Source organism: Emydura macquarii, unplaced genomic scaffold, assembly GCF_026122565.2.
Source record: "Emydura macquarii macquarii isolate MOO-44397 ecotype Brisbane River unplaced genomic scaffold, CSIRO-AGI_Emac_v2 contig_1027, whole genome shotgun sequence".
Lineage (NCBI taxonomy): Eukaryota > Metazoa > Chordata > Testudines > Chelidae > Emydura > Emydura macquarii.
Window position 1 is genome coordinate 12,654,648 of NW_027131164.1, and position 72,089 is coordinate 12,726,736.

The window sequence follows — 72,089 nt, forward strand, 5'->3', positions numbered from 1 at the left end:
ACAGCCTAGGCTGCTGTTAATTAGCATAGTTCCTTCGGAGTCAATGGACCCACACTAAATTACACCAGCTGAGAGTTTGACCCAATGATGACAGACAAGGAAGATGCTTATTTAAATAAATAAAGGTCAATGAGGGCTTTGAAGTATTGTCTCCGGCATCCACACTGAGAAAGGTTAAAAGAAACAATCCCCTGCATGAATTAGATGGTCATTAGCAAGTCACCATCTGTATGAGCAGGCAGGAACTCCAAGCCATGCTGGACAGCCTGTCAAGGCAAGAGAGACATAGGGATTTCTGATCCCTAAACAGGAGATAGAAAGTGATAACACTACCTCACATTCCGATAGCAATGTGAATCTAAGGTTCACCAAGTGCTCTACAGTCACTGAAGAATGAAGCCTCTCCGGGTATGTCTACACTGCAATAAAGCACGTGTGGCAAGCCCATGTCAGCTGACTGGGGCTCGCAGGTGTGGAGACTGAATTGCATAGTGGCATCTGCAGCACCACATGCACCGCCCGCCCGCCCCGTGGCTAAAGAGGCAGCCTAGGGAGGGTTGACTCAGCAGCACAAGCCGCATGTACCTGTCTCCTTATAAGGAAATGAAGTGACCCCACCTGCTGGTGCATGGTCAGCAACTGCCCAGGATAATTGTAATCACCTGGTTGGCTGGTTCATACCTGCCCGGGAAATCAGGAGCACCTGGTTGGCTAAACTCCGAGCCATGACCTTAGAAGGTCATGCAGCAAATAGCAACCAATGGGGCTTAGCCTCTGCTGACCATGGGAAACTATAAAAGTTCAAACCCAGGTGGCAGAAGGCAGAGAGGAATTGAATCTATCTAGCACCCTGTGCATCTCTTGGTTGTGTTGGCTTGGTGGGCTGATGCATCTTCCCCAGCCTGCTTCACTGTGAACTGATCACTCACAGTGGCTCTCTCCGGTCTGCAGTATCTAAAGCAAACAGCAACTGAATTTGGCCAGCATGGTATACCTGTATATAATGTTTGTGAGTATGGATTAACTGTTTTCTGTTGTGTTTGTCTTGTAACTTCTTTGGGGAACTCCAAAACTGGCAGCCGTGCGTTGATCCAGGAGAGATCACAAAATGCTGAAGTCTTGGGTGGCACATTTTGTCCTTTCGTGCATGGAGTTCTCCTGCCCTTTGCTATCACTGTTTGCTGTGCAATTGCTTGCTGTGAAACTGTTTATTATAGAAATAGAACTGTTTTATTATAAGGATAGGATTGTTTATTGTAAAATAAAGGGTTTATTGATTAAGCAAACCCCCAGAATCATCACTGTCTCGCTTAACCCCCTGTATCCCAAACTGAACCTATCAGAGTTTTTCTCTCCGTTTCCACAGCAGGGTTCAGGTGATGGGCTATAAAATTGCTGGGCTCTGGGACCCCACAAATGGAGAGGGTCTCCAGGCCCAGACTCCAGCCCAAATGTCTACGCTGCAGTTATATAGCCCTGATGCCCAACCCTACAATCAGTGAACATGGGCCACCCCTGGGTGTTTTATTGCCACATATCCACACACAGTGGTTTAAGTGTGATTGAGGATACACAGGAAGTCTGGGACACTGTTGAGAAAGGAACTCATAGCTAACATTTCCTTTGATTATCAAAAATCTCCTGTAGGATGACAAGGTGGTATGTTGTGGCTACATGTTTAACCTAATTTAACTTTGTTTTCTTGGCTGTATATGCGCCCCTTATTGTCCTATCTATTTGCATAGAAACATCAATTATTATTGCTTCATTGTGATATCCGACTTAGTCTTGGGTCAGCAGGGGAAATTGCAGTCCTCTACATTAGGATGAGCCAAGCAGAAACTGAATGTACAACTATTATTGTGGCAGAGCTACCATACCAACACAACCCCTCCTGGCTGGATGTGGAATTGCAGCACCTTTTCTCCCAGTTTTCCCACATCTTCCATAGGAACGACTGGCCATCCAGCCAGATCACTTTACAAAGTCCAGCTCTTTCTGGTGCCACAGAATCCTTTACCAAAGCCCAGTAGAAAATACAAACCCAGCCAAACCTCCCGCCCAAGCTCAGCAGGTCGCCTCTTCTCCCCAGGCACACCTCAATTGCTATAGCTTTTCCCCATGCCTCACCCCAGCCTCCTGTGCCTCCAACAACCCTGTTGCTCAGCAGCATTCCTGCCTCGAATCAGGCGTGCATCCTGAGACTAGCCTGTCTGCTCTTCTCCCCTTCCCACTTCTCAGCCGTCTTTCAGGCTGCTTCCCAGAGGGAGCGGGCACTTTCTATCTCCTCTCCTCTGGGTCTTTCCTCTCCAACTGAGCTCACCCAGCTCTTTACAGAAATCCCCAGGTCTTCTCCAGCTGGGTCGGATAGCTAAGTGGAGCCACTGGATCTCTTCAAGGGCCAGCCAGCTTGTGACAGATGCCCAGGGCAGAGGACCATAAGACAGTGGTGCCAAACCTTATTAACCAGGAGGGCCACATAAACCTAAGCACAATCTTGTGTGGGCCAGACAAATTCTACATATTTTAATAAGATTTAAAGTAATCTGCATTGATTTACATTTTAAGTTCAGCTTGTTTTGTATGTATTTAGATAGGTTGTGTGTATTGTAAACATGACAACAAAATGCTAATGAATCAGCCATTAGTATATTGTGTTGAAGAAGTCTGCAGGCTTTATGAAATGCTCGGGGCAGGGGGAGGAGGGACAGCGTACAGCCTGCAGGCTGTAGTGGGGCACCCCTGCCAAAAGGTAAACTCTGTCCTTTGCAACATATATGCTACTCTGTGGGCTGGCTCATGAGAGGTGCTGAGCATTTGATGATTCCACTAGCTTCAGCAAACATTGCAGCCACTCAGTACTCAGCTCCATTCTATCATCGGTGCAATTTGTGCCCCCATACATGATATAAAAATATTGGCTTGTTTGAACAAGAAATGTGGTCAGTTGTGAAACAAAAGATGCATAGCCAGATCCTCTTTCGAGGACATCAGCATCCACTTTTTTAGGGGAGCAATACACTAGCTGAGGCCCTAGGTCCATAAACTTTAGTCAAAATCCATGTACATGGAGATAAACAAATACCGGATAGTACTACAAGACAGTTAGGAAATACACATGCTCCACAATCACCATTTTTTCACAAAGACATGAGCCATTTCATGCCTCAGTGCAGCTGCTTTACTCTGAGTTTATTAAAGGGATTTTCAAAGGTGATTTTTTGAGGGGAACAAAATAATTTAAAATGCCTCTTTTTTTCATTCTATCTTTTTTCCTAGCCATGCATTGGTTGCAAGAATGTGGATGATATACAGCTTGTCATTTAAGCATGTCTGTGACTCATTCCATTTTACACTTCAAGGAGTGTGAAGGATGAAAAGGATTTGTTGGGAATCAGAACAATTTCCAAATCCTCAAAGAGATTCATATCAAAACTCCCCCTTTCTCCTATTTTCTCCTATGATTTATGTGCAGTCTTCATGAGTCACAGCATTTCCATAAAGGAATGAGTGCGTATATGGACAATTTCTTGTGTTTCAGATATAGGTTGTAATCCTAACAGATACCTTTTGTCATATTAACTTTACAGGTGCCTTTCTTAATGGATATATTCCCCACACATCACCACACTGGTTTCTAGGGATGATAATTCAGCACAGAGCATCATTCTGGCAGCATCAAAGAAATGAATAGAAGATACTGTTAATGTAGAAGTGGGATTTTCATTAATTCCTGTTTAACCCATTTAATTCCTGGATTCTGACTAACAACAGAACTTCTTCAGCTGTTACGACATTTCGATTATTAGCATTTTGATATCAAGAAGCAATTCAAAAAACCAAAAATTCATAGACTCTAAGGTCAGAAGGGACCATCATGATAATTTAGTCTGACCTCCTGCACATCTCAAGCCACAACCTCACCCACTCCTATAATAGACCCATAACCTCTGGCTGAATTACTGAAGTCCTCAAATCTTCATTTAAACACTTCAAGTTATAGAGATTCCACCATTTACTCTAGTTGAAACCAGCAAGTGACCTGCGCCCCATGCTGCAGAGGTCTTTGCCAATCTGATCGGGGGGAAAATTCATTTTCAACCCCAAATATGGCAATTAGTTAGATGCTGAGCATGTGGGCGAGACCCACCAGCCAGACATCTGGAAAAGTAGTAATTGTAGTAATTCAGAGCCCTCCCCAGTGTCCCATTTCCAGCCATTGGAGAGATCTGCTAATAGCAGCCTCAGAGGGTCATATACCATCCCCTCCATGAACTTATCAAGCTCAGTTTTGAAACAAATTAGGTTTTTTTGCCTCACCTACTCCCCTTTGAATATTGTTCCAGAACTTTACTCCTCTGATAGAAACCTCTCTCTAATTTCTAGGCTAAACTTGTTGATGGCCAGTTTATATTCATTTGTTCTTGTGCCAACATTGGCCCTTAACTTAAATAACTCTTCTCCCTCTCTGGTGTACTTATACAGAGCAATCATATCTCCCCTCAGCCTTCATTTTATTTGGCTAAACAAGCGAAGCTCCTTAAGTCTCCTCTTGTAAGATAGATTCGCTTTTCCTGTGATCATCCTAGTAGCCTGTCTCTGCACTTATTCCAATTTGAATGAATCTTTCTTAAACACAGGAAACCAGAATTCTACAGTATTCCAGATGAGGTCTCACCAGTGCCTTTTATAATGGAAATAACACTTTCCGATCACCACTGGAAGCACCTCACCTCATGCATCCTGGGATTGTATTAGCCTTTTTCATGGCCACATGACATTGGCTGTTAATAGTCATCCCAGGTCTCTCTTCCTCTGTTGCTTCCAACTGATAAGTCCTCAGCTTATGGCAAAAATTCTTGTTGTTAGTCCCTAAATGCATTGTACATTGCTCTATTATGTTACTTCCTGTTTCTATTACTCATTTTTTCAAGGTCACCCAAATCTTCCTGTATGATATTTCAGTCCTCCTCTGTATTGGCAATACTTTTTTGTATTATCCACAAATTTTATTATCATAGTCCCACTTTTTATGCCAAGGTCATTAATGAAAATGTTAAATAAGATTGGTCTCAAGACCAATCCCTGAGAAACTCCACTAGTAACCTCCCTCCAATCTGACTGTTCACCTTTCAGCATGACCCACCGTACTCTCCCCTTTAACTAGTTCCCTACTCACCTTACTCAGTCAATCTATTGTTGCGAATGCCTAGAACAGTTTCTGGTAATACAAAACTCAGGTAAACGTTGACTGACTGAATCAATCCTGTGAAAGATTTTATTGCATCTAAAATTAACTTAAAGGATTTCAGCATGTGTATTTAGAATAGGACCTCTGAGATTTGGCTGCGAGTACATGTGCATAAGTTATTTAAATGTCTTATATTGCTGAAATTTAAAAAGATGTATAAAAGGCAGGAGAACAAATTCTCTCTTTTCACCCACGTAGGCATCCCCATTGACTTCTACTCAGGGTCACACTGATATAGACAAGAATAGAATTCATCCCAGGGGATCCAGTCCGACAAGAATAATTACTAATTTGCATCTTTACAAACGGTGAATGGTGTTTCTAAATATAAACGCAGCAAAAGCTAGTACATAAGAATTCTTGGCTGTAGAGATGCAAGTGTTACAGGAAATCTGAGATTCTTTTATTTTTTCCCCAAGTATTTCTACTGAACATTGTGATCAGGTACCAGACTGGCATTCATGGGGAATGCAGCATTTCATTGACAGCATCTGTATTCTATGGCCTATGGTAACAAAAACTGCTCCACCATTATGCATCAACAGTGAAGTGCAAAAGCATGTGGAGCATCGCTACCGTGAAAGAGAAGGGCACAAGCTGAGGGTGGTGAGTAGGTGAGAAAGAAGGTGTAGCCTGATGAGGAGTTGCCGAGAGGAAGACTATCTTCTTTCTAAATGTATTGATTTTTCTGGGTTAAAAATTCTTCTTTAATATAATAGTAATCCCAAGGTATCATAGTATTTTTCATCTATAGATCTCAAAGTGCTTTACAAAGGAAGTCAGGATCATTACCCCCATTTTACAAATGGTGAAACTGAGGCACACAGAAATTAAGTGACTTGGCCAATAGGCCAGTGGCAGACCAGGAATAGAAACCACTTCTCCCAAGTCCCAATATTGTGCTTTAACCACGAGGCTATACAGAATTACAAATCTGTACTCCTCTAAAAAGTATTTATTATTTTTAGAAAGTTCCTACTACAGTGGCTCTACACGCTTTTGTTCTTTTTTCCAAATCATACAAACTTAGGTGAAAATCCATAATAAAAATGAATTGCTTCATTTCAACCCAAAGGCATAAATCACCAACAATGAAGTAAAAACAAACTGCCCTCCAACCACCCCTTCCCAAAAGCCTCAGAAAATGGATGAGCTTTACCCTGATGGATCATTCCAGTATCTACATTTGTTAAAAGACACCCTGGATATCCACAGGCGGTAGGAGATCTAAAATGACCCCCCCAATTTAAAACCTGCAAAAACACTGCCTCAGATAGGATGGCTGGTAAAATCCCTACTGTTTTCTTCTGGTTGCTTCCCCATACACTAACTGTACCATAATCTGATCTGGATTAAGGCTCAGCCAGCAACCACCCCGATTCAATAGTTCCACTATGCCAGCTGGGTCACATGTCATCAGTATAGTATATACACACTGAATGGGAGGATGACACCTTAGAACACGATGGTGCCCCACATAAGAGACCACTAGGAAAGGACAAGCAATTCCCCACTACTACCAACTGGGACCTGTAAGAAAGAAAAGAATGGAGTCCCTCACAAATGATATCATCGGTTTTGCTGGGAACAGGAGGTGTGTCAACAGTATGTCTGGTCATAGCCACGAGTATTGAAAGTAGGTTGACAGATTAAAGAGAATCGGACACACAGTTTTCATCCACTACTTGGAGGAAGTCACTGACCCACACGATCAGTTCAGTTTCTGACTCACACCCCAAACCAGATGAACTGTGGTCCAGCAAATCTGAAAACTGTACAGACCCGCAGGATTGCCTTGCCACAACTTTCTCAATGAATGCACTTTTCCCAGAACTGGAGATTTCATACTACTTGGCAAAACTGTCCATGTCAAATGATGGCTTTTAGTGTAGCAGCCTCTCAGTGCCTCCTTGCAGTGATCTAACGCCCTGCCTTCCTGAAGGGAGATATTTTCAATATCAGAGCAGACCCAATGTTTACCCACTGGCTTTCACAAACCCTAGTGTCATGGGCATACCTTGGAAGTAATGATCTAAAGCTCCCCCAGTGCTGTCAGAGCCTCCCTGGAGCAACACTGGCTAAAGTCCAAGCAGGAAAGATATAACATTTGTCCCTACAAGACATTGTTTTGCTGCTAGGGAGGCAGGGATGGCTGAGTCTGAATCTGAGCAATCTGATCTGCAGAACATCATGAAAATTCCTTGAAGCAAGAAAATCTTGACTCAAACTGAGTGGAGGCAATTCAGATTACCCTGGCTACCCACCACTTGGAACAGCCCAACTGTTAGTGATTTTCTGGATGCTGTAGTGGAGGAGAAGACGCTTTTCTACACCTCCTGCATTGTCATGACCTAAGACTTCAAAAACCCATTATATAGCAATCAAGCAGACTTAGCCACTGGCCTGTGCCTCTCTTTAGTCTTACTTCAAACATGTCCTCCACTCCTTTAAGTCACTTCACTGGCTCCCCACTGTACTGCACATCAAATTCAAACTTGCTGGCATATTTTAAGTCTGTTCTTCATTTAGCTCCCGCCTATATCTTTGACCTGATCTCCTTTTGTCCCATTCATTTCACTCCACCAGTGACATCAGTTTCAATATCCCTTTTAGAGTATTTCAGAAACATCTGCATGCCTCCTTCCAGGCTGCCCTTATGTTTAAGGAGAGACTTTCCAAAATCTTCGTCAGCCCTCCACCCTCACCTATTTTGGATCATTCTTTTGCATCAACTACAAAAAATATGTTTACATTTAACATACAAGACACATTTGAGCCATCAAGCCACATGTGGGCCTAACTGAGTGACTGCATTATCATATCTATGTCACACTCATGGCCTCTTCCCCTCTCCCCTTCTTGGTACATTTTATCTTCATTTGCTAATCCATCATTACGGTTGTAAACTCCACAGAGAAAATACTTAAAACCTAATTACCTGCTGTAACAAAGAGGTGTGGCCTCCCCCGGAAATAGACTTCCATGCCTGCCCCGCCAGAAGAAGGGTGGGACAGGAAGTATAAAAGGGGGGCCATCTAGCTCAGTTGGGCTGGAGATGCCAGGGGAGAAGGATGTCTCTCTCTTGCCATTACTGCCCATGCTCGACTGCTGCAGCGCTGGGGACCTGGAGGAGCTGCCAAAACTGCTGGCTGCCTGGGATGCTGAGGAGCTGTTGGGATTACCTCTTGTTATTTACCCCAGGGAGACGGACAATGAGTCTGAGGCCCAGGTACTCCAGGAAGGGGCAGTAGGAAGTAGCCCAGGGAAACCAGACAATAGTCTGGTTGTGCTGTGGTCTGATACCACTTCAGCATGCTTCGTCTGGGACCCCATTGACCTTCCACCACTGGTAGGCCCCTGAGCTGGGACCTGGTGGAGTAGGATGGGGCCACATCCCCCTACTCCTTCCCCTGCTGCCAACCCCACCTTTGGGGTGGCAGCTATCTCCATCCTAGGCCAAGAGGCCTGATGGTGCTCACTCTCTCCCCTGCTTGTGAGCCCCTAAACTGTGTTGATGCTTACCCTCCTGCTTGTGAACCTGGGACTATAGACTGCTTGATTGTCCCACCCTGCCTGATGGCCTGGGGCCATAAACTGCTTGTTTGCTCTGCCCCTGTCGAAGGGGCCAGAGCCCATGAGCTGCTTGCCTACTCAGCCCCCTGCCAGAGAGGCCCAAGCCCTTGAATGCTAATATTTCCCCCCTTTGAACTTTTGTCCCCTCAGAAGCATCGTAACAAGGGGACATGGCCTCCCTCCCAATGCCTTACACTGCCCTGAAGTTCCTAGCACACTTGTGTGCATTGTAAAATAACAATTCGTCAAAACTGCTACCTTCTAAGAACTACCACTATGTGTCTGTGAAGGGACCAATAGAAATTGAAGGGGACCAATAAGGCAGTGGTGAGATACAAGTGAATGGCGGGGTTGACAGAACTGAGAGAACAAAACAGGAGTATGGAGTGCTCAGATTTATACATAAAATAGGAGCTACAAAATGAAGAGACCTTTTACAAGCTGTGAGCACTTGGAGCCTAGGTGAAGTGTTTTGGGCAATCCAGCTCAGAGCAAACAGCGGAAGAAGAGCAAGCACAGTTGTGAGCTACCAGCACCGAAGGCATGAGTCAGTGGAAGTAAAATGACAGGCAGCTTTGATGTAAGCCTTTGGAGGCAGCCAGATGCCCATGATGCCATTTTGAAGGCAACCCGGTCAGTAGTTCACACAAATAGCCTCATGATCACAAACCTCACATTTGCACAAAACTAAAACAATAAACTCATCAAATTGCTGCAAACCAAACCAGGGAGTTAGGCATCCCAATAGCCTTCATTTTATAAAAATGATCTTAAAGGCAGGAAACTGATAAACTGAACAGGGATTTTCCCCTCTGAAAACCCTCCTGGATGTACTGCTGGTGGAAGTGGATTGCACTTTAAATAATTGCTGAGGAATTGTGCACTAGTCTGAAGGAGTAAAAACAACCAATGCCAAAGGTTAAGAAAAACAAAGTTTTGAAGCAGGATTCGGTTTGGCTAAGAGGCCATTAAAGTTGCCACCAGCCACTGGTACAGGAATAGTTAGTTGAAATCATGTTGTCAGTGGAAATGTTCCCAACTCTGAAAGTTTTTCAAGTAGCCATGACAATCCCAGCTACCAGCTGTGGTTGTGAATGGACAGTCAGAGCCTCATCTTCAAACTTGTCTTAAAAAACGGCATGGTATAAGACAGGCTAGCAGATCTGACTGTTCTTTTTATTGCAGCGTCGGTTTGAGTGGATTCCTGCTGACAGCATATTTAATAGGCTGTCGACAAATGTGGACTCGTCCCTATAAGTGAGGCTCTTGAAGCCTCATTTGAATCCAGAAAAATCTGCTTAATTTCAATAACAATACTGACAAGAATAGTAATTATTTTAAAGGCAGCAAAGAATTGAACACTTACAGATAAGTTCCAGAGAGATAGCTGTGTTAGTCTGTATGCAGCAAAAACAACGAGAATCCTGTAGCACCTTAAAGGCCAACAAACTCCTGCGGGCATAAGATTCCATGGGCTGCAACCCACTTCATCAGATGCATGAAGTGGAAATCACAGATGGGAGGTATATATATGTACATCCAAGGGTAAGAAACAACAATGGGGAGGGCAAGTGCTAACAAAGTCAATTCAGTTAGAGTAGATGAGGCCTATTCACAACTGTTGATTAGAAGAGGAGAATGTCTGAACAGTGACAATTACTTCTTGTAATGAGAACCATTCCAAGTCCCTGTTCAGACCCAGTCTGATTGTGTCAAGTGTGCATATGAGTTCCAGCTCTGCAGTTTCTCGCTGAAGTCTGTTTTTCAAACATCACTAATCCTGGAGGATCCCACCACTCTTAACACACAAAATATGTGCGCTCTGACCCAGATTGTGCCACCATTACCCATGTTCAATAATAGCCTACTTCTTGTATAGTCCCAGTTAAGTCATATAAACAAATAGGGAAGTTGATTTTTCCACTCCCTAACACCAATTTTTAGTCTCTATAATTATAAATAATTAGTAGTAGTGTTGTGGTAGCTCTTAGACATGCCAGACAAGATTGGGGGCCCAGTGTATCAGGTGCTGCACATACACAGAGAGAATCACTGCCCCAAAGAACTGACTAACTAGATAGACAAGACCAGCAAATAAAGGGAGAAATGAGGCATCATTATCCCCATCTCACAAATGGGGATCTGAGGCACTGAGAATTCAAGGGTTTTGCAGGAAACCTGTGGCTTAGAGTTGAATCCAGGTCTTCTAAGTTCCAATCCAATGCCATAACCATAAGGCCATCCTTTCTTTTGACTTCCATGCATGAAATCAGTCCAGTTGCAGTTTGATTGAGGAGCATAAGATATCAGCCCATAATCAGTTCACTCACCACCAGAATAGAACACAGCAACTCTTTAGGACTTGAAGTTAAAAATTAATACCAAATCCAACAGAAACTGCACTGGACAGACCAATTAGTCCTTTTAATCCAAATGCCATCTTAGGCATCAAATGACAACACCCTGACCTCTGAACTCTGGGTGATTGCACCAATTAACTGACAGGCTTAGCTGCCTTCTGGACAGACCTGAGTATTGTGCCCATTTAAACAAAACAAGGCCTATTTTTGGTGGATCAGATATGCTGGTTAAATCACACAGGGATTTATCCAAAGGGATAAAAAATTCAAAGCAAGACCAAGAGAAACTGCCATCAGCCTCTGCTCCTAAAGTGTTTATCTCTCCACCACGTACTTTACTGATACTTGCAGAATCTCCCATGTTAGCTAGAGTTAATATCTGGATCTGTCAAGAAAGCTCAACTGTATAAAGCCTTGTGGATAGAAGTTCCTGTGCTCCTTGAAGCCACTCTGTTCTTCAGAGTTTAGTTAATATTCAGAGACTCCATTGTTCCTCACAACAGCCACCAATTCAGCAACAAAAATTAAATCATCTATTTTCTAAAGTGGATAAATGAAACCGCTCACAAGTAAATTGGAAAATGAAATCAATATGCTCTGAAACATGTGCTTGAATTAACATACATGACTACTAATTGGATTGCAAATTAATCCATTAGAGCACTGCTCTGCTCTGAAAGCCAAAATGTTTGTTTGCATTATTAATTAAAAAAAAAAAGTAGGTTGAATTCTTGTCCTCAAGATCCATGTAATCTCACAGAAATATCTATCCACAGTAGAATCTCTTCTGCCATGTCATTATTAGATTTCATATTGTTTTTAAATTAATTCAGTGTTTGTGAGAAGTGTGCTATTTACAGCATAGGAGAGTCCATTATTTCTCCACAGAACAAGTACAACACAGGAAGAAACTTCCTCAAGGACCCTATTCATGTGTTTCAACCCTAATCTAGAGCTACCACTTTGCAAGGCAGAGGGAATAGGTAGCAGCACCCAGATACCAAGGTGCTTGGCGCTTTACAAATACCAGAGACACATTCCATGAGGAGGAAAGCTTAGAATCAGCAGCAGAGTCATTGCCAGGATGTTCGTGTGCACAGTGGAGCTTCTGGAAAAGGTGACGAGGGTTCTAGTAAGGAGAGGAGTCATGGAATGATGCTTTTCAAGAGGATCCAGTGGGGAAAGGGGGAAAAGGTGTAGAGGAGCCATACCAAGATGTTATCAGGAGTTCCAGTGGAAAGGAGCGGAGACAGAAGCCATCAAAAGAATTTGGCAGGGAATTCACAAGAGGAAGGAAGCTCAAGGCAAGGAGTTGGTCTATTGGGGAAAGATGTTGAGAGGCTCCAGAGAGGAAAGTCTACCATCTAACATAGCAGTTCCAGAGTTTGCCAGACTATACTGCCAGTTTGTGGGGACTGTATGAAAAGTCAATGTCAATCACAGAAGCTGAGGGGGGATCAACTAATTCCTAGTCCATTAGCTAAACAGACAAGACCAAGACAAAAACAGTTCACATTTGGCTTTGGGGATAATGCTGAAATGTTTTCCACCTGCTAGGCTAGTAGCAGTCAATAACTGTGTGTTACCCTGTTCAAGTAAGTAGTTTTGCTGAGTGCGTGCAGTCTCTATGAATAGGTGCCCAGCATTTAAGCGTAGTTGGAAGTACTCTAGTAGAAACTGTCATTTCCATTAAGTTAGGACCTTCCACCCATCATTAAAAAAGAGCATGTTCTATTAAGCCGTTCATTCCTAATGAAACCCAGCTGTTCTTTGATAAGATGGTAATTCTCCATGGTTTACTGAAGCTAGCAAAATAAAACCAGGATCATAAAATTAACTAAGTGCTAAAATCAACAATTATGTTGACATGGAACCATAACCAGTGGAAACCTATCCCTGTCATTCTTTGGGAACTTTGATGCAGCACGCCTACATTAAATACCCTGTTATTATATTTTACCTCTCAACTTAATTAAGGTCTCTTTTATGAGACAGCTGTATTTGTAACTACTTCTCTCTAAAATGAGCTATTTTGTCTGGTTCAGTAATTATAACAACATAATTAAATCAGCATTGACAACCTGTTTTCAAATAAATCCTATTTCTAAGTGAAATGTGAAGATATTAGACAAAATTGCTAATAAGACACATCTCTATGGTTATATACAACTCAGTACTTTCTAAGGAACACACAGTGTATCCTTTAATGAAAAAACTATTTTAACTCACCATTAAAAGGAACTTTGCACTAGTGGCATATGGTCCCAGATCCTGAAAATGTTTTGTAAGTGAGGAATCTTCACTGACTGGGTCTATTTCCAGAAGGATCCCGCAGAGATCAGTTCTTGGCTCCATGCTATTTCACAATTTTATCAATGACCTGGAAGAAAACATAAAATCACTGATAAAGTTTGCAGGTGACACAAAAATTGGGGAAGTGATAAATAATGAAGAAGACAGGTCACTGATTCAGATTATATGGATTGCTACTTAGTAAATTGGATGCAAACAAACAATATGCTTTTAATATGGCTAAATGTAAATGTAGACATCTAGGAACAAAGAATATAGGCCATACTTACCAGATGGGGGCCATATCCTGGGAAGCAGTGACTCTGAAAAAGATTTGGGGTTCCTTGTGGATAATCAGCTGAACATAAACTCCCAGTGTGATGCTATGGCCAAAAGAGCTAATGTAATCCTTGGATACAGAAACAGGGGAATCTGGAGTAGGAGCGGAGAGATTATTTTACCTCTATATTTGGCACTGGTATAACTGCTGCTGAAATTTTGTGTCCAGTTCTGATGCCCACAATTCAGGAAGGATGTTGATAAATTTGAGAGAGTTTGGAGAAGAGCCACAAGAATGATTAAAGGGCTAGAAAACATGCCTTATAGTGATGGAGCTTCTTGAGTCTAACAAAGACAAAGTTAAAGGGGTGACTTGATCACATTCTGTAAGTATCTACACATGGGGAACAAATATTTAGTAATGGGCTCTTCAATCTAACAGACAAGGATATAACATGATCCAATGGCTGGAAGGTGAAGCTAGACAAATTCAGACTGGAAATAAGGTGTACATTTTTACCAGGGAGAATAATTAGCCATTGGAACAATTTAACAAGGGTCATGGCAGATTCTCCATCAGTGACAATTTTTAAATCAAGATTGGGTGTTTTTCTAAAAGATATGCTCGAAGGATTATTTTGGGAAAGTTCTATGGTCTGTGTTATACAGGCGGTCAGACTAGATGATCACAGTAATTCCTTCTAGCCTTGTAATCTGTGAACCTATTTAAATTCCCTAACTCTTTGATTTCAATGGGCGTTAGCTGCCTAAACACTTTTGAGAATCTGGGCCACCATGGCCTTCAGCTATGTGCTCAAGAAATCACTATCTCAAGAAGCCTGTTTGGCTGTAGTTCCACTCCCAAACTCTACTTCCTGTCTCTGGTCTGAGTCTCTATGCAGACTGAAAGGAAGTCTTAATCCAAAAGGGAAGTTTCAGAGAGAAGAACAAATTGTCTGTCATTGTCTGGTGGACAGGGCACTAGAGTGGGACTCTGAAAATCTGTGTGCTATCCTCAGCTCTGGAGAGCAATTGTGATAACTTGTTCAGAGCCTCTGAAACTATATTAATGGCACAATATCTTCATTCACTTCAAATGCCTTGTCCATACCTTGAATGCTCAGCACAGTTCTCATCCTACATCTCACTTGTCATTCTATGATTACCTCCATCTTGCCCACACACACCTGTAGCCAACTCTTGTTAATCTATGTTCTTTTCTTGGTGTCCATGTCCTGAATGTAACCTCATGGCTTTTTGTAACCCATCTCACCTACATCTGGAACAGCCTTCTTTTCACCATGTATCAAGTGATATGCCTCTGCTTCAAAGCCCTCCTTGAAACTCACTTATTTCAGTCAGTTTCCCATCATTGACCTCCTGTCCAGCACCATCAGCTCCCAGTTTTCATGGTCCTGAGGTCTAATTTAGGCTTTTTGCTATACTACAGTATAGACCTGCTGCCTGACAAATAAAAAAAATTATATAGTTTACTCACCCACTTCTTGCTCCAGTTCAGTCCCAATATTTTTTTCTATGAAGCCTACAGAACCTTTTTTTTTTTAAATAAAGAAATATTTGTTCACATTAAAAACAAAGTCCAAGCCTGCTGACTGCACTTGCATGAAATTATGGGGGATTCATCCACCTGATTCTAATAGATGACTCATGCTAAAAGCTCCAGAAGAAGAATAGCAAGATAGGAACTGAGGCTCAAGATCCTTGCCAATATGCTGTGGAAGGAGATTTATTCCTTAGTCCATGTTTTGTGATCTATTTTACCCTCTGGATGTGAAGCAAGAGTCACAACAGTTAAATATCCCATTCTTATTTATAGACCTGGCTGGCTTTATTATATGATGATTTAAATTATTCCAACGTATTTTTACCCTCTTTTCCCCTTTATACCCCAATTCAGTATGAACTATACAATTTCTCTCTATTTTACAGATGCTCTCTTTACATAAATTATTTACAGGGAAAGAAATGAAAAGATTCCAAGTACTGAGTCTTGTGGGACCACGTTTAGAAAAAGGCAAAAAATCTTTTCTTTCATTAGGCATAGGTCCATTATTACCTGGCATCCTCCACCTCTTAATTGTCCCAGTCACTTGATATTGTCACTTTTATCTTGTACTCTGAAATAATCAGATAAAATGTTATACTCTCCTTGTATGTTAGGGCATCCATTGCTACATAGTCAAGATGGTAGAAAATGATCTAACCTCTTGGGCACGTGTCTATTTTTGGAGGGATTTTCCTTTTTGAAAAAATACATACAACTCCATTAATACGAAAAATGGACCAAAACTAGAACTTTACATCTGAGCCTTTTCCAATTTTGGGTGGGGAGGAGATTTTAGAATTGAATTCCTGGATCCAAACCCTTCCTTACAGTTTTGGTTCGATCCAAAAAATGTCTAAGGCCTGTTTGCCTGATTTCTATCTCCATTTGAGAAGCAGACAAAAAAAATCTCATGAGAATTGCTGATCTCAAGATATCCGCACTGTCAAATCTGAACCCAAATCTTACTTTCATCAAGGTGCTGAGCCCGTACCCAAGTCTAAGCATGATCTACTTATTTCATAGGGAGCTGTGATGGGGTGAGCCTGGCCCTTTGAGGCCCACTGCTGGAGGCCTCGTGCTCCTATCACACTCCACCCCAGGAAAGGAGCAGTGAAGTTGGGTCCTCCAGGCCTTCCTAGGAAGGCAGCACAGACACAGCTAGAGCTCAGCAGGTGCCAATAAAAGGCACTGCAGGGCCTGAGCAGGTCAGTTCCTGGCTGGGGCCAAAGAAGGTGATGTGCTGTGGTCAAAGGGAGCTTGATAGGCTGCATTTGCTAATCATGAGAGTGGGAGGATCTGAGTGCTCTAGGCCTCAGGTAATGGACAGAGGCAAAGAAGCCAGGTGGGAAGAGGCCCAGGGAATGTAGCAGCACCCAAGTAAAGGAAGCAGCATGTGGCTGCTCTGTATAGGGCCCCTGGGTTGGGACATGTAGTATTGGGCAGGCCCAAGTCCCCGCACCAGCCAGCGCTTGAGTGGCCTAAGCCCCAGCAAGTGGACATGGCTAGTTTAAAAGCCCAAGAAAAGACACTAGATTTAAAGGGCCCCAGAGACACTCTCAGAAAAAACAGGATGAGCCTCAGATTGAAAGACTTTTATTTTGTGTTTGGTTTGGACTTGAATACCCCAGGAAGGCTTTATTCATCCATTGGTTGGAGGGCTGAACCACTGAAGACCTACCGAGCAAGGGCAACAACCTACAGGGGGCGGCAGGAATAGGAAAAATTGCAGTACTCACGAGAGGTGAGCGTCCCTCATTACAGCAGCCCATAACAGTCATGTCTGAATTCCTGCCAGCTACTTATGAAAATATCCTCACAACGTCTCTGTCGATTTTATGAGTAGGAACCGAGGCACACCGAGATTGACTGACTTGCTCAAGGTCACACAGGAAAAGTGTGGCAGATCTTGGAACTGAATTCAGTATGGTGCCTCAACTGCAAGACCATCCTTCCTCCCTAATATGGACCTGTACTAGGTAAGCAAGCAGCTTTTAACTCTAAGGATGCCTTCAAATGTTTCCTTCCAGAGGTAGAACCATCTCGCTGGACCTCAGAAGTTTAATATATTTGAATTCGTTATTAGAGTAATAAAACAAATGTTGGATGTATTTGAGAAACTAATATTTCTTTCTGCCATCTATTTTTCTGAAGCTTTTATTGCTCTTCTCCTCAATAGTTATTCATTATGGCAACAGTGAAGGAACATGTTTCTTCCTCTTATTCCACTGTATATAATAAAACAAAAAACTAAACTGTAACTATGCAATAAGCAGACCCTGAGATGTATGTGAAACTACTTTCAGCCTAACAAATACAGGGCCAGCAAATAAATCAAATCAGATTTTGTAAAACTTCATTGCTCCCCAAGATACTTTTTATTAGACATTTGATATGATATGAAACAAAAGGAACCCCTACAGCAAACTAAGATTTCCTCTAAACTTAATAACTGGAAGCAATACTGAGTTTCATACCTGACAAATATTATTTCAACTTAGTGAGTAACAATTTCAGTGATAACATTTAAAGCTTCTGCAATGGTAGTGTGGCAAACAGCCGGCTCCACCCTAGTGGGTCTCACGCTCCTTCTGTTTGTAGTGGGCCAAGGCGTCTCCGGTCACCCCGTCTTCCCCAAGGAGGGGTTAGGGACCCAGGCCCACCCGCTCCTCCGGATCCCAGCCCAGGGGCCCTATGAGAAACAGCTATGTGCTGCTGGCACCGTGTTCCCAACTGCAAATTCTTCCCCTTGGCTAATTTTCCCTCTCCTTCTGGCTTCTTGAGCCTGGTACCTTCCTCCTGTCCGCTCCTTCACAGAACTCTGCACTCCGCTCTGCTTCTCCACACAATTCAGCACTCCTATACAGCACGGCACTCCTACTCCTCCAGCTCATGTCCTGTCTGTCTGGAGCAGAGGGTGTTTATGAAGCACCCGGCTGGTCCCTAATTGGCCTCAGCTGCTCCTAATTGCCCCCTGAGGACTCTTAGCTAATCTCCAGGGAACAGAGCCCTGAGCATTCTGAGGCTAACATACCGTGGTGGGATCTGATGCCACCTGTAGAGGGCGAGAACCCCCGGTGGGCCAGTCTGTATTCCGACTTGACCCCACGGCCCGCCGGGGACATCAGTTGGCGGCTCCTCCATGGAGCCGTGAGCACGGGTGAGTTCTTGGCGCAGTTCACCCCTCACCCCGACGCCTGCCCCTTCTGCAGCATGAGGGAGACCCTGGCACACGTTTATCTGGAGTGTGCCAGGCTGCAGCCCCTGATCCGGCTCCTCCAGAACCTCCTGCTGAGGTTCTGGCTGCACTTTTCTCTCCACTTGTTTTTATATGCACACCTCATCTGTGGCCCCACAAAGACGCGGGACCTCCTTGTCAACCTCCTCTTGGCCCTGGCCAAAGTGGCCATCTATAACACCAGGGAGGGGAGGTTGGCTGGGGAGGCGCCCTGCAACTGTGGGGCCTATTTCCGTTCCTTTGTCCGCTCACGTATCCGGGCGGAGTTCCTCTGGGCGGCATCTGCTGGCTCCTTTGACACCTTCTGGGAGCAGTTGGCGCTGTCCGGGGTTCTCTGCTTGGTGTCCCCTTCCGGTTCCCTCCGTTTGACCCTTTGACCCTCACGTCCCTTCCTGTTTTTTTCATTTGTTGTCTCACGGAATCAGTTGAGTCCTGGGTCCGGTGGCTCCTCCCCTCTACCCTGGCACTCAAATATCACTCTCCTACTGCTTCCTGCCCTCGCTATATCACAGTATCTTGAAAGTTTTCAATGGCTACGTAACAGAGAAATGGTGCTTCTGCTTTATCTAGGCTGCCACACTACAACTTGTGAAGGGAGCCTACTTTCCCACAGCCGTAGTAGCTACAGAATTATTTGGAACTTCTTAGCAGTGGGCTGGTTTCTGAGACTGTTATATTGAATTTATATCTCTGACATAAATAGCAATAGAATCATCCCAGAGGGGTAGCCGTGTTAGTCTGTATACAGCAAAAACAACGAGAGTTCTGTGGCACTTTAAAGACTAACAAATTTAATTTTTGTAGGCATAAGCTTTCGTGAGACTCAGCTCACTTCGTCAGATGCAGAGGCTCTGATTTCTTACAGCCCAACAATTTAAATCTAAAATCTGACAGAGTGGTGAGGTACATCCTCCAGAATCAACATGTGTTTTTCCTTCAAGATATCTGCATTTGATGATTGAGAACATTTTTATTTTAACTCCTTCTCTGTTTTTTAATAGGGGAGTTCAGAATGTGGTGCCAAATTTTCGTGATGTGGGCTTTTTGAATACACAAGTAGCTGTGCTTCCAAGTTTTGCACCTCATCACTTGCAAGTGACAATTTATGTATGCAAAACCCATTTACACATGTAAGTTGAGCACAAATAAGTTTTGTGTATGTAAATTTGTGTTTGTGGCTAACGGTTGTGCTTAAAATAAAAAGTGTGTGAAAGTTTGTGTCCACACAAAAGGAGGAAGGGTTGGGAAGGAAAGATGATCTTATGATTAGGACACTGAACTGTGTCTCTAGAAACCTAGATTCAGTTCTGCCACATACTTCTTGGCCGTCATTCAGCGCAGTATTTTCAAAGCACCTGTTAGAATCTGCAAAGCTGGAACCTGGGAGTTCTGACCGACTGACACCTCCACATCACCCCAGGAGGCTTAGGCTAGGTTCCCTCAGGAGGACCATGTGAGGCTGGGCTCAGCTGGAAGTACCCCGCAGTGGCAGCCCCTTCAGCCCCCTGATTACCGATATCGGTACTTAAACCAGGAAACCATGAAGGAGAGCTGTCTGAACTGCCTGACTGTCTCTGCTCCAGACCCTGCTTGCAATAGACCTGAGACTCCAGCTTCCAACCCTGGTTTGTCCTCAACTTTGCTATTTGATTGCTGCCTGTAACCTAGTGCCTGACCCCGATTTCCTGGTAACCTGACCCAGCCTGCCTCCTGAAGCCTGACTCTCAGGTCACCCTCTGGCCTGCCTTGGACTTTGACCTCCCGGAACCTGACTCAGCCTGACTCCGATCACTCGGTCTGACTGCCATTGTCCCGGTTGTGACAGCATCAAAGTAATGTAATCACCTGACTCACATTAAAAGTCAGGTGACCCATGTGCCCTTAAAAGTTTTATCCTTAATCTTTCACTGTCTCAAATCTCCATCTGGGTGGATTTTTTTGTTTGTACATGTTTTAAATAACAATACTTCTGTGCCTCACAGAGGTGCGGCAAGGATAAAGGTCAGTGTTTCTGTGGTGCTCAGCTACTAAAGTGATTTGGTTGACAAAAGCATGTTTAAGAGAGGCCCCTTTTGGGATGTGCTGTAACAGATGCAGCCAGCCAGTCATTGAAGCATGGTAGCTCTTTAAACAGGCCTCCATTAATTCAAACTAAGTACCTTTTAGTTCAGGCCAACAGCATCCACCCAGAGCAGTAAGAGCACAACATAGTGGTGTGCTCTGCAGTTCACACCACCTAGTCTGCATTGTGAGCAGTGTAGACAGGCCCTAAAGTACACCATGGTAAACCCACAGCGCTTATAGACATCAACAAAACAGCATGGCAAGTGCTCCATAGGAAATGTATACAGGAGGCGAAGGAAATATTTGACAAGTTGAAAAGGACTAACTTGTCTCTTTCACCAATAGAAGTTAGTCCAATAAAAGATATTACCTCACTCACCTTGTCTCTCTAATATCCTGGGATCAACACAGCTACAAGAACACTACAGACAATATTAGTAAGGAACATTCAGTTTGGCTCTGATTTTGAGAAAGGTCTCAACTCAGCCTCCAGTTACTTGCAAACACAATGTATAATGTTAAAAACTGTGGATGCAGGGAAGTAGTTATTCAAGCACTAAAGTGCGCACACAAACCCCTGCAGATTTTAAAATGCATGTACAAAATAAGAGTCTGCTTTTGAAAGCCAGAGCTTTCCATTCCATGCTTTTTAAGAGGTCATAAAGAATTAAATGTAAAACTAAGTCAAAAACTAAAAAAGTTCCAGGGAGAAGCCCTTTTGACTGTACACTCCTGTTAGGCACAGTTAAATCGGATTCCTTCAACAATGCTTCAGCTTTAGGCAGGTTGCAAAGAAATCATGATTTCCAGAGGACCGAAAGGAAAAATAAATTACAACTTAAAGAAATAATTGGCCTCTGCTCTTCTCATCCAAGTACATGCACAATTGCCATGTTCAAGAGACGTGCAGAAAAATGAACAACCAAAGCTTGGAGGAAGAGATTTTTAAGGGTGACTATACATCATTTAGGTGCTTTTTTAAGATTTATTTTCCTTAGGGTTTCTTCTTCATCTGCAATTATTGAATAGAATCTTGCAGACCATCCATCTGTAATTGGTTCTCATACAGTACCAGCACACTTACCATTAATTCACAGCCATATCTCTACCTCTGTATATCAGTCTTTTTTGCCCTCTTCACCTGAGCAGTGAGGAGCAGGAAACAGCAGGAGCTCTTTAAACCAACTGTCTTGTGTTCACTTTACTTTTATGAAGATAAGAAGGAAAAACAAGTCCAAGAGGAGGAGGTGGAAAAGTAAGAAAGGCAAGATGTAGTAGAGCTGGTGTGATGTTCATGCCATGCTGTGACTATCAGACTGTCTTTGTGGTGCAACTCAGTGTCATGCTGGGAAGAAATTTCACAGAAGTCCTTTCTGAACTTTTCTAATAGGACAGAGTTGCTCTGTCAAAAATCAGACCAGGTGGCCACTCTGAGGCCTGGTCTACACTAGGAAATTAGATCAATATAAAACTGTCACTCAGAGGTGTGAAAAATCCACACCCCAAAATGATGCAGCTAAACCAACTAAACCACCAGTGTAGACAGGAGAATTCTCTCATTGACCTAGCTATCACCTTTGGGGAGGTGGAGTACCTACATCCTTGGGACAACCCCTCCAGTCAGCATAGCCAGCATCTTCACTAAAGAGCTACAATGGTGCAACACTGCAGCGTTTTAAGTGTAGACAAGCCCTAAACCTAAGCCTAAGCTGAAAACCAAGCCCTAAACCACTGCAACTTCCTGTTATGAATCTGGAGGCTCTTCTTCATCTCTTTTTGTTTTGCTTTAAGGCTAGTGTTTCTTTGTTTCCAAGGTCAATGACTGATTTGGAGGGAGCTAACAAAGACAGCCAAGTCATTTTCTGTCAGGCAATTGCCCCTTGCTTCAGCATAGTAAGATTCAGGGGACTGTACAACCATTTTCTTTTAGAAGAGCTTCTTGGGTGTCTGTTTTAGAGCCCACTGTTTAAGCCAATTTTTGCTGGGAGTGAGGCAAGGAATGGTGAGAAACATGTTATTCAAAGTCCCAGTTCAAGCTTTTGAAAAAAAGTAAACAGGCCCAGCCATACAGTTCCCAGTTTTTGCGATGGGAAAATTAATAGACTTTTCCCATCTTCTCTTCCTGGTAGGTAGACATATAAATAACTCCTGGTTCCAGAATCCTTGTAGGACAGGAGAGCAGGATGATCATCACCACAATTACTAGTAGTCAAGCATTTCTCCTTTAAAAAAAAAAAAAAAAAAAGTTCCTACTCCACCCCCCATTTCTTTAGATAAAGTATTATGAAAGCTATCTATTTTGAGATGCCCTATAAGAGATGTTAAAGTCTCATGGGAAAAAGTTTGCAAACATTCTATTCTGCAAATATAGCCTATGTTTTATTCATTTCTCCCCCCACCCCCAATTTTATATCACTGGGAACGTTTATGTGAAAACAAAGACTTTACAGAAAAAAGATTTTGTTTCAGGAATGAAATCCTGACTCCACTGAAGTCAGTGAGAGTTTTGCAAGGTCCAGGATTCCACTCCACATGCATAAAGCCTCCTAAATTTTCAATCCTCCATTGAGGTCAGTGAGCTCAAGTTTAAAGCCAGAGATTTGTGTGTGTGAATGGGAGTCAGTGAAGATAAGACTTCAGTCTAATAAAAGTGGGCCAACTGCAGCTCTCCTTAATTTAAACGGGCTGTAAAATACATCCCTTATGAGTAACTCTTGAGCAGAATATAGACTGCTTGTTATGACAACAGCTCCTAATTGCTCCTCCTTTATTCTGGTTGCTATTTGCACCATCTAGGCTTCCTCTACCAGGGCCTTGGGTACTGTTCTCATGGTGGCCTTTAAAAGAATTTTCCAGGCTGAGTGTTGCACTTCATACTCTGACTCATTTTTGCCAGTGATTCATTTGTGTCCCACTACCACTTGAGTAGCTGTGTTAATTCCCTTTTGTTTGGTTAGGTAGATAGAGACAGCTCAGTCAAGGTGGACTTTGACTCTTGTTTGCTGACAGAGATGTCAGCGTCTAACAGGGATCCAAACACAAGGGGACTAAAAATTAAAACCAAAAATCCCATATAACTCTCTATCTCTGTATCTGTATATTTCCCTGTGTGAAAAATTACCTCAGGTTTTTCTTTATAGCTTTGAAAACAGACAGCACAGTTAATGTCAAACACTTACCAGTGCCTCTTAGCTTCTTCCAAATGCTTTGGGATAAATGATTCACTGAGAAGGTAGAGGCAGAAGCACAAAACACAAAAAAGTACATATTAGCCCGATTTCATTTTTTCCTTTGAATTTACTCATTCCTGTAGTTCTACCAACAGAGAAAAATGTCCTACAACAGCCCTGCATCTTGTGTTTTCCAGCTCAGGACCTCTTGAAGCACTCACTTCACTTGCTGGAGCTTAAGGAGTGAGCTAATTAATGTGTGGTCTGTGAAAAACACCAGGGCTTACTATAACATTTAAAGACTTTTCAAATGATTTAAGACACTTGTGAAAAATATTAGATTGTCAGCTCTGGAGACTGAAAGCACATCTTTATCAAGAGGGCATGCAGAGCAGCAGTTTATTTCCTTACATCAGTGGTTTTCAACCTTTTTTCATTTGCAGACCCCTAAAAAATTTTGAATGGAGATGCGGACCCCTTTGGAAGTCTTAGATTCCCAGGGGTCTGCAGACCACAGTTGAAAACCACTGCCCTACACCACTAAGGCAGCCTGCCTCAGACTAGTTAAACTGGGGCAAGGGGCAAGTGTCCATCCCATTCAGGCCCTGAGTCATCAGTGCACGTAAGCATGTGCTTAGCTCTAATTTTCATTGAGTTCAGTAGGAGTTTTATGTTTTAGTCCTTTTATGTGGAGGTAAATGTGCTCTCTGCTCCTACCAGATTGGGCCGCACAGGCAGGATAGGCAGGGGAACACCAATCCACACCTGGTTTGAGGATGGTTCTGGGTCTTAAGGTGTCCATGTGACTCATCCTAGAGTGAAGCAGCAATGCACGTGTCCAGAGGTAGAAACTCAGGTACCTATGGAAATTTTATAGTGGAAATTTAGGCATGGTGTGAGTTTAGGCACCAGCTGAGCAGGGGTTTGTGAATTATAGTAGTGCCTAAATCCAAGGTTTAAGTGCCTAAATCCCTTTGTGGATCTGGGCCTTTTTTACTACTGATTGTAGTGAGTGACCTAAGTGAAAAGCTCCTGTACAATTACCAGTCCATTAATCTGCCTACGCCCCTTAATGATTACTCAAATACATATCTTTTAAGAATTAAGATACACCATGTATCACAGTGACATCAGTCCATACAGTGGTCTGGGCATTTTTTTAATGAAATGTTGATGAATGGTAATGAAAAAGTTAAAAGACTAAAAGAAATAAAATAGTTATAGGTATAGTAATATTTTTGCTATATGCATATATTTAGAAAGTTATTTAATCAGCTTCAAGCCTAAGAAATGTGTAAGAAAGAAAAGAAAGGGGGGTTAATAGATAAAGAAGAAGTTTTGAAGGCCGAACAGACATCAAGCGCCTGGATACAGATAAGGGGCAAACCACAAGACAAAGAAACCAAGGTCTACCCGCTTTTGCTAAGGCTATGTGCCAACAAACGATCCCGTTAGAAAAAGGTCAAAAAGGCACCTTAAAGACGCATGCGTAATGAGGTGTTAAAATATTATCACACACCCTGCATAGAAAATTAGTTCATTATCATGAACATGGAATGACGTTTGTATAAAAAAAACAATGTATGTAGTAGGCGGTCACGAAAGGTGTAAACCTTTTAGTACCCAGCCAATGGGGAACGAAGGGAGGGATTCTTTCGGCCGGGATAGGAAATATATACTGCTGAATAATAAAGGAGGGGCGCGCTCCTTTCAGATTTTTATTCTGGAGTTATGCCCAGCTTTGCAAACCTGTCAAAGAAATAAAAAAGTAGCTTTTTTTACTCTTTACCTGTATCCGATGTTCTTTATTGAACCTTTGAGTCCTAAGTGGACAAATTGAAAGGGTATTTCTTACAGTAACAAAAATTACTGAATATTTTTCCCATGTGAATATTATTCCCATTTTACAACCTGTTCTTTTATTGCACTTAAATTATATTTCTTTAAAAGTTAATAATTATAACACAGTTTAGAGAGGACAACCTAAAATCATTTTTCTCATACTAAACTAAACTCATACTAAACTGTTCTCACTAATAAATGAATTACTGTTTTAAGGGGGATATTCTGAAAGGCACTGTGATAGAAACACCTTATCCTCTCAGTACCAGCTTCATATGCCTCAGTTTCCCCGTTCTAGTTTACTCACTGCCTCCTCTGGTGGTCCTCCATACCCAAAATGTTCAATCTCCTGCTTATGGATGGGCTGATTCCAGTGTTTCTGAATCATTTAGTCCTCTGGCCAAACCATAAGTCTCCCCCTGCTTCCAGAGGGGAAAACAAAAAGTCCAATGAAACAAACATAAAATTCCAGTAACTTTGCACTGGGTCTTCAGCTTGACTCCAGGTTCCAACTCTGTCCCTGGTGTCAAGGGGTTTTCACATGGAGTGTCAATGGTTTAAGCACCCATTATTGCTTTGCTCACCCATTCTGACCTCCTACTCAATGACTGTCATTAGCCCTCAAGTACCCGGCTTTCATCCACCACCCCCCATTGTTCTCTATGCACTTGTAAATCTATGTTTCCTATTTACTGTATCATTCTACCTCTGCATCTGACGAAGTGAGCTGAGTCTCACAAAAGCTTATGCCTACAAAAATTAAATTTGTTAGTCTTTAAAATGCCACAGAACTCTCGTTGTTTTTGCTGTATACAGACTAACGTGGCTACCCCTCTGGAACTGTTCCTACCTTGACCTGTTTCTTAGCCTTTCTGGGGCTGTCTGCGTCTTGGTCTCAGGCCTCTTCCCTAGGCCTTCTGCAGAGAGTCTCAAAGCTTTCTGCCATCTACCTGGATCTACTGTAGCCTTCTTACAGTTCTCTCTGAGCCTGAAACTCCTGCAGAGCTCCTGAATCTTCCTTCTCCTTGCAGGTCTCTCTTTCCTACTGAATTGAGCAGGCCCCTTCTTTTTGCCTCAAAGCACATTGCTCATGGAGGTAGCTAATGGGACTGAGCCCAACTCCTGTAAAGGGCCAGCCCAACCTGTGAAAGGCACCAATGGGAATTAAGGGCTCTTAATTCCTGCTGATGTTCAGTGGGAACCTAAGTGCACCTTGAAAAACCTCCCTTAAGAGCTCAGTAAGCACTTAAGTACATGTGATGTTCTTCTCTCCTGAAATTGCAGGTGGTGTTTTATTGCTCACTGTTGCATATTATATGCAACACTGAGTACTGAAAGAAAAACTAGCAGAGCATATTGCGGAGAGAGATCAAATGCAGAGCTTGTGTCTCTACACTATAATTTAGTGGCCTAGAAACAAACTAAATATAAAGCTTTGGACTTATTCACCTGCATGAGTAAATCTGAATTGCATTGAATTATTTATTTTATCTGCTTCATCTGACTAAGATATTCACTCGGAAGTGCAGCTTATGAACAATGAACTCAGCACTGTGTTAACATAATATACACAAACCTTTAATATCCTAATCTCAAACGTCAAGAAAGAAACAAAGAAATATTACTTGTCCTGATCCAAAGGTGTTGGGTAAGCACAGCACAGTCAAGTTACTGTATTACAACGTTTCATCAAATGTTGGATTTATTTAAAGAATACTACAGCAGCTTGGAAAATTATTCCTCCCTCCCCCCTCCCCAAGGTAAAATTTCTAGAAAAACATAAAATAAATTAGTTTTCATTCAGTTTTCTTTGAAATTTTGCAGGATTTCAACTTTCTTTTTTAAATGACAACTTTTGACAAAAATGTAGCTTTTTTGTGAACATTTGCATTGTGTCAAACACCATTTCTTCCAAAAAAAAACCAAACAAACCCCAAAACATTGACAGAATGTTTTTGATCAGCTCTAATCAATATACAGTAATTAATGTTAAAAATATAAGATTAGCACCTCACTTTTTGTAATTTAACAGAGCCTTGCTGTAGTCATAGGTGTTCCACACAATGTAAAAGAAGCATTAAGAACTTTCACAGGAAAACAAAATCAAGACTGACAAGTAAACACCATCAGCAGAGCTGAACAAGGTGTGAGTCAGGGCAGAATTTGCACCCTATGCACTTTTCTAGCACAGCGAACTGATTTATAGCTGCCCACTACATGGTTTCATTGAGGGGAAGGAACTCTCTCTGTCCATTTCCCCTTTAGTTCACCCAAGATGGCACATGCAGCCATAATTTGGCCCTCTGATTTTATGGGTTGTCAGGCAACCTCATGCCCTAAGCCTGCTCAGAGCTGCCTCTCAGGACAGCATATGATGTTAATTTTAAAAAAACCGGCTTTTCCCTTCAGTTGTCAGTTTGCAGGATCAGCATAATCATTTGTTCTTTTAACTGAAGTGTCATGCTCATTTCTGTTAAAAGTATTAATGTGTAATTAATTCCAGCTGGATCCACCTGGGCAAACCCTTAAATCAGCACTGAGCCCCATTAAAGTCAACCAGTCTGTGCTTGGACTCAGAGACCTACCCACCCAGATCTGACTGCAAGACTGGGGTGTACATTTGTTAACCCTTTCCTGTTCTAAGTGTTCAATAGTTCAGTTACAGAGTGTTAGATAAGAGTTCTATACTGTGCTCTTAAGCTTGTTAAAAGCTACGCTAGATAAACTTTATGCTGCTTTGACTCTGAGGGGCAAAGATTTCTAAGCATAAACAAGGGATCCCCAGCTGCTTAGCATAGGTTAGCCCTAAAGGGTATATAGAGCTTGCTTATTATTGAAGTTTTACCATCTTTTGGAACCTAAGATTGAAACTCTTATTTTTATGATTACTTGCTTTAACTGTGTAAATAACTCATTTCTTTTTCTTAGTTAATAAATCTTTAGTTAACTTATTATAGGACTGATTACAAGTGTCTTGGGCTTAAGATCTAAGGTGCAATTGAACTGTGGTAAGTGACTGGTCCTTTGGGACTGAGTGTAATCTGAAATTTGTTGTGAATTTTGGTGTAACAGACCATCTATCACAAAGGCAAGCTTATCTGTGTGGCAAGATAGATCAGAATACCCCAGGGGACTGTCTGTGACTCATGTTAAGGCTGTTGAAGTGCCTCAGGAGTTCACATTTGATTCATGGTTGGTGAAACCTATGTATATTCACAACTAATTTAGGGTGTATGCCTTGCTTCTTAACAATCTGCCCTGAGGCTGGTATTCATGCCCTGGAGTCACTCCAGACAACGTGACACCTAGAATTAAATTTGGTCTCCTTGTGCATATGTATTATAATACAGTCTTTAAATACATGATGTAATGCAGAAGTGAGAAGGTCTGTACCTATGGTGGTGGCTAGGAAAACAGTAGGCCTAGCAGCCCTGCCCAAGGCTAAACACCCACCGCCTCAACTAAAGGGGAGGAATCACTGAGCCCATGCTGTAATTGAGTACACGGGACAATGACAGAGGTGGAAAAAAAAGGTCAAAGATTAAAAGTAAGGGAAGCAAGTAGAGAACCCACAATAGTACCAGCTGCTCCTCAGTAAGTGTTCTGAAGGAGCTAGAAGAGGGGCTGCAACCTGATGCAACTTACATAAATATGCGCCAGGGTTTCCCTCATGCCATAGAAGAAACAGATATCAAGGAAGTTCATGAACTGCACCATGTATACACCTGTGCTCATGGCTCCATGGAGGAGCCACCAACTAATATCCCCAGTGGGCCATGGAACCAGAGAGGAGTACAGACTGGCCCATCAGGGTTCCTCGCACCTCCTCAAGTGGCAGCCACTTGGCGTCTGGGTGGGACACAAGGGCGAGGATATGGATACATGCAGATATTCTCTGGGCACAGTTCAGAGGTGGGTTGGCTGAATATCTATATATATACACACAAAAGGAATTTTCAAAAAATTCCAGGGCATTCTATTTAAAGTGCATTCTATCAGAATGGGCTATTTTAAGAAACTAAGTGTTTTTAAAAAATTGACCATCGGCATTTAACTCTAATTTTTAAATGAGATTTTACTCTTTGAATGAGCAGAGATATCCATGTTTGAGAAATAGTATGAACTTTCATAACATTCTCAATTAGCTAGCAGCATGGTCCTCCTTCTAAATCAACAGGAACACTGGAACAACTTATAAAAAAAAGTCATCACAGATCCTTTGGAGGGTACATCTAACAATGCTATCTCTTGAGCTGTATGGGTGCAGCAAAGCATAACAACTTGATCACCCATCCTGTCACCAAGACAACAAGTGGATCTCAAGATGTTACCCCTCTGTAGTGGTTAGTGATTGTCATGTCACTTTGCACAGTGAAAGTTTCAGCCTAGAGATGGCTCTGTCATTGCTGTGTTTTGCACAATATGCTTGTTGCATCGGGAATCATCTTTTTGTTCTGTTTGTACAGCACCTAGTACAATGGGGTCCTGGTCCATAACTGGGGCTCCTAGATGCTATTGCAGTGCAAATAATTATAACAATATTCTTAAATACACTACAATGCACTGGATGGTAGTTTTTAATGAACATGAAGTGTTATTTGAAAAACAGGTGCTTTCGTACTTAAGTTTGCACTCTAAAGGCTCCTTTGACATTGCATCAGGTCTACAGGATGCAGTTATGATCTTCATGTGCAATGCCATACTGGTAGTACAAACTATGGGCCTGATAATACCAACCTTATTCACATGAGAAAATGAGATTGCCTCTCTCCTTGGTTTTGAGAGTTTTTGTTAAAATTTGGGGGTGGGGTGATGGACATGGAAATGTACAGGTTTCCTCCTCTCTATTCTTACATGCATCCCTGGTGCCCATCCTTTCTGGAACCCTCCCTTTGTAGCAGGCGGGCACTTGATACCCCGCCTGCACTTCACATCCTGAAGCATTTACTACACCATACTTGATCTGTTTGTTTTTCTCTCTCTCGTGTGTGTGTGTGTGTGTGTGTATCCGTGTGCCTCCCTCACTTAGCTGCCTCATTTCCATTTTTTGTGCTTTTTCCTGTCTATTTCTTTTCTGGCTTTTCTTTCCATTTCTCCTTCTGTTTTCTTCTCCTCAATATCTTTCTCCTCTCACTTCCTGTCTCTCCCCTCCTTCTGTATTTCCCATTGTCCCCCCCCCCCCTTACTGCTTTATTACCTCTTCTCTCTACATTCATGTCCTTCTCTGTCACATCTGTGCTACCCCCTTTCCCTGTCTCCTCATATTCCCCATCATGCCTTCCCATCACAATCTGTTTTGAGGGTTTTGTCTCCCCTCCCACACATACACGGTTCTGGGACCTAGGTCTCCCCCTGCGTTTTGGGGCATTCCCTGCACCCACATCTCTGCCATCAGTGCTGCACAATTTCTCATCTACTCCCCTGGGTCTGTACTGCATTACCTCCTGCCTTTTTGCCATAGAGACTGTGTAGCACCACCCAGGAGACAAAGCCAGCAGCAAGAGATGGGGAAGGACTGCTTCAGTGGCCTGAAGCGCCTTGGGAATGAGCAGAGGTGAGTGCACTATGCATGAGTCACCCAGGATGAGAATCCTAGAAAACAGGAGAATATTTTTGTGGGAATTTCTTGATAAAGTTTTTCTAGGAAACCATTGCAGTAAAAAGCAATTGGAATTTATTTTGGTCATTAAGCTGAGTAGATATATATTTACAAGGACACAGGTGCCATCTGAATATAGTAACCTTCATAGCAGAACTGCACTCAAAGCCCATTACTTCTAGTTCTGTCCTCATTGAGTAATGAAAATAATTGATCCTTGCCCTCTTTACAACATCCTGTTATGTTTCTCTTGAGTCATGTCTCTTTTCAGTCTTTTTTGTTTTAAATCCCAATATCTAGATTGAGCATTTATATTCCTCTTAACATTTCCCCACAGTTCTTATTTTCAAATCCTTTTATGGATTATATTGCTCTTTGAACTCCCTCCAACTTGTCTTGTCTTTTTGAAAACTTAGTGCACAACACAGAGCTCTGTACTTGAGTAGAGCAAAGCAATTATCTTGCTTGTGTTACAGGTGACACTCCTAATACAAGCCAGAGTAGCTCAGTAAATTATTAACAATAATGGTATGATTGGCCCCATCCTAATGGGGTTGCTGGAGTACACCCAAACATATGGCTCAAATGAAAGGATTATTTTCAAGGGCTGGAAGAAAGGAATAGTGTGAATACTCTAGGTACAATGAATTCAAAGATAAACACAGCAGTTTCTATTATGGTCCCTAGGAGGCAGTTCAAAAACAGCAAACCTTGTCCCATGGTGCTTCTCTAAATACTGCCTTTGGTGCTCTTTATAGTCCATCCCATTATCAGAGGGCAATTCACTATTGGGATGGAGGTTTCATTGGCCAAGGTTCAGACCCATGATCTGTTGTCTTGCTGAGGTCCCCTCTGCATTTGTCCTCCTGTCAGGCAGAGGTAATGGTTTTCTCACATCACCAGCTTGCATGCTGCTCCCCCCGACCAACTACTAGGCTACAAAGTCCACCGAACAGAGCGCCCATTTATTCCCAGTCCTTGCCCCTTTACAAGCATGGCAGGTCCTTCCCAAAGTGCATGGTCAGGTCACACTGATCCTTTTCCTCAGACAAGTCCCTTGTATCTGGGCACCCTGGCTACAACCGTTTGTTTCATGTTATGATGCCTTTATGATCCTTGGTAGGCTGCTGCCCCTATGCTCCTCTCAGTCCCCTGTCCTTTCAACTTTCTGGCTGCAGGGCCAGCCCTGAGTCTCTGATGCTTCCCCACAGCCACTGTTCCTATCTGTCTCTCCTTGTCTTGCTGTTAGATTCCCAGAAAGAGAAAGAAAGCTCCATTCCTGAAAGAAACCCTTTTAAACGTTTCAGCAACTTGGTCCTATTGGCCCCACACTGGGGTTTGAGCATCTCTTCTCCAGCTTACTCCTGAGGGGAGAAAAGTAGTGAATCTCTTGTCAAGCAGATTCATTTCATCAGCATCCCACACATGACACTGTTCTATGACAAGTCAAAGTCTTGGTTCCACTATACTGAGATTCTTATACCATCCCCCATCACTAAAGAATCCAAGTCCCTAATTTTCAAGGCCCTTCATGCAACTAATCTAACTTATCTCAGTGACTCTCTCTCTGACATGACAACCCTCCTCGATAGACATGTACCTATGAAACCATCAACCTCAAGGGTAAAATTGCTGGTCTACATTTTTCAGATGTAGTTTTTCCCCTTCAAAGTCTTATTCTCCCCAAAAATAAAAATGTTTGCAGAAACATTTACCTCAATTTTTCATTAGAAGTTTTCATTTACTGAGTTTTGTTTTTTGTTGTCAGGCAGGGGGTGGGGTGAGGGTGTTTGTTTTTCTATAATCAATTCTCATTTGTTGGCTCAACACCACATTTGGGATTTTCAAAGTCAAAATGTTTCTACTTTGAAATAAAAAAGGTCATTTTAAAATTACTGATACCTAAAAAGAGGGGGAAACGTTGATAAACCTTCATGAAAAATTGAAAATCAGTTCATTCAAAAACCTAGCAAAATGAAACTATCTTCTCTTGAAAATTTGTTTTGAGTAAAACTTGTAAGAGCAGGAGAATACACCTTGTTTACAACAGGTCAAAGGGTTTGGAATGCAATACCAGAACAGAATAAAATGAGCATAAATCTCACTGCTTTCAGACCACTGTGTAAATCTCACTTCACCTTTCCCACATCCATAATAAAAATACCAGTGAAGGAAGGAAAATCTATCACAATTGTCTTGGGAATAATACTCAAAAGGAAGGAAAAATAAACTACTGGCCCACTGCATATATGATCTTTTTACAAAGACACTGTGGTGATAAACATGGTATCAAAACCTGGATGTGAGAGACAATAATTGCCTTTTTTGTAAACTTACAGTTTTCTGGTATTAGATGTTATAGGTTGCTTCTCACTCAGCTATAGATTTCTGTTCTTTACAGACCTGAAGCATTTAGTGATCATTATTGATTTCTATTTGGGCCTTTTAAAAGTGAAGTGGAGTTAGAATATCTTGTTAAAATTACTCTAAGGGCAAGTCTACACTACCAAATTAAGTCATCCTAAGTTATGTCAATTTACAATCACCGCAGTAATTAAACTACTTTTGCATGTCCTCACTACACTTCTTGTGTTGGTGGTGTGCATCCCCACCAGGATACTTGCACTGATTTAACTGTCAGTGTGGGGCATTGCGGGATGGCTTCTGAAAGGCAGCAACAGTTGATGTAAGCAACGCAGTGTCTACACTGACACTGCGTTGACCTAACTACATCAACTTAAGTACTACACCTCTCATGGAAGTGGAGTTATTAAGTCGGTGTAGTGGATGAGTTACATCAGTGGGAGCTGCATTTTAGTGTAGACACTTACAGAGTTAAGTTGATGTAAGCTGCCTTGTGTCGACCTAACTCTGATGTAGACTAGGGCTAAGTGATTTAAGCCAACAGAAGTAAGGAAAATCAGAACACATGGCACTCAGTTGCTAACCCCAGTTGTACTTAAGCACAGCAGTACTTATAAGGTCACATTCTGACAGGTTGTATTTTGTGGTCACAAGCCATACCATGTTCTAAGCATGGAGTAAAATGGCCCATTTTAATATAGGCTCTCCTCACAGCTTGTAGAGCAGTTGTTCTCAAGCAGGGGTACGTGTACCCCAGGGGTACCTCAACTCATCTAGATATTTGCCTAGTTTTACAACAGGCTACATAAAAAGCACTAGCTAAGTCAGTACAAACTAAATTTCATACAGATAATGACTTGTTTATACTGCTCTATATACACTGTACACTGAAATGTAAGTGCAATAGTTATATTCCAATTGATTTATTTTATAATTATATGAAAAAAATGAGAAAATAAGCCATTTTTTAGTAACAAGTGCACTGTGACACTTCTGTATTTTTATGTCTGATTTTATAAGCAAGACGTTTTTAAACTGAGGTGAAACTTGGGGAATGCAAGACAAATCAGCCTCCTAAAGTGGGTACAGTCATCAGGAAAGGTTGAGAGCCACTTATATAGAGCACTGAGTCTAATTCCCGTGAGAAGGTGCAAAGCAATGTTCCAGGGCAGAGCCTAGGACCTGCAGGCCCCATTCAGTCCATGTAAAATTCTGCCACTAAACTCATTGTCCTTGCCTGTCAGTTTGATCACATAACTCCCCTCTGTTGGCTTTCTAGCTGATAAGGTTAAAATGAATGTTGTCACTGTCACGGGGGGCCCAGCATGTCAAGAGGGGCCACCTCCATTGGCCCAATGTTGGCTTGGTACACCCCATCTCACAATCGTCGGACTCAAGCAATTTCGATTAGGGGGGACTCAGGGCCCTCCTCTGCCAGGGGAGCCCAGCGAACACTCAGTAAATGCCTGCAGAGCCTCCTGGCTGGGGCAAACAATAGCTGTTGGTGGGCCCTGACGCTCTAGGCAGAGCAGAGAGAACAGTCAATCTGCAGCCCCTGGGTGGGGCAAAGCAGAGCAAAGCAAACAGTCAATGGCCCCTGACTGGCTGGGGCAGGAAATAGCAGTTGGGGGGAGCAGAGGATCCCCGACCCACCCTACTCCATCAGGTTCCAACCTAGGGCCCAATGAAGTCAGACACTCCCAGTTAAGGGTTCAAGCATCGGCTTTTACTATATTCTCTGGGTCAACTCCTATTGCAGTGTCCCAGTCAGCTGGCAACGGCTCGGCATCCCTGAGGTCGGCTGGTCATCCACAGCCTAGTTCTGGTCCACGGTTCCCACTACTTGGGGAAATCACAGGCACCTCTGCAGGAGCCTGCAGCACACATCCTCCCTCCTCTGCAGCCAGCCCAGACTGCTGGGCTGCCTCCTTTTATCTGTTCCTTCCACCTAGAGCATATGCAGCAGGAGCGTAATCTCCCTGGTCACAGGGATTGGCCTGGTCCTGTTGGCTCAGTGTGGCATTGGTACACCCTGTCACAGCCACCACTTACTTTAAAACTCTACACAACTCTGTCCCTCTCCACTTACTTTCTCTAGTTGGACTTCATGGTTCCCCCTGCCTCCTCCACTCCACCAATGCTCCCATCTTGTCCACCCATTTGTCAGATTTTCACAACCACCTCCAAGCCCTTTTGCTTGCAGCGTCTTTGAGCTCATATACAAGGCCCCACCCCATCCACATTTAAGTCTCACTTAAGACTTACTTCTGCTGAGCTGCCTCGTTTTGTATATACGTTATGTATAAACTGCCTATTATTGCCCTTCCCTTGACTTCTGATCTTAGGCTGAGAGTCCCTTGGAGAAGGGACTGTTTTTTACGCATTTGTAAATTGCCTAGTGCCCACTATGCACTACCGCAAATAAATATTCAGAATGATTACTATTGTCCTTGTGTTTATACAAATATGCCTTTGGCCTGGCAGTGGTCCCTTGAAGCTGCTGACAGCTGTAGCAATAGACACAGATGTATGAAGCTTGTTGACAACCAAAATAGGAGCACATGCTGGCACTGCTTTGGCAGCCTGTTTGTGGAAGGACCTTTTGCCTGTTGAGACTTGCATTTTCCCTGTAATAAGTAAAATCATCCGGTGTAACTCCTGCAACAAGGTCACAGCAAGGCCAATTTAAAAAAAAAAATTAAAAAAAAAAAAAAAAAGCAATAATCTGAATGTTTTTCATTTGTCAGTTTAACTCAGACCCTTTATACAATCCTTACAAGAGTGTCTTTGTTCTGCGTTCTGACCATCGGATCAGAAAGAGCAATCAAAGGAATGTAATCCTGATGTGATAAATAACTGTTCTGTATGTAAGTTGTTCAACAGCTTGATACATTACAAGGAACTTCAAGCCCTGGATGTAATGCGGCAGGTAATCCTGATAGAATTTTATGCTTTAGAGATAGAGAATTTTGTCTCACACTTTAACAGGAAGAGGCTTCGCTCTGTTTTCATTGATCACTGCAGGGTGCTTTGACTCACTATTAAACTTGCAGCCCAGCGAAATCTTTCCTTTCCGCCCCTCCCACCTTCAGCCCACAGCAAAAAATCACATCTGCTAAAGCATTTACAGGTACCAGAATTTAAAAGTCAGATCTTTTAAGCTAAGGGAGGTTTTCTTTGGTATTCAGAAGGGAAACTCCCAGGAAGATGTAGAATTTCCCACTGTGGTGTTGGCAATGATGACCTTGTATTTATATAGCACCATTCATTGAAATGGAGCCCAAACTGATTATGCAAACTATAGAGACAGGATGGGTGAGGTAATGTAATATCTTTTACTGGACCAACTTCTGTTGGTGAAAGGGACAAACTTTCATGTTTACGCAGAGCAAGTTCCCATTGAAGCCAGTCAGTTTTGTATGAGTTAAGGAATACACTGGATCCTAAAGAGGCATCACTTTGCCCAATATTGACAGAATCCTTGAGAGTTTGTTTAGTTCCTGGACAGCTGCCAAAAGGCTTTTATGGTGAGTGCCACTGGCACAAACCTTTCTAGATGGAATCCCAATGGGACCCCCTGCTTAGAATTTGCAATACAATGATTTGGCACTCTGTGGTGGTGCATTATACTGACAAACTAGTTCTTTGGCGACAACCTTCAAAGGACATTTCTGAAAAATTGATTTGATTCTAACTTCTAAATTGTGCTTATTTTTACTATAGTGTATGTTTAACATGAATACAGATAGCAAAGGGCTTAAACAAATTATGAATCATGACATTTATCTCCTCAGTTCTACCAAATCCCCTTTACTGAACTGGTTTACCTAATTTATCATCACTTGTATATACAGATATGAAAGGGGATTTGGCCTGCTCATGAGAAGCAGAGTTTGAAAATCTAGTTAACTGCTTGAAACAGAAAGGTATTTTTCATTATCAAGGGCAGCAGGAAGGGCTAGATAGACCAGTTGGACTCCTGGTCTCCTTCCAACTGGCACCATACTGTTACTATGAGCTGGTGGACAATCAGCCAGGGAGATGTTTCAGGATAAAAATCTTTACATAATCTAGGCGATTAGAGATATTCATCTCATGTTATTTAATATAGTGGTGTCACCGTAGTGCAGATGGCAAACTCAGTGTGATAAGAGATGGGAGAGAATAAGCAACACATGACAGATGTTACTCACATTGCTAAATGCACACGTGAAGTGTGCTCAGACACTATGGTAATGAGTTCAGTATAAAAGTATATTGAGCATAGAATAGTTGTGATGGACTCTGCAGTGATGCGTGCAGTATACACCCATAGTTAGAAAGAGTCCTTATTTTGTGTGTGTGAGACATAGCATCACTTATACCACAGAAGTTCTTGCTTCTGAAGCTGGTTGGAAGTTTGACTTCAGGAAAAATAAATTCAGGTGACTTTTGACAAGCTAATAGAACGGTTGAAAGTTTAATGAAAAATTCTCATGAAAATTGTTCCATTTTTCAGTCATCTCTACTTGCTTCTAGTAGCAGTTCTGGGATGGAAACATCTTGGACTTGTTAAGGACAAGAAATAAAGGGAATCTCTTCCTCCTGTTTTATTTTCTATTTCTTTGTTGGATGCACGGCCATCCTTGAACAGTACTGTAGCACTAATTGAATAAGGCAAAGAGCAATGGGAGCTGGAGTGAAAAAAACAATTCAAGCATGTTTCAGTCTCACTAATATCATGAGAAATGGACAAATCCCACAAGTGTGAGGACTTTAGTTATGAAAGTGAAGTGAGGGTGGTGCAGGAAAAAATAATTATGGCCCAGAGCCTGCCAGATTTTAAAGCAGAAGGGACCAGTGTGATCACACACTCTAACCTCTGTACAACCCAGGCCATAGAACTTCCCCAACATAATTCCACTTTGAACAAGAGCAGGTCTTTTAGAAAAACATCTAGTCTTGATTTTTAAAATTGTCAGTGATAGAAAATTTACCATGGGCTGTGGTGGATTCAACATCATGTGATCACAGGGGTGTTCCTGGGTAGTTCTCAATATAAGAACAGGGTCTATATTACTAAATAGGATACCAAAGATTTTGTTTTTTAGTCATAGGATAGAAAACGAATGAAAACTGCAGGGTTAGCTTTTGGCAAGTAGGAAAGGAAAAGTTAAATGAAAATACATCAGAGTGAGTTGTGGTGGGAAGTGTAGATCTGGAGAACTGCCATCCAGATTTTGCCACTGTTTTCCAAGCACTGAATCTAAATGCAATTAACAAATAAAGAGATGAATTGTGATGGAAAGAAATGATATACAGTCACTGTGCCCACACAGTTCCAACATGAATTAGTTCATATCACAACTCACTGATCTGCAGATAACTGCTAGAGTCAGTGCTAAGTGAGCATTCAGAGGTGTGAGCCAAAGAAAATTTTATTGGTTAGTATATTTTGATCTTTCCGTACAAACTTTAATTTCTGCTGTGTTTGAGAACAAGAGAATTGTCCTCACAAACACCAACCAAGGGCACAATCTTGTGAGGTACTGAGTGCATGTAACTCCCTATTGATTAAAATGTGAGCACTCAGCACACTAACAGGATCAACCCTTTAGTGAATTAGTAGCAATACTAGAGTTACTATTTTGGAGGGAGGGGCATAGAACGATCTGTTGCCTTATTTTCCCCATGTAAGCCAGCAAAGTCAGTATGTGGGTGTTTGGTTACATATAATGGATTAATCTAATCCCGCCCCCTCCCCCCCCCCAATTGTTGCGAGCTCTGTTTCAGTGTACAGATTAGCAAGCAACACCACTGATTTTTGACAGCATGCATTTCAGCATTCAAATCCCTAGTAAATGAGTTCATAGTAATAGAAATAGCAACATGGTTGTAAGTACCTGGGCTTAGCCAGCATGGTAGCTTAATATTCTGAATGCATCCCTTTTTTAGTACATTGACCCTCAGCTTTTCAAGTCTTGAGAATTTGCGTCCCACATGGACATTCATACTCACACAATAAAGGTGTGGTAGGTTGCTGCTGCTTAACTGCAATGACGTGGAGGACCATCCTGTTTTGTGAGTGGGAGACGGTTCATCTCCAGTGGAAAGCACAGTACAGTTTAAGCTGTCCCACTGTTCAGCCTACCATACACTTGCACTACTAATCAGCCATCAACAAGTGACAGGCGCCACTGAAGGGAACCAGCACCTCCCTTTCCTAGTGTGGTATATTTCTCTGATTCAAACACAGAAAACAGAGGGCAAAATAAATTCCCTATTTAAATGTAGCACTTTTCATGGAAACGTTTTTGACAGCACAGAGCTAGAGCTTTGTAAGGAGTTTATTTGCTTGTTTTCATTCCCTTTTTTTCCATTTCCTGGGAAGGAATCTCTCTCAGAAAGCTTTCTTGGCAAAGAATGGGAATTTCTTGTCATTCCCTTGTGTTCGTTCAGGGATCCTTGAAGCAAAATGCTCCATTCCTTGCCCTCTGCAAATCCAGGGTCTGTTCATCTTTATTCTAGAGTTCCTTCATTACACGGGGGAATCCTCGCCCATGTATGGTGCTGTCTGTAAGTGTGTGAGATACAGATGGTGTATGCATTATATTTAACTATTCTGTTCTCCCTCCAGTCTTCTAAATAGCTGCAGAATTTTCTCTAATAATTCCCCAGCTGAGAAAGGAAGCAATCTGTCTGCCTCCACTTCCTCAGTTATTTCCATTATCCATGAGAATTGTAGAAATGAGAAACCGTCCCGGAAACAGACGGTTAAGGGGCTCACTGAGAGGTACAGTGTGTCTGCAGCTTAGCAAAAGTTGGGAGGAGACCAGTTCTCCATGAATCTGAAAAGCATTAGTTTAGTTCGGATTGTTCTCTCCCCCTCCCATTTTCAAATCAAGCTCTTACCTGATGAGAAAATAACATTTCTTCCCTTTTCCCAGCTTGATCCAGGGAGAGTGGATCAGTCAGGTAATCAACCATTTCCTCAGAATAATTGCCATTAGGCCCCAGCCCAGTTCAACTCTGGCTAGTTGAAAGGGTCTTAGGTAAACCAGTAAGCAGACACCAGGAACAGAGGTAGTTTGGTTAATTCTCCAGTTTTAAGAGACCTGCAGCAGAAATCTAGCATTCTTTCCAGGTAAGAGCAACAGTGAAATAAAGTTGTTTGCAGACACTGCTCTTGTAAAGCTCCAGGAGCAGAAATGATAGAATGGGGAGGTACATGTTTATTTTCTATTAATGAGTGTTTTGTTCTGTGCATCTCCTCCCATGTTTCTCTGCATGGACTTTAACCACTGAGGGTTAAACACCGAGGGTCTTCCTCTTTGCAAGCCTACTGCAGCCAGTAGGCTGGTGACATGCAATGAAATATACATGCCTTGAGTCCCTAGAAAAGCTAATCACCACCACTGCAATCCCCACTTCTGCACTGCAGACATTTTGGTAAAACTTAATTTCTGCAGTTGAACTTTCATGCTTGAAGTCATTTGCATGTTTCTGTCCAGAGGATTTTGTGCAGGACACTCTAGATACCATGCTTATCTGTCTGGTATTTGTTCTTTCCTATAGAGATAAGAGATCTCCAGAGAAATAATTTTTAAAAAAAAGCAGAACTAAAATTCAATCTAAACCACATGTACGTTTTCATTTGCTTATTCGCCATATCCATGTCTTTATTCCCTTTTCATCTGCTTCCAGGTTTGATCCATTCTATCCATCATTATACTACTTTCTTATTTCTCTGCTGGTTTCTCCTCTGTACTAGCATTATTTATTGTCTCTTTAAAAAGCAGCCGCTCTTTCCCTCCTTGTTCTGTCATTCACATCCACACTGTCATCCATCCCCTTTCTGTTTCCCATGTTAAGTGTCTCTTCCTCATCATTTTGTTAGCGCTGTTCTTTTTGCTACCCGCAGGCTAATTTCTACCACCCTCAGTGGTTAAAGTCAATTGAAACAGACGGGGGAAAATCTTCCACCACCAGCTGGAGTGGTGAGAATGGGGAACACTGCTTGCCCAAGCCAGGAAGAGAAAAGGAAGCTTTCCCTCTGATTTTAGCAGCTTCTCTCTTTTTAATCCCTGATTGTGCTTGCTCCCCTTTGTTTTACATTATCTTTTCAAGGACAGCATTCTCTCTATTTATCTCTATATACTGCTCTACAAATATGAGATCCATCATCCCTGTGACATGCAGCAGGTAGGTATTATATCCAGCCACAGATGGGGAAATTGAGGCTAAGAGCATTGGCCAAGGCAGAAGGAACTCCAGGGTTGGAGTTAACTTTACAATGCAAAAGCCCCTTTCCCCAGACTTATCTTACTCTATTAGAACACACTGCGTTTCACATTAGGTGCTCAGATATTACAACAATGGGCAGCCTTATAGAAACCTAGATAGACTGACTGTTAAGCTGTTCCTGTTGTAGCGAGGTGACATTAGATGCTCCGCATAAGAGAGGCTCAACTGTACGCAGACAGTCAAACCCACGATGGAGTTTGCAGCAATCCTAGAATTGGTCTGAAGTTCCCTTTAAAATTAGGGGAACTGATTATAGGATTCACTGGCGATAGAGACTAGTCTTGGTGGCTATAATGGGGCTCATGAACAACATGTATGTTTCAAGGAAATCCCTACCACAGTGATGCACCTTGAACGCCAGCCATCATTTTATATTGACTTGCACAAGTTTGTTTTCAAGGCTTTGGCTGCCAGGAAAGGCTACAGCCTTACATCTCTTCTTTTTTAAAGGCCAAAGATGAAGAGGCCTTGCAGTCATGGAAAAAGGCTAACTCTGGAGAACTGCACTGGGACCTGTTCATGCTACTTCACATACTCTGCTGGAAAATGTTGGGCCAGCCCCACCTTTCGTCACAAATCCATGAAATCTTTTAGTTGACCCAAATCTTAATATTTCAATGGAAAAAAGCTGTGGTTGAAAAATTTCACCCAGCTCTATTCCTAAGTCTTACCGAAAGTCAATAGGACATAGGCTCCTAAACTACCTTTGTGATTTTGAAAATTTTATCCTCTGAGCTGTGTTTTGTTGCTTCATTATATTGGCCAGTGAAGTAATCAAAGGTAACATGACACTGCAGGGAGCAATCCAGTGTAACGTGTAGGAATGTATTGGGGCTTTAAAAAGATAATATCTTTAAAAATGAAGTACTTTTGAGTGGTACTGTGCCAACAGCCCTGCATATTAACGTCTTCCTATCCCCAGGACAAGTAGCATGAGCACTTCCAGATCTATCAGCTGGTGACTGAGGCTTCAAACAAGGGGGGGTAAATGAGTGCAAATAGTGCTGATGACTTAGACACAAGGCTAGTAGGAAATGGAGTGAAGTTGCCAGTTCACTCCACATAGACCTTCAGAGAGCAGTGTCTTTCAGCTAGATGTGAACTGTCAAGCTACAGCTGAAGATTCCCATTCCATTACCAGTCACCTCCTGAATACCCCAGTAAAAAGGCTTTTTTCCTATTAGAAAGCCATTAGCATTATTGGTAACAGATTCCTTAGCTAAATATGCCTGGGTGATTAATTCCTTTCTGAGAGACAGATTTTCAAAGAGGCATGCGCAAATCAGGGGATTGTGCAGACAAATGTCTGAGGGGTGGTCAGTGGTTGTGTGTACACATAAGCATTTGCAATGTGCACAACAGGGTGTGCTGTGAGACAGAGTGGGATCTTGGAAAGATGCTCTCTTGCAAGTGTATCCTGCATACCAAATGCAAACAAGGGTATGTCTCCATAGTAATTAGATGGCTGCGGCTGGCCTGTGCCAGCTGACTTGGGCTTGTGGGGCTCAGATCGTAGGGCTGCTTCACTGTAGTATAGACATTCAGGATCAGGCTGGAGCCTGGGCTCTGGGACCCTGAGAGATGGACATTAGCTGGCGCAGGCCAGCCACAGGTGTCTAACTGTAGTGTAGACATATCCTAAGAGGCTTGCCTTCTAGAATCGATAATGCAAACATATATCCCCAAACAGGAGAGGTGCAAACATGGGGGGGGAGGGAGGATAGTGGAGAGCGAAGAGTCAGAGACTAGCAAATAGCAAGATAGCCAGGGCAGTACAAGTGTTGGGATGGGCTTAACTAGCCAAGTACATACCAAGGGTTTCAAATGGGATTGTACTCAGGTGGCTAGCCTGTCCTGCTGCTCACACTGCCATGTCTACGCTTCTATTGACAACATAATAGCTCAATCAAAACTAGCGCAGCTATGTCTACTTGAGCTGGGAAGTACACTTCCAGCTCCCCTGTAGACATACCCTGATATTGTAAGCTTTTTGGGGCAGGAACCACCTTTTTGTTCCTTGTCTGTACAGCACCTACCAGAGTGGAGTCCTGGTCTCTGACTGGGGCTCCTGGATACCATAGTAATACATATAAATAATAAACAAGACCACAGAACTTGCAGTATCAGGCCTTAGAAACAAAAACATCTGGCCTTAAGCAACTACATATTTAAACAAAACTTCCTTGTGCTTGGGTAATTGATTGCCTCCACTGAACTGTCAGGCATGAGATGAGGCCAAGTACCTTCAGTGATCCTTGAAATACCATTATTTCAGCAACACACAAACATATTGGAATGTCTGATGTGGCTAACAAATAGCTCCTCCATTAGCTCCTTTCTTTAAAAAACACAAAATGTTTTTGTTTATAGAAAAATTGTTATTCCATTAACTAATTTCTTAATAATGACTTCTGATTCTCCATACCTAATGGCATTTTCATGGTAGTATTTCTCACTACAGAAGCATCTCCAGAAATTGGATTTGGGAACCTTTTGCTCTGTGCCAGAGGTTCTGAAACTGTGCTCCTTCCCTTGCTGGCTGGTCACATGAAGCTGGCTGTCTCTCCTTATTTCCAGATGCTAAGTGTAATTAAAAAGAAGTTAAATGTATATTAAGTGCTTCCCTAATATTACTTTTCCATGTAAGCAATTACAGTAGTGCCAACAGAGGCCTCAAACACCTTTGCATGGGTTAAGTGGTGGTCTGTGCTATTTCTTGTATGATCTTCAGTGGAAGGGCAGATGGTCTATGAGAAATCTCTGTACTAGAATATGGTCCACATTATGCAAAGAAATTTGGGAAGTCCTGTTCTCTGCTAAGGAAGAGCTGTATAGAAAAAGCTCTTCTATAATGCTGCTTCTAGGATACTATGATTGTGTTTGCTTTGAACAGGGTGAATAAAAACCCATAGAAAAATGTTGTCTTTTTGTAAAGGTTTAACATGTCAGGTACTATGGAAGCCTGTACTGTTCAATTTTAATACAAGTTGATTAAGGCCTTAGCCAAGTTAGAAAACGTGTGTAAGTTTCCAGCTACACTACAAACTGGAACCCCATTGTAACCAGGTCAGAGGAACACTATCATGTAAACAAATCCCTCCACATAGTTGGCTATGGAGTGTTGATCAGCTCATAAATGGAGCCAAAAAGACAGAAGAAAACAAACTATGAGGATTAAAGTAGCATGTAAGAGGAAGGTTGGGATTTAAAAGCAGTTAAGAGGCAAGTAAATGTTTTATTGACTAATTACAGTGAGGGAGAAAAATAGGGAGAGTCAATAATGGGAGAATAGAAAAGTGGGTAATATTTAGCATTATTCTCAAGCTAAAGTGAAAAATAAAAGTGGCTGAAGAGTGGGAGAGAGGGAGTTCTAGATAGCAAGACAATCTGAGTGAACAGAATAAGCAATTTCTAGCTCCGGGGAGACAGAGAAGACCAAGATTAGAGAAGCAAAGACAGCAAGTAGGAGATTGGTAGCTATTAGGTCAGAGATAGGTCAAGGAAGTCTTATGGTGAGTTTTGAAAACGAGAAAGGACACTGGAATTATATTCTGAGGAACCAAAGAAGATCTGAGTTGGCAAGGGATAGAGCTGATATGGTTCCACTTTTTGGAGACAGTTCCACTTTTTGGAGATGAAGGGCATGATTCTGATCTCACATAGGATTTATACTCCTATGATTCCACTGACTTCAGGGGAGTTACTCTTGATTTACACTGACAGTGAGATCAGAATAAGACTTCGAAAGGAGCCAGGTCACAGTATCTTAAATCCCCTGACGTGTATAGAGCAGGAATTTGGGTAGATCAAAAAAAGGGAAGCACAGTAACTAAGATGGCATTAGGATCAAGGCATATTTAAAGATGTCAGCAGAGGTATAGTCAACAAATGCTGGCAATGTTCTGGAGATGGTGTGATAAGCAGATTTACTCACCAGGAAAGAATAAATTCAGAGTCCACAATGATTAAAATTTCTGCCCTTGGAAGAAAAGAAAGGACCTGATTCCCCTCTCACTTACACTGATGTAAAACTAAGTGTAAGTGAGAGGAGAATCAGGTGAAGCAGAGATATGGGTAGAGGGGATTTTTTGTTTTAAACTTAGAAGGAAGATGTCAGGCTTTGAAGCGCTCAATAGTAGGAAGTTCTGCAATACATAGACAAACAATATATCATGGGATAGAACAAAAGGAATTGAAATCAACTTAGATAAAAAAATTGCTCGGAATCTGACTGTGCCAGTGTGCTATTGTCTAAGGGAGACTGTATTGTAGATAAAAGGATTTAGAAATAGCTATTATAACTTGAAACTAGTAGTCAAAAATAGGAGCCCTGTAACTGGAAATGAGTATGGTAATAAGGAAAAAATTTCTACACTATCTTAATTGTAAAATTGATTCTGTAGAGAAGGAATTTTATACATATAGATGCAGCCAGAATATGAGCATTTCTTTAAGCTAAATTTTAGCTCCATTTGTGGCCCACACATGTTCTTGTAATGGCAGAAGGATAATCACATCTCTGTACAGCAAGCTAGGATTAAAACCACACCAATACCTTTTTATTAAAATTCTTACTATAGCTCAGTTTTAGTTAGCGCTGAAGGTCTTTCATCAGACATCTAGGAAGAGTTAAAATGAGTGTGAATTTAGAGCACATACCCACAGAGTAATTCCCGAGGCCTCATTTCAGCAGAGTACTTAAGCACATGCTTAAGTCTATCCCTAATCAGCAACATTTTAAACAGGTGTTTAACTTTAAGCATGTGTTCAATCCACATTTCTCTACAAATTCCTTGGGGCAGGAGTCACATTTGCCATACCATGTACAGAGAGGAGCATGCTGCCCATAATCATTAACAGTAATAATTCTGGGCACCAAACAGAGCACTTATTTATTAAGGCTGGTGCTTGATTCTGAAATTTAAAATGCTGTGGGTGGTAGGAAGCTTTGGAACCTACTTGAAAGGCTTTCAGCCTTCTAATGCATGTTTGTTTAAACTCTGCTTCCTTTTCCCTTGTCCTTCCTTAAAAACTTGTTATTCTTTAGAGGGATGGAGAAGATTGTACATTCAGGGAGCCTTCAGCAACACCACATATAATCATTCACAGAAGACATCTTTCCAACTAGATTTTTATTGATCGTTCCGTTTGTCCACCCAAAACAGATCCCAAAGGCTAACCCAGTTTTCTCCTTGGTGGGACACTTTTGAAGAAAACTTTAGGGAGAATATCATGGGTTTTTTTGTCTAGAAAGAAAAGAGAAAGGCTGTTAAACCTTACAGAGAGTCATAAGGGACTAGATAAGAAGCATGCTAATAACGCAAAATAGGAATTACTGCAATAGTTCATATGAATAGAGTATGAACAGAATCCATAATCTGAATGCAGAGTTTGCATTTTAGAGATTCAGACAGGGGATTTCATCTCTGTTTTTTTTTTTTTTTTTTAAACCTCTGTTGCTAGGCACAGCCGGGTGGTAAAAGTTAATTTGCAAAACTATTCTGCTTTTTAACTTCCCAACTTGCATCTCTCCACTGTTTCCATCCAATCCCTGAGAGTAACATGGCAAAATACAAACTTCTCATATTTCTTCCTCTTCTGCCACTACCCTTTCTCCATTATGGTTGACAATTCCACTGTCTTCCCCACCCCCACCCAAAAATCACACAGCCTCATGGTCTTTGGGGTTAATTGAATCCTCCCTCCTTTTCTTCTCTCCTCCTCCTGAAGAATGATGGGTGAAATCCTGGCCCCATGGAAATCAATGACTTTTTGGCATTGATTTCACTGGGATCAGGATTTCACCCCTTGTCACTTCTCCTTTGATAACATTTCTAAAAACCACCCCAGCCCCTCTCCTTCCAATGCCAAACCTCTGAATCACACCAAGGTTGCCTCTCATTTGTCCTATTCAACCAGTTCCTCTCCAGCCCCCTTGATCCTTTCCTCACCCCTCATTAATTAATACAACATTCAAAATCTAAAATAATATTCCTCTCCTGCCATTCTGGCCATGTCGACCCTATCCTCCTGTCATTTTGCTGGCTCCCTGTATCCACAGAAAGTTCAAACTCCACTACCACCTCTGCTCATATGCTGAACAAACTCTTCTCCATCAGAATGGCACTATCATAACCAACTAAGCTGCTATAAACAGTTCGGGATATATTTTCTGTGTGTTGATGACTTATCCATAAGCACAGAGAGGAACATATGCTCTTTGACTGCAATCCAGAATCCATCATTTATGGCAACATTGTTGCAATGATTTGTCCTCTCTCTGAATTTTAGCCAGACAGATCTAGATGTTGAGTGAAAAGAAACCTAATAAGAAATCATACAATTATTTATTTTTAGTATGATGGGGGGAGGGCAAGGTACAGGGGATGCATATCTATGTCTATCTTTTGACACTTCATTGAAAAATAACTGCATAAAAAATCCAGTGTATTTGCATCTCAGACTAGCTACAAACCAGATCTAAACCACATCCAACAAAAAAACCTTTAATCATATCCATTTTCTGGAGCAAGTATCTGTTAATTGCATTACACAATGGAGCTGTATAAGTAATTCAATGCTCTGGATAAACACTGCATCCAGAGTGCTTCACAGTAAGTCCAATTGCTATGGCACTATCTTCGTCTTTGGAGGGACTTTCTTGAGCCCATGTCTTAGAATCTAGCTTGGGGGAACCTGATTTAAAACAGGTAAGAGCCAACGTGGATAGGCCAACATCATGTTAGAACTGTCGTGAAAAACAAACACAAAACTTTCAGCTCAAAGTGACTAGACTAACTTAGAAATAAATGGGTTCTCATAGGATTTGGGCACAGCCTGGCTGCTCCCTTAAACCTCACTAGAACTTAGTTTTTCAAGAATTTGATTTTTTTTAAGCATGTTTAAATTGTACAAGATTCCCCTACAACTGTACTGGAGATAGGGCCTGTCTCCAGAAAGGCAGAAGCCCATAATAATTCACAATGAGAAGAGAAAAGGTTTTGCAAAACCAACGTGCCTTCCCTGTCAGCCTGGGTTTTATTTTGCAAAAACCCAAATCCAAACCAAACAGGTTCAGCTGCTGTGCATAGTTTATCCAAACCCACAATAATCAAGGAGTTCAAATAAATTCTTCTAGTTTTAGCATCTTTCTAGTTTTAAAGATTCAGGAAAAAATAAAAACTTCTAATATGTATATTACTAAAGATACATCTTTGCCCCATATCCTCTCAGTACTGCTACCAGGATTTCAGAGCTCACACTCTGTACTCACCTTAGCCATGGCATTCACGGATCACAATGATACTGGGCCAGCAACCCTTACACACTTGATTAATGTTCTCAGACCCGATTAGCCCAACTGAATATCCTGGTATCTGAGTACCTAGTGTGACAGGCACAATATAAGAAACTGAATGGAAGAAGCATTGCAGCATCTGCCAGCCTGACAGATGAATTCTTCCATTGAGCTAGGTGCTGCTTCTCAGAGAGATGGATTAACTATAGTGATGGAAAAACCCCTTCCATCACTGTAGGAAGCATCTGCCCTAGGGTGCTACAGTGGCACAGCTGCAGCCCTGTAACTATGCTACTGCAGCATATGTAGCTAGGCCTGAACCTCAGCTGGGGAATCAGCCTAGTTCCATTACAGCTCCATTAAAGCTATGCCCATTGACATCAGCTGAGGATCTGGCCCAAAATATTTTCATGTAGTTCTTTTCAAATTCAATGAAGACAGATTATATTTGGATATAAACATTTCCTTGCATTTTTCCAAACCGAGACTACCCTGTGTGAGTTGAAGAAAACACGAAGGAAAAGCTGACCAAAAGCAAAACAAAAATAAATTACAAGAGGAAGAAAATCTGAGTTGGTCAATCTGATTTTTGAAATAAATTTAGAAAAAAAAAAAAAAAAAAAAAAAAAATGCAAAAAACCCCCAAATCCTACAACATTGTTTTGGTTTTGTTAACAAAACCCAAAACTGAATGTTTTTGGTTTTCAAAAACCATTTTTGGTAAAGACTTTTTGGTTTCAAAAAACAAATATTTTTACCACAAATTTTGATTTTCAGTTTCCATTGCGGCTAGTGGGGTTGTTTGTTTTTAAACCAGAAAAATTAAACCAAAATGAAAAATTCCACAAAATTTTAGTTCTCTTTAAAAAGTCATATTTGGTCCAAAACGTTTTGGTGAATGAATTTCAACCAGTTCTATTAAAAATACAGCAATAGCATTTTAATAGATAGAGCCATTCCAAAATTCTTGACAAAATTATTGTTGTCTTGTGGCTAAAGTAAAGACCGTCATCGATTCTATCATCAACTCAGCCACTGACTTGCTGTGTGATTCTGAGCAGGTGGGAAGAGTGGAGAATGCTGAAAGCTATTGAACCAAACTGTAAACCCTGAAGGATGGAAGCAAGGCATTCGGTCACTATTGTTACTGAAAGTGAGGATTGAGTCATAATTTGGTTTTTGCTTCTTCCTTGGTCCATGGGGGAGGTTAGCTGCACCAACCAATTTCCTGGTATCTTACTTCCTCATCCATACCAACCAGCACATCTGATCTTCCCCCCTGCCACCTACCAATTCCTCGCACAGGGTCTGGTTAGTCTGGTAGCCCATGCAGAGGAGTAAGGAGGCTCCTCATGTTCCCCTGCCCAGGCTCACTTCTAAGCCTTAATTTGGTAGATGGGTAGTTATGTAAAAGTATTGGAAGGCACCTTCAGCACAGCACAGCTCCTCCATGTAGCCCAGCACTTGAGAGAGCATGTCTGCCATGAAAGCCACAAACAACATGTCTTGCTCAGAGATCCTCCAAAACCAAATATGCTGCTTCAAGATTCTTAGAGCCTGAGGCAAGGACGACTTTGGTTTGAGAGATTAACCAAGCTTGAGACACTTCAGACCATTAAGGCCTGATCCTTAGCTGGTGTAATTTAGCTACCTTTTAAAAGAACAGTTTTGATAGAGCCTAGTACAATGTGGCCTGATCCCTGATTGGGGCCTTTGAATATTGCTATCCCAATATTGCTACTAACGATTACCTAAAACCACCAAGGGCCTCATTTCCTCAGACACTTCCATCCCGGCAATGCTCATGCTTAACTTGACCAGGCTTCCCACCCCGGTCAGTCAATCTAGGGGCAAAGGTCTCAAATCTTCCTCCCTCATGAGGACAGATCCCTGGGTTGGACAGAACCCATTGCTGGGACAAACCAGTGACTCTTGGTGGCACAGAAGACAGGGGCCTGGCACAATATTATGGGAAGCACTGGCTGGGCGGAATTACAGGACATTATACTCCAAGGGTACATCTATACCGATTCACTGCTCCAGCACCCACACTGCTAGATTAAAGCTAGCCCAGGTGTGTCTGCACAAGCTGCAATCACACCCTGTGATTACACTGTAGACATACCCTGCATCTCAAAACATGTCCTAAACCTCTGAAGGCTTAGCCTTACATCTCTTATCCAGTGTCACACAAAGCCAGGAACAGAACCTAGACTTCCTAACTTTGAGGCCTCTATCATGACCACAAGACCATCTTTCCTCTCTACTTATCCCTCATATAGCACTTCAGAAGACTTAACACTAACAAGCTTAGCCTCAGAACATTATTACGAGGTAAGTTAATTATCCCCATTTTACGTATGGGGAAATTGAGGCAGAGCTATTAAGAGCCACAAAGTGAATCAGAGTCAGAGCTAGGTCGAGAGTCATCTTTTATCTGGGCATTTATAGTGTGCTCATCAGTTCTTTGCTTCTGGACTTGCATATAGATCACTAAATTAATCCTCTCTCAGATTTTATTTTTTTCAAGTAACAAGTGTTTTTTGTTGGCATCAAGTGTCTTATAACTGACCAGTTTAGGGAAGATTTAGGACCACTCATGATTACATCTTAATGTCATTAAGCTGTAAAGCTATCATTTCCTTAATTCACCTATAGGGATAAGTTCTGTCCATTATAGTTGTTGCAAAGTCGCGGGACTGGGGCTCATTTTTCAACAGTTTGAGAATACATTCCAGAATTCTAAAAAATCCTCATCCTGAAAGCTAGATCTGAAGTAAATGACTATTGCTGCAGGATTGTGTCCCAGAGGGAGTATTAAGATATGCTTGTCCATGCAGAGTTTTATTTCAATTCCTTCATTTTGTCTAAAGCTAACTGTCAATATAGTTTCTGGTTGAAAGTCAAACGTGCTTTAAAAGAAGCTTCCTGTCATGAAGTCTGAAATACAAGGTCAGTCAGCAGCCCCATTATTTTCACAGTAAGATGAGATGGCTCAGTTAATAAACTTGACTAGTTGATACGTAACTCATTAGGATGTCCAAACTCATTTTCCTTCGGGAAAGTAAACCTGATATGTTGGCAACAATATCTAGGTTTTTTGCACAGTAATTATAGTGAACCTTGATCAAGGTTTTTTAAATGAAAGCAATGACAGTACATTATGGGATGAATGGCAACAAAGATGATTTAGGCCCTTTATACTGCTAATGACGTGAATAAATAGGAGCCTCATTATCTACATTTAAACATGTGCCTTAGATTGCTCATTATCCTACCACACTTTGAATTGGTACTTCAGCATGCATGTGATCCTAATGGTATTATATAAAGAGCTTCAAGTTTTGTTTAGTAAATGGTGTTTTAGTCATTGTAGTTTCCTTAGCAGTATAGTACCTGGCTGTGTTCCACTGGAATACAGTGTCCAATGATCTGAAGCTTCAGAAAAGATGACTTGACAAATGCTGGACTTTGAAAATCACATCATTCAGATGAACACTTTTTAATTGTGATAATTAACAGTTTCGAAACGATTCACAGCACAGCATCAGGAAATGAGAGGTTCCAAAACTCTGAATACCTTGCATCCATAACGTGGTCTCAGAGAGCAGGAGGCAACCTCAACTATTTATTGCTGAGGGAAAACAATAACTTATAAGAAGATGCTTCAATCGTAGGACATTTAAGTCTTCATCTTATACAGAATTCAGCAGCTAAGTTCCTTACCAGGACTCACACAAGCCAATATATCACACCCTGTCCTGAAGGCTTAGCACTGACTTTTGGTAGCAGCACATATCAATTTTATGTAACCTACTTCCAGTTAAGACATACCAGAAGGAGAGTTAATGCATATATTTTGGAGTAGCTAACCACATCTAATACACCATGCTCCTTATAGTGAGAGAAAGAACAACCAGTTTAGATAAACAAATTGATCTGAATCTTCATCTAAAGCTCAAACCAAACCTGAACAGAACTTTTTCAATGTTTGAGTGGGTCTAGTTGAGAATGTTTCCCCTATAATTGCACACATGTGATCTTCCAGGTTCTGACTCAGATTAGAATTTGAAAGATTTTTTTTTTTTTAAAGGAAGGCTGTTTCTGCAAGATTGCAGACCTAGCTAGACACAGCAAGTACCAGAAGCCCATTCTGGACAAAACAGATTATTTTAGTTCACACCTTGTTTACTAGAATACACAAACCTAACCACTTAAAATGGACTGAAATTGGAACTCTGTGGGTAAAATCCTGGCCCCACTGAAGTCAATGCATATTTTGCCATTTACTTCAATGGAGACAGGTTCCCTGTGGATTGGTCAGGAGCAACTAACAGCCACATGACAAGCAAAATTTCCTAGAACACAGGAGTGATTAAGAGCCATGATGTCTCCTGTGATTAAAGCTGTGCCACCCTAAATTAGTTAGGCACTATGGCAATGGTTGCTCTATTGATTAGATAGCCATTTTGCTCATATGCCTTCTCAGATATTCCATACTGCTCAGCTGTAGAAATAGTAGCTAATGATTGCTCAGACATCTGGGACCCAATCACTGAACTGCTCCTGGGTAAGACACTGGGCCAATACCTTTTTGATAAGTGGCAGATTTTGGAAATTTGACCCAAGACTTAAAAATGTCTCTTCAGGCTTCCCTGTTGCCGGTTGTATATGGATTAAATTATCTTGTTTCTTGGCTCTGTTGCAAAGAGCTTCTCTCACTAAACAGCTTGTTTTTCTTCTATAGACTGAACTTTATACTAAAGGCTATTGCTTTTTTTTTTTTTTTTTTCCTCTCTCCATTTTTAGTATTTCATTATTCCTATTGACTGTTTTCTGACACTACTTTTACAATCTTCTCATGACAAAATAGTGCACTGACCATCAATTTGATTTTGTTTCATCCACCAGGACACTATTGCTATTTGAAGGCATTGCAAATTGTACTGTATTTTTGGCATGATTAAAACAAAAGAGAAATGAAGGAAGACAGCATTAATTCTCATGCACCTTCCAGCTCATTTTTCCAGACTCACGAGGCTTGTAGAAGCGTCCAAACTCTTGGAGGTTTAACTGAACTGAAACCAAAACTCTAAGCTTGGGATTTTCAGAAATGCTCAGCATTGGCCTAACTCTGCTTCCACTGAAATCGACTGGAGTTTTTACCACTGACTTCAAGCAGTGTCAGGCCAGTGCTGAACAGAGTGGATTTTTAAAGCTATTTAAATGCCTAAAGATGCAGATAGATAATTTTTGGAGCTTCACCCATTATTACAATCCTCAAAGAGGATTCTTTTTCATTGTTTCATGTATGAATCCTAAGATCCTGTGTTTACAGAAGTGACCACCACTTGAATAAGAAACTGATTGCCTCTCACTCTTTGAAGTCCAGATTAATGGCTTATCTTTCTCATCAGCTGTTTGGTTAGTGTACATTTACTTTGCTGATTTATTATTATTGTCTACAACCCAGGTTGATGTCTCTCTCTATATATATATTTATGGCATGACCTGTTATAAATTTCCATTGTATTCTGTTATTGGACTATATTAATCTTTATAGATGACAGACTCTTGGCAACAGCAAACATAAAATGGAAGCAAAAAGATTATATCAGGTTCCCTAAAAATCTACATCTACAGACCCAGATGACGTCCTTGCAATATGTAATAAAAAGGGAACTTCATAATTCACAGATGCAAACCAACATCCAATTAACTTATTATTGCTGTTCACCTAAGAAAATACAGGAATTTCATTGCAATTCTTTTTAGTTCAGTGATAGGTTAATGCATGCTGTACAAAAAATATCCCATTGTGGTGGCTTATACATCTTAGAAAATGAATTAACATTTTCTTTTGATTACAGTGTTTACTTATACTATAATAATAAAACATTTATATTTTGCTACCATACAAAGCCTTCAGTGAGATTTGGGATCTTATGCTACTGAATATATCTGCTGTTGGAACTTATTAGCACATCTTTACTGATGTTATAATTAGAGCTGGTTGAATATTTTCCACTGAAACTGTTTGATAGAAAATTGGGTTTTCAAATAAATACAATTTGTTGCAAAAAAATGTTTATTTTTCATGGAATGTTTTAAGTTTATCAAAAAACTGGAAACCTGAAAGCCAAACATTTTCATGTTTCAGCCAAAAGCATAGTTTTCAGTGTTTTAAGGAAAAGTTTAAATTTATTGCAGAAAACACCCTGTTTTCTGACTTGCGTTAGTTATAATTGTTAAAAGGAGTTGACATTATATGAGTTAAGTACAAACGTTATTATATTATATCCAGAGTATTTTACTATTAATCCATGAATCCTGGGAGGCAGGTAGGCAAGTATTTCAATCCCACATCTTACAGATGGGAAAAAATGAGGCAAAGAGCTCTTAACCGGAGAAAGAAGGCACTTCCACCACCAGCTTTCCTGCCATTTGCACTCTATTTTCTAAGATCAGGGTAAAAGAAATGTCACTTGGCAGCACGCTAATGAGGAATGGATGGCAGCCACATGGCACAGATATTACATTCAGTCATTATACATGTTAATTGCCATGATGGATCAGACTAATGAATCATCTAGTCTAGTGCCCTGTCTCCAACGCTGTTGGATGCCAGATGCTACAGAGAAAGGTGCAAACAACGCTGCAGGAGGTAGGTGAGTAATAACCAGCACACAGGGATAATTTTTTCCTTACATCCATTACTTAGAAGTTGGCTTATGCCCTGATACATAAAGATTCTCTCTTCCTTCCAATACTCTTGGGAGTTTTTGTTTTTGTTTTCTAAGCTTGCTTTAATTCTGGAGGTCCTCAATATAGGTCCTCAATACATAAGTGACCAAATATATTTTGAATCCTGCTAAGCTTAAGCTCGTGACGCTATGTGGCATAACTGTGCATTGGGTGAAGAAGTATTTTCCTTTTATACATTCTCCACAGCCAGGGACTCCCATGATGCATCACTCCCCTCACCCAAAAAGGCAACCATGGTGCATCATGAGAAATGTAATGAGAAATCCTTACCCGGAAGCCCAACCTGTAGAGGAAAATGGGAGCATGAAAGCACCTGAATTACAGTTCCCACAGTGGCATTCCAGCATAAACATATTTTGATTTTCGAGTTGATTTTTCACCAAAAACTTGAAACTTTCCTACCAGCTCAAGTTATGACCCACAGTTAGAACCATGGGCCAAGATGCTGTGGAAATGTCTTGTAGTAAAGAATGAACACCTGACAGTTTTAGGATTGCTCTGTCATATGCAATTCAACCCCCTTTTACCCATTACAGCCCCTGTATCATTCCCTCTGACCTAGTTACCAAAAAACCCCAAACAAAACACATCCATTGTGGCCTAGAACACATTTATTTTTAAAGGCAGAGGATTTATAATAGAGAATGCAAATCCTGCCTTTCCCTGAAGCCACTGATGAAACAAACAGCTATGTATTAAACATTATGAAGAAATGCGGGCTCAGGAAGGTACACACAGATATCAGACCAGGTAGTGCTGGGGTTGCCATGGTACTTTTTATTGACCAATACACTAAATAATATTATTAAGTCCTATATAACTAGTTAATGACTGACAGCTCTGAATTAGATGCAGGTCCTTCAGGGAAACAAGTGTTTAATTCTTTTAATTAAATACAGGCTAGTTGCACATATGGACTCAAATTTAATTTTTCCTCACCACTTTATTTCTATTTATGTTTCTTGTTTGAAGTCAGTATCTCCTACTTAATGATGGAGATATGGGGCAAAGAATGTCAAAATGTAAACTGATACTGGCCTAGATGTAACGAGCCAAAGGGCAGAGAAAGAAGATGAAGATAACGGAGATGCAAAAATAGTCAGATTTATTACATCATACAGAAAAGTCCAAGTTCTAAAGATGGCAAAAAAAAGATGGCCTGTAGAAAATACCAAGGGATGGAGTTCCATAGAGGAAATTCTTGGTGCCAACTCAGTGATAACCATGACATTTTTCATTTCTATACATCATCCATTAGAGGACCTAAAAGTGCTTTTCAACCATTGATTGAGCTTCACATCCTATTGGTATAGGTAAGTGCTAGGCCTATTTTACAGGCGAGGAAGCTCAAATTATAAGTGATTTGCACTAGGCCACATAACAAATCTGTGGGAGAGCTAGGAACAGAATCCAAATCTTTAACTCCCTGTCATGTGCTTTAATCCCTAGATCATATTTCATTCCAGTCAGCATGACTTCCTCCTCTGGAAGAGAGCAGGGAATGGTAGGTCTGTGTAAGGTTCTGGGGTACAGTCCGGACCAGTGAAGAGCTGTGTCACCGTTTAAACCTGTAACCTGGAGTGCCTTCCCTCTGTGGCTCACTGCCTGGGATACCCATAGGGAGCAACAAACATGCACTTAATATCTATGTATTAGACAGCCCTAGTCCAACAGTTTGGACTCAGGAGCCTGCCTACAGCACAGAGACTTCCACTGGTCCCCACCAGTCTTGGTTAACCCTGGTAGGGTGACTTCACACTCTTCCCAGCCCTGAATTTCCCCAGAAATGTGTGTTCAGCACTGTCCAGTCCTCTCCTGGACAGTTCAGATATTAAAGATTTATTGCTCTTATAAAGAGTCAATATTCAACAGTCTATTACTCTAACTAAACTGTTCAGTTTAAACACAACACTGGATTAGGTTAGTTAAAAAATAAAAAAAGTTTATTTAACTAGAGATAGATTTTAAGTGAGTGAAAGTATTAGGTATTAAAGTCAGAAATGGTTACACAAGAAATAAAGATAAAATGCTTTCCAGCCATGTAACAGGGCCAATTCACCATGCTGGCGTCTCCTCTTCGCCCATCCTCTCATTCACTCCTGGACCCACATCTATCAGGAGCGTGGTGTCCTCTTCATGACACAGCCCTCCAGCTGTGTCACAATTTGTGCTCACCCTTTCCAGAGGCTCTCTCTGCAGTCCTTGTCCTTCCACTTCCATCAGTGGCAATTGGAGTCTACTGTCTGGCCACTTCCCCAGTGGCTGGGGGCAGAAGGGGGAGACCCGGGCCCATCCATTACTCTGAGTCCCAGCTCAGGAACTCTATAGAAGGTAGCCACTTGCTGTGTCCTCTTCAACTCCTCAGTTCATTTCCGTGGGTCACCTCCCCATGGCCTTCAGCATCCTCTTGGCCCTTACTTCATGGCCTCAGCCTACAAATCTCTGCAGCCAACCTGCAGTTGTCCTTAGCTCCCCTGCCTGCAGCACTATGCTGTCCCAGGTGATAGCTAGGGCTAGCTGCTGCGCAGTATGACCAACCTTCTCTTCTGGAGCTCTAAGGAGTGACTGACTCTGCTTTACCCTGCAGTTCTTCTTATATGGGCCTGTTGGGCCCTTATTGGCCACTCCTCACAGCCTCTCTCTAATTGGCTACCTCCTGCACAGCCTCTCTAGAGCCCTTTTAACCCCTCAGCAACCAGAGTGGGGCAGATGCCTCATCACACATCCTCCCCCTTATGACAGACTGCCCAGGCGGGGGAGGGGGGGACTTTTCTGTTTCCCCCATAGTTGGGCCCACAGGGTATCCCTCTCCCATCTTAGGTTTTCTACTAGGAGGAGCAACTTGTTATTCTCCTTCTCAGTATTTCTAAATTTCCTTGTCTGGGCCCCTGTGCCATCCAGCTCTACTTGCAAGGCCAGCTCAGTGGCTTCCCACCTCTCCTGTAGCCCTGGCCCTTGCCCTGCAGGTTCTCCCAGCACCCCTTCTCCCAGGGTCTGAGTTCCTACCACAGCCTGTCCTGCTTCAGTGGGCGTTTCCTTGCCTGTCTGGGTTCTCTCCATCCTAGTCCTTTTACCCACCACCTCCCTACTACCCTCTGTTGAGTGTGGGAGCTAGCTCCTCACCAGGTCTATGGTTGTCACTGCCCTCTCCTTCTGGGTGATCTCTAACTGAGCTCAGCTTTCAGGCATCTCTCGTCTATCCCACCTTATCCAAAAGGAACATAACCAGTTCGTTCAGCCTTTGCTCATGTTGTTTGCATTCCATCCCTGTGATCACCTTTGTTGCTCACCTCTGGAGCCTTTCCATTTTCTCTACATCCTTTCTATACATTGGTGGCCAAAATTGGACACAGTACTCCAGCTGAGGCCTAACCAGTGCCAAGTAGAGCTAGTTAGATTTGAACTAGTTAGGTTTGAACTAGTGTTTCAAACCCACCTTCACTTTGCAGTGAAGACATACCCTTAACTGTAAGGATTTTTACACTGCTAGCACAGTGATTTACACTTAGGCCTGGTCTACACTAGAAAGTAGTGTTGATGGTTGATCTTACTCCTTAGAGTCAGCAAGGATGCTAGGATGCATCTCCTCCATGCCAGGTGCTTCAAACTGGGTCCCTATGCTGCATGACTGTGCACTGCTTTGGTTCCTGCTCAAGTGATTGCCAATTGGCGTGGGAAAGTGACCTACAATGGGAGCAGAAACATAGATTCCTGGGTAGAGCATCTAAGGCAGAGAATCGGGGAGTACCTCCAAGGAAGTTTCCTAGAGGTCACACCAGAGGATACCCGTGAAATCTCAGCATTAACATGCTTCTCAGCCGTACTGGCTAGATGCACACGGGAACGGGAAAGCACATGCAAACACAGCTACACTTGTGCATTTCTATCCCTTCAAGCACCTGTATGTTTTAGCCAAGCTAAGGACCTCCATGCCTCCAGTACACAAGCAGCATCAGCTTCCAAACACTTACCAGAGTTCCCCTCTCCTGCATCCTGAGCGCCTGAGCTGAAGGGTTTGGGGGTGGCTGTAGCCCTTTGGGGTTGACAACAGCTCCTGACTCCCAACCTCAGCAATTGGTCTGTTCCCTGACTCCAGGTCATCCTCCAGCTGCACTTCCTTGTTGATGGCCTCTTTGTCAGGGTTCAGTACAGTATCTGGTGGTCCCGGGCCCCAGAGATGTCTACGGGCATCTTGGAGGTGGATGTGGAGGATGGATTCCACTGAGGATGGATTCCAGCTCTTTGTAGAAGCAGCAGCACATTGGCTCCGCACCAAAGCGATGGTTTGCCTCCCTGGCCTTGTTGTAGCTCTGCCTCCACTCCTTGATTTTAGCTTGACACTGCAGCATGTCCCATTCATAGTCCTCCATGGCACGAGAAATCTGGCCGTAGATATCAAAGTTCCCTTGGCTAGAGCGAAGCTGGGACTGCACGGCAGACTCCCCCCAAATGCTGATCAGATCCAGCATCTCTGGTGTGCTCCAAGCAGGAGAGCATTTGCTGGGAAGATGAGATGCAAGCTCTCCACACTGACCAAGCAGGAAGTGGAATAAAAATTTCAAACTTACCACAACTCCAAAGGGGGAGGGGTGGGTGGCTGCAGCACAGCGGAGTGCAAATGGATTCCAGAGTGGTCAGGATTGGCATTGTGGGACATTTCCAGAGGCTGATTACCATGACAAAAACATAGAGGCAGTGTTTACACTGATGATTTGTCACTAAAAGTTTGTTGCAAAACGCTCTACGTCTCTTGATGAGGTGGTTTTATTTTGTCGACAAACCAGGGCAGTTTTGTTAACAAAAGAGTCATTGCAGTGTGTACACCAGGATTGTTTAGTCAACAAAAGGTGACTTTTGTCAACAAAAAACTCTTGTGTAGACCAGGCCTTAGTGATCATCATAGTCCTTCTGGCCTCAAGGTTTATCAGGGTACATTACCCATGTTCAGTCTCCTTTACACTGCTAGAGTAGCGTAACATGACTCTAGTGCAAATAAGAATGAAGCCTATGGGATAGATAGATTTGGAGAAAATTATGGCAGCATGGATTAATATGTACCATTTTCTAACTACTTATAGTAAGAATACAAAAATAAATGCCACTGTATTGTCTTTAATGTTCTGCTCCGGTCATCTCAATCAAATCCAAAGGCTAAAAGGATTTTCTGCAACATCAAAACCCTTATTCCAAACAGTGCCATAAACACTGAAACATTGAAAGTTTACACTCTTCACCTACTGTGCATGACAGTATAAAATAATTATACCGGATGGATTCCATTGCTAAGCAGTATATTTAAGCTATGCCCTGAAGGCAGAACAAAATGCAAAATCAAACATGTTCATTTGATTCTTAATTTGAGAGTCAAAAGCTGGAAGATCTGGTCAATTTATTATACAAACAATTTTAATCAAACTCTTTGCCTGCCCTTTGAAATGCCAGCATGTTAGCAAGGTCACTGATACTACGCCATAACACCTAGTATGGCTCGAGTCTTTTTAAATCTCACTGAATTAAAAAGTTTAACTTATTAGGAATTCTTATTTCTCATCTCAGCTTCTACAAGCACATGTCATTTCACTTTGTATAATATGCAGTGAATTCATTAATGATGTATTTATGAATATGAATTTAGCTTCTGATTACTGTAGCAGGCTGAGAGAGAGAGACTTTTAAAGGTACCACAGTGCATTTTTATACCATTGCTGCGGTTCAGTTTTCATTCTTCACTCATGCCTTTCTTAGTCATATTTATTCACATTCTACTCTGTTAGCTGTAAATCTTCACCTGCTCAAATATTTCTAAAGCTACTGATATAATAATGACTACATTGTGAGAGAGACAAGTGCTCCATGCAATGAAACGTTTCCATACCAGAGAGTCAGGGAAGTAAAGAGTGAAGGTGGGGGGGGGAAGGAAGGAAATGTACAATATACATGTGCCATAGAGGAAAGGAGATGGGTAAATGGGAAAATAAGGTATGTTTCCTTTCAGAGTAGCATTTGGCTCTCATGTACATTGATGAGAATCTCTCTCACACACAATTATATTTCGTGTGTGCATGATAGAGAATACCAGGAAGAACATATGCCTGTGTTCAGCAGTTGTGGCTGGTGACTGCATGGGTGATTCAAATGGGTAAGGAAAGGAAGTCTTCTTGTGAACAAGAACGCAAGAGCCAGTCACAATCTGGCCCATGATATTTAAAGGAGACCCTCATTCAAACAGGGTACAAAGCAGAAATCTTCAGCTTCTGAATTTAAAAAAAAAAAAAAAAAAAAAGCCCCTGTGCTATAAAATAAATTGATGGTACTTTCATAAAGCCATAATCTTGCAAAGGCCTCTTTTTCAGAGCATCAAATTATAGCTTCTCCTTATATTTGCACTAGGCAGATGCTTAAAATATCTCAGCAATTATTTTATGTTGGCACAACAACAACTTTGATAGAATGGAACTTGTTATACACAAGTATAATGCAAGTGATTACCTTACTAAGAAAAGCTAACCCCTAAGGAGGCTTGCATTCTTTTTCTAATGATTCACTTTCAGAGAGGTAGATCTGCAGGAAGAGTGAGTCATCATGGGACACAGTCTTGGAGTATATTTTCCCACATCTCTCCCACCTCACCCATCACACAAGGGTAAACAAGAATCTAAGAATTTTTGGTAGAGGAGGGAAAACTGATTACAAGTCAATGCTGGCAGTGCAGTTCACTCATGTCAAACGATAAGGAGTGTTACCAACAGGCTTACATGGACATTATACAGTTATCACAGATTGCGTGTTCAGAAGGGTTGATGGAATTTATGGTCTCATCTGAACAGTTAAGCACATGACTAATAAAATTACGCAAGCACTGAAATGCACCGGTGAGTCAAATTTTCAGCTATATTCTCTGTCTTCATCTCCAAGCTTTCATCTTGGCAAAGTGAAGCTTCTATTTACAGTTCCAGCCCCCAAAGGGCTGAGAGTAAAATATCAAGGAAAACAAGAACAGATAAAAGCGATGCAATTCAGTCATAGACCAGATGTGACAAAAGGAAAGGAAAATTAAATTGACACACTGAAGCGTTTTTTGAAACAAGGTCATGAATATAAACTAGATTACACAATTTGGTCCCAAAGAAGATTTGCTAGTGGGCTTGGCAATGCACTAATTCCTCATTCTAGAGAGCAAATTCCAATTCTGGCCTCAGTCACGAGTGAGAATGAGTGGGAGGGTGTCACACATTTGTGCAGATTACAGACAAATGGGTCACTCTAATTAGGGAATTAGATTAGAGAATTAGAAAAACTGGGATGTTGCAGGACATAGGAATTGATGTGTGGAGGCTTGCATTGTTCTTATAATACAGATTGTCAAAAGGTATTTAGGCTCCTAACTTCCACTGAAATCACTGAAACTTTGAGGACCTGGTATTACATAAGTATGCTTGGCTTGAATCAGGACCAGTAGTTAACTGCTAAACAGGACGTATCAGCTCTACACAACAATTTAGAACAGTGAGTGACTGATACTGTATTCACTTGAAACTGCAGGGAGAATGTAGACAGCCAGAATGTAATATCAAGTTAGACTATGGCCAGGACACTGCATTTAAAAACCATATACTTGTGAAGAGTGCCATGGGATCTTTAATGAACACAGTTAGTCAGGACAGTGGTTTTACATATCCAAAAGACAAACTCCAGCAGAACAGTGCTGCATAACACAAATATAGATTGAGGATCTACCCATGGAATTACTGTCACCACTTCCTTCAGCACCTTTGGTTTATCTAGACTTCCTTCCCCTTCCCCCCCACACCCCAGGGTTGACCAGCCCAACCCTGTTTGTGAGAATTGACCTGCTCACAGCTTGTAGTCTTAGTGTATGCGCAACCTGCCTCAGGTGACACATGACCAAGATTCATCATTGAATTTGGTCCACTGGCTGTAACATGAACTTAGTCAGCTTGGCTGGGTACTGACAGAAAGTGTGATGTGAACATTGATCCATGTCCTCCACAGCTTGTAGTACTACAGTAACACAGAAACCAAGGCCACCTATATATCCTCTGGGCTAAACAGTGCCTCATCAATACTGGGTACAATATGTAGAAAAAAGTGAGAAGAAATTGCAGTCATACACCAGCAGTACTGGCAGGTTTGTATGTGCTCAGTTAAACACAGCAACACAAGTGAACGGATATTGATTCTCAGCTGTCTAAGGCAGCTTGGAGTCAGCAGCTGACTAAGAATGAATTGCCTCAAGAATGTGATCAGTATTCCATTGCTTCACCTGGAAAGGCTTATCTTAAAAGATGAAATAATGAGTATAAGAATGGAATGGACCTGCTTCATCCTTCATCTGAATGAAAGGAAGCCATTTGGAATTCAAGTCCTAATTAGATGGGTAACTAACCAATCCTGGGCTTTTCAAAATGAGCTGTTGAAAACAGGAGCTGATTTAAAAAAAAAAAGGGGGGGGAGGGGGACATGTTGAAATTAAAAAAAAAAACCTAATTATTTTCAACCAGCTCTATTGAAAATGTTGTTCTGTAGGGCTCTGTTATCATCTGCTCCCTACACGTATATGTGCTTAGTTCCTATTGACATTAGTCCAGCACTCTCTCTGAGAATCAGAGAAATGCAGGGCTGGAAGGGACCTCAAGGAGTTATCAAGTCCAGCCCTCTGCCCCTGGGGCAGAACCAAGTAAACCTAGACCATCCCTGATGGGACTTGTCCACCTGGTTCTTAAAAACCTCCAATGATGGGGATTCCACAACCTGTCTTGGAAGTCTATTCCAGAAGTTAACTACCTTTACCGTTAGAAAGCTTTTCCCAAGATCTAACCTAAATCTCTCTTGCTGCAAATTAACCCATTCCTTCAGATTTGCAACCAGTTCTGGCCTGTTGGTCAGAATCAAGTCTAAAATACATTCTAGTAACTTACTGGAAATTTTATGTTTGGGCATATTACTTTTACAACAGATGTCTGGGTAGTTAAAGTCCCCTCTTGTTGCCAGGTCTTATGTTTTGGATGTTTCTGTTATTTGTTCTAGTAATGCCTCGCCCACCTCCTCTTCCTGATTTGGTGACCTACAGCAGTGGTTCTCAACCAGGGGTATGTGTACCCTTAGGGGTACACAGAGGTCTTCTGGGGGTACGTCAACCCATCTAGATATTTGCCTTGTTTTACATCAGGCTACATAAAAAGCACTAGCGAAGTCAGTACAAACTAAAATTTCACACAGACAATGGCTTGTATACTCTATTACCTCAGTGTTTCTCAGCCCAGGAATCACGGGACTGGTTTAGGGGGGTTGCAAGTGCAGGGCTGGCATTAGAGGATGGCAATCAGGACAATTACTGGGGGCCCCACACTGTGGTGGACCCTGCGAAGCTAAGTTACATGCTGCAGCCCTGGGCAATGGGGCTCAGGCTGAAGCCGAAGCCTGAGCCCTGCTGCCCAGGGCTGAAATCAGACTTCTGAAAGGGGTACAGTAGTCTGGAAAGATTGAGAACCACTATTCTATAGTAGACCCCTACCATGCTGTCATGGCTGTTTTTCCCCCTTTTATCTTTACCCAGAGACTTACATCTCGCTGCCTCTCACCTCCTTCAGGACCTCAGAACAAGTGTATACATTCTTGATGTGTAATGCAACACCTCCTCCCGTTTTATTCTGCCTCTCCTTCCTGAATAAGATATACCCCTCTATACCAGTTCTCCCGTGTGACATTCCCCTAGTGCAGTCTGAACTAGTCACTCCAATCCCTCACTGCTGGAGCCCATTTTACCATGCTCTGCTGTGACAACCCCTACTCCTGGGGTGTTCACGCACAGCCACCAGCAAGCAAGCTGCTCCTAACTGAGTGAGTGAGTGCTTCTAGCCAGCCACTCTTTAGATAATACGACAGAATGACCCCAGCTAATATCCTCAGTTCCAGATGCAACCCTAGGAACTTCTGTGTTACAATGTTCAGTGCTGCCCACTGAACAAGGCAAGCTCATATAAATTTATCAATTTAACAAAAAAATTGACTTAACACTTTCAGCAACTTTACAAATTGGGTGTTTCTCACCACAGGCTGGCTGATTCCCCTTCAGCCAGGCTCTCCCCTTTGGTAAGCACTTCAGTTGCTTGATGGTGTTTGTAGATGGAGGTGGAAGAGAGTGAGCATGGAAAATGTCTCCCTTTTTTATAATGTTCCTTCTCCCTTCTGGGCCTTTGCCCCCACCACAGGGTCAGGTGACAAACAATGTCTTGACACTTGACACTCATCCGCGAGTCAGTGAGCATTACCTCCACATGATTCCTAGCTGCCCCAGGGAATGGAGGCGATTCACTTGAGAGGATTGCCTGTTGATGCCCAGGCTGCTGAACTGGGTTTGTTCTATACATGCCTTAATGAGGTGTGAATTGCCCTTCCTGGAGAGTTTTTCCATGGATATGTTTCAAGCCATAAGGACACATCTTTGGGAATATTACATAGTGGAGCCTCATAACCATACACATGAGACTGCAACAAACACATTACTATGACAATAATGCTCAGTATGTCATAAGCATGCCAAAAAAAATCGTATCTGACGTACTTTGCATTAAACAATACATGGTTATGCTATCAGGGTGAACATGGGGATGCAGGGTGGCACATCAAGTCATGAGATTTATCCCACCACATCTCTGATTCCAAATAAAGTAATAATTTAGTTTATATACTAATACTTCCAGTTCTTCTTGTTTATTCCCTGTACTCCTGGCATTTGTGTTTAGATATCTAATATGTTGAACAGATTTCCTTCTTGTTGCTCCTGTGACCTGGTCTACACTGCCTCACTGGGTCAACATAGATACGCTAGATATGCAATGTGACAAGCATATCTCATGTCAACGTACTTACATCTATGCAGGGTGGCATCTTCACAATGCTTTGTCAATCGGAGACACTCTCCTGCCTTTCGGGGAGGTGGACTAATGGAGTTGAGAGGAGAGCACTCTCCCATTGGCTGAGCAGGCAGGTCTACACAGACTCGCTCAATCAATGCCTGCTGCCGTGGCAGTGTAGACATGCCCTGTGACCCTATTGTAATTGTCCATGTCCCACCTCCACCAATATCTAGCCCTTTGTTGTTTTTATTCAGAATAAGGGAGAGCAATTTTCGGTGGCTCTGTATTCATGGATAGTTTTTCAAACCATGCTAGTTGCATGCAGAAACATTGCCTTTGTATACTCATTGGAGGACACAAAGAAATAAGTGCATGCAACATATTCAACAGTGGTTCAGAATAGTTGGGCAACCAGCTGTAACTTGAGCAGGAGCAGGAGGGCAGAACTACCAGATAACAAGGATCACTACCAACAAGGTAGTAACATTGACAAACTGGGGTGGGTGCTTTCATTAGGAGCCTATATACCTGTCTTGGGGTCACGTGGTTAGACCCTTGCTTGAGGATTGGCTGGCTTTAGGACTCGACTCTCAAGTAATTATCCCAAATAACTCAGGCTCAGAGCACGCAGGTGCAGGGATGATTCATCAGGCTGTGAACACTCATCACAAGTGGCTTTGGAACCATGAGCAGCTCACTATGCAGCTTCAGTTACTTGTGGCAGGTTTTGGGCCCCCTGAAATATATATGGAAAACGTATATTCAACACAGAACAGTTGTATAGAATTGCTCCACTAGGCACTCAGACATGAGATTTGTCCATAGCAATCATTTGTCTCAGTTAGAAAAAGAATTTGGAGAGCTAAAATACACAATTACTGAATTAGATGTGTGAAAAATTAGTGGGCTCAAACATCAGGCATTATTTCTATTTGCATTAAGCATTTCAGCCCCCCTTCTGAAAATAAGTCTGGCTTTAGAAACTCACTTAGCTGCTTGTGTGTGCTTACCATTCACTAAGGTTACAATTTTTCAGAGTGCCTAACTGATTTAGGAGCCTAAATCTTTTTTAAGTGGATTTAGGCTTTTAAGTCACACAGGCACTTTTGACATTTTTACCCTAAGCTTAATTGGCAAGAGCAAGAGTTCGGGCCATCACCAAGATGTCTAAAAGCCTGGAAGAAATCAAGCGGAACAATAAAGAGCATTTGGCTTAAGTTCAAATAAATTATGACAGTAGCAGTATAGTAAAGTATGACAGTGGGAGGGGGAAAACTTGCGGCCCTCTAACCTCACCATGGACTGAGAACATCAGACCACAGGACTGTTGAGGCTGAAAGTCTTGTTGTCAGGATGGACTCCTTACTACTCTGGGACATGCAGATATTTGCAGTAACAAGGAGTGCTCGTTCCCATCTCTGACCAGGAAACTGTTCCGCCTCCTACCAGACAAGGATCTAGCTACTGTCTGTGGCCCATGTTTTGAGCTTTTCCTAGATAGGTTACTGATCTTGGAGTTGAGCACTACCTTTTAAAGACTAAAGTAGATACAGCACAGAGACACACCACATCACCAGCACAGGCCAACACAATCCCATCACACCTTTGCAAGCATTCCCCTGAGAGCTGAGTAAAATTTAATCTGGAACATTTTTTTTTTTTTTTTTTCCCCAAAAAGTTCAGCAACACAAATGCTTTGTAAATTTGTGTCAGATTCACCCAATTGTTTTGATCAAACCAAAAAAAGGAAAAGAAAAATCCCAATACTTGCCTTTTGTTTAAACTTTCTAAATGAAGTGTAAGCATTTTGGTTTGAAATGACTTCAATAAAGTTAAAGGAAACTTTGAAATAATTAAAAAATAAATATAAAAAACATTTAAAAATGCTCAAAATTGAAAAGTTTCATTTAAAAAAATATCAAAATGAAACCTTATGGCCAACTCAAAACAATTTCTTTTTAACTTTTCAAGTGGCTGAAAATTTTGAAAAAAATGATTTTGGTTCAACACGATTTTTATTATAATAATTAATTCATAATAAATAATATTAGGAAATGCCAGTGAACTGAATAATCCATTATTTGCACAGCTCTAGTTCCCAATCACTTCAGAATAGGATTCAAAGTCCTGGTCTTGCGCTATAATACCTTTAAGAGATTGAGACGTAGTTACCCAAGAAACTACTCCCTTCTCCATGACCTTTCAAGATAACGATGCTCCACATGGACAAAGCAGATGGCAAGAACTGTTTTAGGTGACTTGGCACTGGAGACAGAATCTCTGAGTTGCAATAGCAAAGCCACAGGGTTCCTTGCCGGGAAAGATATGGCTGAGCCAAAGCATGACTATGTTTAAAGCTGCCTTGAAGCTTCTCACTCAGGCTCTGAGATGTGGGGTCTGAATTACTTGGCAGGATGGATAGGAGAGTTGAACAACTCTGCCATACACTATATAAAGTCTTTGCAGATTGGGGACCACTGGATTAGGACAAACTTTTTAGGTTGCATCCCCTCTTGCCCCTGTCCACACCCTCCTTTCCGCCCCGCAGCTGGGGTTGGGAGCGAGGCCATGGTTGGGGCCAGTGGTCGAGGCTGGAAGCGGGCCGCGGCAGCTGGGGGCAGAGACGGGGAGCAGGCAGGGAACATCGGCCAGGGCCAAGGCCATGGCCAGGCACTGGGCCGCAGGGACTGAGGCTGGAGGGCGGGGCTCAGGAGCAGAGCTTGGGGCAGAGGCGGCTGGCCCAGGCTCTGCTGTGCTCCCCCTAACCTTCCTCCGTGCCCCCCGGGGGGGCATGCCCCACAGTTTGGGGACTTCTGTCCTAACCTGTTGTGTAATGGTGCTGTTTGCCATTAAGCAGCTAGTGTGCTCCATCTTCAAGGCGACAGTATTCCAATGGTTGGTGAATGTCAGCATTGGGTTACATTCCTCCCTGGGATCACTCCAACTATTTGGCCTCCCAAGCACATTTTCTCTCTTGCTGAGTTTTTAAAAAGGTTTTTGGGATCCATCAGGATGAAAGATTTTTACTCATATAAAAGATAGCTACAACTAATAAAAGGTGTTGCAAGAACAATTGTGTCATGTTAACTTCTGAAAGGTTAAGTTACCGGTAATTTGATACCAATTATACAAGGTTTGAACATAGCATTTCATATTTGTGACATTTCTGGAAATCTCTTTTTAATAAGGTAGATTTTGTTCTGGGAATGAGTCAGGCTGTTTTGTTTTTAATTTTTGAAATGTTAATTATTAATCCATTAAAAAAAAAAAAAAAAAAACACAATACACCATGCCTGAAATCAATGGAGGGAAACCAGATATTTTGCTCATTACTGTATCCTAAAACAAAACAAATCATTAAGCAAATTAATTCCTTAAACAGCAGTCTGAAATAGATGAAGAGCTGCAGAAAAAGAATGTGCATGTGTGTTGAGGAATTGATTAACTGCAGGTCTTAAGGCTACTTATAAACCTCTCAGTGATTCAGAATACAGAGGCTCTTAGGAGGTCACTCTTCAGGGCCAGCACCATGTTGTCTCTGTTTGTGCTGTATCTACACTAAAATAAATTGGGCCCTAATTCTGATCAGGGCTGCTGCTGTAATAAAAATATTAAACAACAACTCTTGCTACATGCAGCATTTAGTGGTTTTTTAGATTTGGGTTGAGTTCATCTCTTGCTTGGAATCCCTCCTGGGAATCAAAGTAAAGCCTATCTGAGGCAATCACAGAAGCGCCATCATAATGACTATAGTGATATCCTCTGGTGAATTGATTCAAGCTATCAATTCAATGCAGTATTTTCATACAGTGCCTTTTATTTAAAGAATTTCAAAGTGCTTCACAGTGAGAGATAAAATAATGAAAATGCCTTGCAGGACTGAGTATGGCAATGCTCATACAGATGGCAAGGCAGACTGATGCAACAGAAATGTACAGGGGTAAAAGGGAAAAAAGACCTCCCTTAGACTCAGCTCTCTGAGAAAGGGACTGTCTTTTTGTTACATTGGTACAGGGCCTAGCACAGAGGGGTCCTGCCTTCTGATTGGAGGCTGTAATAAGACATTACAAATAACCACCACAATGTAACAAACATAGGGAGAATGGCCCAGTTCCTCAGAGGTATTTAGGCAGCTAACTTCCATTGATTTCAAAGGGACTTAGGGGCCTCAATACCGTTGAGACTCTGAGCCATTGAAAATAACCATCTGCACCCCCACATAGAGTTTGCCAGCTTCTGGAATTTTAGACTGAGCCTCTAGGTGATCCTACCCTATGGACACAATACTAGCTAACAGAGCCCTCCGACAATTTCCCAGCATGCCTAGAGGCAGGGGAGAGGACAGAATGGACTAGAAACTCCTGCACAGGCCAACGGTGAGACTTTTACTGGAGGTGATATGGACAAGCCATTTGGCAGGCCAGGTGGTGATGAGCCAGGGCTGCTCAGCCACTCAGTAGGAGGGGACAGCCTGACTCAGAGACAAAGGGACTAGTCTTGGTTTCCATTTTGAGCTTGGGAGCTTCTCTGATTAACTCCCCCACCCCACAAAGAGGGTCTTTGAGCTGTTGTGGGGTTTAGTGCATGAGGCAGGCAGTTCCAGGCCTGCAGAGATCTCTGTCCAGAGTGGCAGAGATCTGACCCGGTGATGGTAACTGAGACCTCTGCAGGACTCCAGACCAGGGAGCCTGGTAGGAGCCAGGAGAGGATCCAGCCCCACCCAGGGAGGAAGATGCAGTAAGGGAACTCTTTGTTTAAGCTGGCCAACACTCTGCAGCACTTGTCTCCAGACTCATCCTCAGTGTAGCATCTGCCTGGGAAGGTGCCAGGGAGGGAGCTGGGGGCTGGGAACCATTTGCGAATGGTGGAAGGTGAGGAATCAGCTGGATTTGTAGTTAGTTAACCCTAACCCTTTCCTTCCCCAGATCCTATTTTCCTGCTTCCGGTAAAGTCCCCCTTGGTTATATTATTGTTGCTGGGTGTGTTGCTTTGTCACTGGGGTTTGTGCTGATGTATGTTATTGTTGTCAATGTAGTGGGTTTGTACTCCTTGCCAGCAGGGGTGACATCATTCATTTTCCCAAGGGACAGAACCCCTTGTGTCTTGGGTACAGTGAGAGATGCCTTGGGCAGAGGCATCAGGTCCCACAAAACAGAACCCAGGCAAGGACCCAACCTGTGCAAGGAGAGCGGGGAGCTGCAACTAGAAGTGGCTTCTCAAGCACTGGGTGGGAGACGGAGGTTTGAGCCACACCTCCAGGGAGGGACT